The 67,721-nt window shown below is 45.5% G+C and overlaps 9 protein-coding genes and 3 non-coding genes across 14 annotated transcripts in view; 11 read left to right on the top strand and 1 right to left on the bottom strand.

Moving 5' to 3' along the window:
• LOC134039076 (seizure 6-like protein) overlaps positions 1-5,928 on the top strand; it is a 17,563-nt gene extending 11,635 nt beyond the window's left edge. The window contains exons 5-12 of the mRNA XM_062484825.1: positions 262-458; positions 1,584-1,778; positions 1,969-2,160; positions 3,082-3,276; positions 3,474-3,509; positions 3,972-4,086; positions 4,225-4,330; positions 4,663-5,928. Of these exons, the coding sequence (XP_062340809.1) occupies positions 262-458; positions 1,584-1,778; positions 1,969-2,160; positions 3,082-3,276; positions 3,474-3,509; positions 3,972-4,086; positions 4,225-4,330; positions 4,663-4,695 (1,069 nt within the window). The 3' untranslated portion in view covers positions 4,696-5,928. The remainder of the gene's footprint in view (positions 1-261; positions 459-1,583; positions 1,779-1,968; positions 2,161-3,081; positions 3,277-3,473; positions 3,510-3,971; positions 4,087-4,224; positions 4,331-4,662) is intronic.
• A 1,133-nt stretch (positions 5,929-7,061) lies between these two features.
• On the top strand, positions 7,062-10,722 carry tpst2 (tyrosylprotein sulfotransferase 2). The gene is made up of 9 exons (XM_062484220.1): positions 7,062-7,092; positions 7,780-7,920; positions 8,145-8,230; positions 8,328-8,573; positions 9,352-9,508; positions 9,630-9,790; positions 9,893-10,091; positions 10,205-10,255; positions 10,425-10,722. The coding sequence occupies exons 2-9, from the start codon at positions 7,804-7,806 to the stop codon at positions 10,449-10,451; spliced, it is 1,044 nt and encodes a 347-aa protein (XP_062340204.1). The 5' UTR covers positions 7,062-7,092; positions 7,780-7,803; the 3' UTR covers positions 10,452-10,722.
• Positions 10,723-10,822: 100 nt separating this feature from the next.
• Positions 10,823-13,354, top strand: ubc (ubiquitin C). Its single transcript, XM_062484219.1, has 2 exons — positions 10,823-10,956; positions 11,613-13,354. Exon 2 carries the CDS (start codon positions 11,618-11,620, stop codon positions 13,217-13,219), a length of 1,602 nt encoding a protein of 533 aa, XP_062340203.1. The 5' UTR covers positions 10,823-10,956; positions 11,613-11,617; the 3' UTR covers positions 13,220-13,354.
• A 348-nt stretch (positions 13,355-13,702) lies between these two features.
• Positions 13,703-21,415, bottom strand: lmbrd2b (LMBR1 domain containing 2b). Its single transcript, XM_062484218.1, has 18 exons — positions 21,258-21,415; positions 20,052-20,250; positions 19,820-19,932; positions 19,609-19,707; positions 19,288-19,455; positions 18,861-19,071; positions 18,591-18,665; positions 18,367-18,480; positions 18,076-18,259; positions 17,745-17,926; positions 17,466-17,599; positions 17,219-17,324; positions 16,980-17,077; positions 16,736-16,839; positions 16,601-16,647; positions 16,358-16,478; positions 16,135-16,258; positions 13,703-15,636 (listed from the first exon to the last, which is right to left on the bottom strand). Exons 2-18 carry the CDS (start codon positions 20,223-20,225, stop codon positions 15,573-15,575), a joined length of 2,118 nt encoding a protein of 705 aa, XP_062340202.1. The 5' UTR covers positions 20,226-20,250; positions 21,258-21,415; the 3' UTR covers positions 13,703-15,572.
• A 1,199-nt stretch (positions 21,416-22,614) lies between these two features.
• On the top strand, positions 22,615-24,592 carry ppp1r3b (protein phosphatase 1, regulatory subunit 3B). The gene is made up of 2 exons (XM_062484597.1): positions 22,615-22,851; positions 23,086-24,592. The coding sequence occupies exons 1-2, from the start codon at positions 22,829-22,831 to the stop codon at positions 23,963-23,965; spliced, it is 903 nt and encodes a 300-aa protein (XP_062340581.1). The 5' UTR covers positions 22,615-22,828; the 3' UTR covers positions 23,966-24,592.
• A 1,002-nt stretch (positions 24,593-25,594) lies between these two features.
• eri1 (exoribonuclease 1) lies at positions 25,595-28,800 on the top strand. 3 transcript variants are annotated; one of them, XM_062484472.1, is made up of 7 exons: positions 25,595-26,065; positions 26,376-26,554; positions 26,642-26,858; positions 26,965-27,048; positions 27,156-27,265; positions 27,429-27,543; positions 27,966-28,800. In XM_062484472.1, exons 1-7 carry the CDS (start codon positions 25,982-25,984, stop codon positions 28,206-28,208), a joined length of 1,032 nt encoding a protein of 343 aa, XP_062340456.1. In that variant the 5' UTR covers positions 25,595-25,981; the 3' UTR covers positions 28,209-28,800. The 3 variants fall into 3 exon arrangements, with proteins under 3 accessions (XP_062340456.1, XP_062340455.1, XP_062340454.1); XM_062484471.1 differs by having other exon boundaries at positions 25,595-26,110; positions 26,379-26,554; XM_062484470.1 differs by having other exon boundaries at positions 25,595-26,110.
• Positions 28,801-29,795: 995 nt separating this feature from the next.
• On the top strand, positions 29,796-48,726 carry mfhas1 (multifunctional ROCO family signaling regulator 1). Its single transcript, XM_062484015.1, has 3 exons — positions 29,796-33,171; positions 47,186-47,505; positions 47,646-48,726. Exons 1-2 carry the CDS (start codon positions 30,228-30,230, stop codon positions 47,314-47,316), a joined length of 3,075 nt encoding a protein of 1,024 aa, XP_062339999.1. The 5' UTR covers positions 29,796-30,227; the 3' UTR covers positions 47,317-47,505; positions 47,646-48,726.
• A 1,023-nt stretch (positions 48,727-49,749) lies between these two features.
• On the top strand, positions 49,750-52,278 carry rpl17 (ribosomal protein L17). The gene is made up of 7 exons (XM_062484450.1): positions 49,750-49,849; positions 50,492-50,541; positions 50,633-50,673; positions 50,924-51,058; positions 51,317-51,415; positions 51,677-51,868; positions 52,198-52,278. The coding sequence occupies exons 2-7, from the start codon at positions 50,502-50,504 to the stop codon at positions 52,243-52,245; spliced, it is 555 nt and encodes a 184-aa protein (XP_062340434.1). The 5' UTR covers positions 49,750-49,849; positions 50,492-50,501; the 3' UTR covers positions 52,246-52,278.
• Positions 51,171-51,241, top strand: LOC134039107 (small nucleolar RNA SNORD58). Its single transcript, XR_009932742.1, has one exon. It is a non-coding gene; the product is annotated as a small nucleolar RNA SNORD58 (small nucleolar RNA).
• On the top strand, positions 51,517-51,582 carry LOC134039108 (small nucleolar RNA SNORD58). The gene has a single exon (XR_009932743.1). It is a non-coding gene; the product is annotated as a small nucleolar RNA SNORD58 (small nucleolar RNA).
• Positions 52,057-52,121, top strand: LOC134039114 (small nucleolar RNA SNORD58). Its single transcript, XR_009932748.1, has one exon. It is a non-coding gene; the product is annotated as a small nucleolar RNA SNORD58 (small nucleolar RNA).
• Positions 52,279-53,844: 1,566 nt separating the features above from the next.
• Positions 53,845-56,498, top strand: nkx6.1 (NK6 homeobox 1). The gene is made up of 3 exons (XM_062484214.1): positions 53,845-54,589; positions 54,813-54,985; positions 55,478-56,498. Exons 1-3 carry the CDS (start codon positions 54,049-54,051, stop codon positions 55,721-55,723), a joined length of 960 nt encoding a protein of 319 aa, XP_062340198.1. The 5' UTR covers positions 53,845-54,048; the 3' UTR covers positions 55,724-56,498.
• Positions 56,499-67,721: the final 11,223 nt, after the last annotated feature.

Here is a 67,721-nt window from a genome sequence, read left to right as displayed (position 1 = left end):
CGCTGACTGCATTACTTAGAGCAGTGAGTCAGAGACCTTAAACGTATCTCTGATATCATGGCACTAATGGATGCTGACTACATGTTTATCCTCCCGCTCCTGTTCCCTCGTTTTTACTCTCTCTCTCTTACTCTCTCTCTCTCTCGCCCGCCCCCCCCCCCCCTCGCTCACTCTCTGTCACTGTCTCTCTCTCTCTTCCTCTCTCCTTCTGTCTACCTCTCTCTCTCTCCCTTATTCCTCTCTCTGCTCCTCTCTCCTCAGGTTGAACATCAGTGACAGCGACATGCTGACCATTCTGGACGGCGACGAGGTCACCACTCGTATTCTGGGCCAGTATGTGGGAGGAGCCGGGCCCTTTAAGATGTCATCCACGACCCCTGACCTCACCGTGACCTTTCACTCGGACCCCGCAGGCCTGGTCTTTGGCAAGGGGGAAGGCTTCATCATCAACTACATGGGTAAAGATAGAGATGGAGGGAAGGAGGGCGTAAGTGAGTAAGAGGGATAGGAGGAGATGTAGAGACAGGGAATGAAAATGGAGATTCCTCTTTTTCGTTTGTACCCCCTCCCCTTTTTCACACTCCTGCGCCTTCTTTTTCCGACAACTTCATCTCCCCTTCCTCCCGCTCTCCTCGTCTTTCCCTCTGTCTCTCTCCGTCTCTCTCTCTATCTCTTTCTCATTTCTGTTACTTTGTTTCATTTGTCCTCTTCTCTCTTCTCTGCCCCTGTTCCATCACATCTCATTTGGTTCACTATTCCGCAAAGGCCCTCACACACACACACACACACGCACACACGCACATGCACACACACGTGTGCACACAACCCCTAAGTAGTACATTTCCTTCCTCTCGCCTTCTCATGCACGCAGACACACATGCCGTATGTTAATTGTGAATTCCCAGAGAGGGATTCAGACACCGGATGAACGACCTCACGCTGCAGCTTTCTCTTTCATCGTGTGTGTGTGTGTGTGTGCGTGTGGAATAAATGACCTGCTTACATTCAAAACCTACTCGGCTTCTATGCAGGTAGAAAAGCCAATCAATAGAGGATGAATAATTGATCCTAAAGCCTGACTTACAACCCCCTGTGGTCCTGTTACACTGCGGTGGCCTGGTGTACTGTGTGTGATCAATCACACACACACACACACACACACACGCACGCACACCACACACACACTCCCGTCTCAATCCCAGTCTCCAAGTCCCAGCAGGAGGCAGAACATGGATTCATATATTGTCTTAGCTCGTGTAATTATCCTCGACATTGTATGATGGATTAGCTCCATTCATATGCAAGGCCGGCCTCCATCTGCCGCGCTGCAACCCCCCTTAAGACAGAGAGTGGGCTTTGGGGGTCAGGCAGGGGGCGGTGCATTAGCGTGTGTTGGGGGTGTATGTTTGGGGGGGGGGGGGGTGGGGGGGGGGGTGGGGGGGGGGGGGACAAGTTAGCACAGAAGGTTTTTTCCTTTTCTTTTAAAGGGGGTGAACTCAACGTAAAAAAAAAACCCAACAAAAAAAAACCGACAAGAAGACGGGATCTAAAGATCCGCCCTCTCTCTCCATCGCCACGTGCAGAGGTGTCCCGCAACGACTCGTGCCCCGACCTGCCCGAGATCCAGAACGGCTGGAAGACCACGTCGCACGCTGCCCTGGTGCGCGGGGCTCGCATCACCTACCAGTGCGACCCCGGGTACGACCTGGTGGGCAGGGAGACGCTGGCGTGCCAGCTCGACCTCTCCTGGAGCACGCAGCCCCCGTTCTGCGAGAAAAGTGAGCTTATGCAATGGCGTACGGAGGTTAGGACTAAGGGGGATTTGAGCTGAATCTGCGGTCGAAATACACGACCAGTGAGGCATACCCACATGACTATGTTTTGTGTGTGCATGGTTTTTATTTTTTACATCTGCTTCCTGTCTCTCTTCCTGTCTCTCTTCCTGTCTCTCTTCCTGTCTCTCTGCAGTAATGTACTGCTCGGACCCCGGCCACGTGGAGCACTCGACCCGCTCCCTGTCCGACCCCAAACTCCTGGTGGGAACCACCATTCAGTACAGCTGCGTTCCCGGCTACGTCCTGCAGGGCGGCGCCACCCTCACCTGCTACGGCAGGGAGCCGGGAACCCCCGTGTGGACGTCCAAGCTGCCCCACTGTGCTTGTGAGTGTTTGCGTTCCGTCGTGTTTCTCTAACACCTGCGGGCGGGGGATCAAACCTGAGGCCGTCTTTGCTTGTACGACGGTTATATTTATCCTATTCCGGGGCGGCCTTGTTTTGATGGGAGGCTGTTGTTCAGAGGGGACTTGTTGCGGCGCTCTCGTGGAGATGACAAGCAGGTTTTCTTCCTGTTTAACGCTGCTGTGTAGTCTGACTGAGATGAGAGGGCCAACTTGATGTATTTTGGCGAACAGGACTTAGCAGTGACTGACACTGTCTTTGTTCTTCTTACACCGCTCCGCTTGTGTTTGTGTGTGTGTGTGTGAACGTGTGTGAACGTGTGTGAATGTGTGTGTTCGTGAGTTTGCGAGGGTGCTCCTTCCTTGCATCCTCATGGTTATGAATGTGTGTGTGTGTCTGTGCATCTGTATGCGCGTGCGAGCCCTCAAATGGTTATTAATGTCTCGGTGCAGCGTTTGACATGCTAATGATATGCAAATGCAGCATGCCAATCAGCCCTCGGCCACCTGGAAATGGGGGGCGGAGATTACCCATGAGTCACGGCACCTCAGCCTGAGCCTGTCAGGGCTGTCAGGGAGGCTCTGACTCGAACCTTATGATTCTCCTCCCTCCAGAAACGCCGACAAACTCATCAACAACAGGCCCTCACTGCAAATATCACACACACTGACACACGCATCAAAGTCACCTCTTCGTACTTCAAAGGAATCTCAGCCAATCAAAGACGCTTCACCCCTCCCCCCCCATTCACACTTGCACAGAAACTACTTTTTTTTTGTTGAAGACAGATGCTTAATTCTGACTCTCTCTCTCTCTCTCTGTCTCTCTCTCTCGGTCTCTCTCACCCCCCTCTCTCTCTCCCTCTCTCTGTTAATCTCTCCCTATGTCTCTCTCTCTCTCCAGCGGAGGACTCTGTCTCCTGTGAGAACCCCGGTCTCCCGGACAACGGGTACCAGATTCTGTCCAAGCGGCTGTACCTGCCCGGCGAGTCCCTCACCTTCGTCTGTTACAAAGGTTACGAGCTCATTGGCGAGGTCGCCATCAAATGCATCACGGGAAACCCCTCCTACTGGAGCGGCCCACTGCCTCTCTGCAGCGGTGAGGCCCGTGCTACAGTCTCCCGTCTCCCCTGCATGGAATGGAATAGTCCTTTTCTGGCCTCTTAAGTGATCCAGAATGTCCACACATGCATGCGACAAAATTGAGTCCTTTGTAACTGTTGTTAACTGTGACTCTGGTTTTATATTCTGCCTTTGAATGTGAGATGCACTGATTGACGCGGTGGTGTCTTGCAGCCACCCATGACTGCTTTGGCAACCATGCTCTGGAAGGTGAGTGTGCGTGAAAGCGCTGGCTGACAGCTAACCGGCCCAGTTCCCCCCCCAGGCTAGGATGCATGATGCCTGCATGGTTGTCCGGGTGGCCTGTGGTCTGATCTGTGTTGTACTGTCGGTCCACCCTCTGGATTCTTGTGTGTCTGTGATCTGTCGTCGTATTCGCATGACTGTTGGTGTGGTCTCGATATCCTGTGTCGGTCAGATAGCGATTTGAGTGTCAGTGTCCTCGCTACCGTGTTTGTGTGAGGTACTTCCATAGGACTGATGTCAGCATGACTAAGACTGTCATGTCCAACTGTTCCTCTTCTTCCCCCTGTCTACCATCTCTGCATCGCCCTCCGCCCTCTCTCTCTCTCTCTCTCTCTCTCTCTCTCTCTCTCTCTCTCTCTCTCTCTCTCTCTCTCTCTCTCTCTCTCTCTCTCTCTCTCTCTCTCTCTCTCTCTCTCTCTCTCCTAGTTGCGGAGGTGGAGGCGGGCTCACGGCTGGATGGGGGAAACATGGCGCTGGCCATCTTCATCTTGGTGCTCCTGCTCTCCGTGCTGCTGGGAGGGGCCTACGTCTATGTCACAAGGTATCCCAGATGAAACGGGAGACACTGACCCGCTCACCGATTCCCAGTCGCCTATGATTCGCTTCACGCTCAATTCAGTTTCTCCCGTACGAGATGCCTTTTCCCCCCATCGCTTTCTTTCCTCCTTCCGTCCACTAGGTGTCGCTATCACTCCAACCTGAGGCTGCCGCTCATTTACCCCCACCCCTACAGTCAGATCACTGTGGAGACGGAGTTTGACAATCCTCTCTACGAGACAGGAGGGGTGAGCGGGAGAGATGCATGCACACACACGCATGCGCACACACACATGCACACACACACATGCACACACACACTGACACCCAGTGTACACACTCAAGGCACAGAATACTACCAGTCCGAGAGGTGCTACTAATGCCAAAACACACCATGGACTTACTATTACAAACGTTAGCTGCCAACGCTACCTCAAAGCTACACCACACTAGTGTACTCTGATTTGTAAAGTGGTGTAATACAATCTCCCTCTCTGTCTGTCCCCTTCTCTGACCCCCCCCCCCCCCCCCCTCCACACACACACACACACACACACACACATCTCTCTGACACATACAGCAGGACACTCGGGAATACGAGGTGTCGATATGAGCGGCTCTCCCACGTCTACTGGCATCCTCAGACCCAGCCTGTCCCTGAACACGACTCCACTCTCCCCTCCTCGTCATCCCCTCCTCCATCCCGCCCGCACCAGGAGGAAGCGATGTAAATAGAGACTGACTGAAGCCCCGCCCCTTCGCCCGTGACACAGTGACCTTGTCCTGTCCTCTGACCGCCTGGAGAACGCCCCGGAACAGCTCGAGGAGGTGAAGAGACGGCGAGGACGTGGAGACGGAGGAGAAGAGAACATGGGTGGAGGAAAACTGTTGAATCGAAACGAGAGAGAGAGGGAAAGGGGATGTGATGAGTTGCTTTAGGATGTAGCTGCGGAGGAGAGAGGAAAGGGTGGGTCAAGGAAATCCGGCCTGTGGGCTTTGGGAGAAAAAAAGACTTGTGACAGGTCGCGTCAAATTACCCATGTTTGTGCCATTTAGTGAACAAATACAGATGAATAAAGGTTAAGGTGAGGTCAGGAGAGGACAGGGATGGAGATGGGTGGATATAATCAAATGTAACTTGCACTGGGAGACGACTACTATCCGATTGTTGGTATGAATGGGCGCTCCCAATGAGAAATTGCTCTAAGACACAGATCTTACGGTCTGTCAAGTTCAAGTGTTTTTCCAGCCAAACGCAGCCCACGCTCTCCCAATCCCAAAACAGTAGAGATAGCAACTAACCTCGGAGCAAAAGCTATGCCTCAGTGACTTAATTCGACTCGGCGTACATCTGAAACGGAATGTGAGGAGTCTGGCTCGTCCTGTTTGTGCCCCTCATCCACCTGCCTGTAGGTTTTGTACTGGCCTTTTGTAGTGTTGGTTTTACTGTAGTTTTAAAGGGTACTCAAACCAATGGCTTGGCTTCTGCGCCCCTGGCCGCAGCACTTCCCGTTTCCCTGGATGGATTAGCGAATGAGGAATGTAAACAAGGTCGGAACCACACTCTGATTGGATGGGGGGAAATAGCTGCAGGGCTGCAGACCTTGCTATCCTGATTTGAATATGTAGCCGTAGTAACTGACCTTTCCAGTGCAAGCGTGACCAACCTACCATAAAAACAGAGGAGACCAGATGATGTATTTATTTTAATGTATACAGTATGTGATGTTTTATGCAGATTGATTAATGTACATTTTCATTTTGAGAAAAAAAAAAATCTGTGTTACTGATTTCCCTAAATAAATGGTAAAAACTAAAATAAAAAAAAGTATAATAGACTTTTAAAAACAAAAAGGTTTGTGTCTGTCATGATTTGTCTTGCTGTAGAACACTAGCATAAGTAACTCAACAACTAACCCATAAAGGCACGGGTGAGGGACCTGTACGGTGACCCTGTTTAGAAACATGACGTGGCAGTCGGGGAGAACATTGTGCTGAAAATATGTTACATTGACATGCTAAACACCAGTACACATGTTTACACGGATCCCAACAACCATTTGTCTCGCGTTAGTCTCTTCTCCTTCAATAGAAACGAGTAGAAATAGAAATCTGGAGGCTCTTATCTTTGCTTCTTTGCTTGAGAAAGGAATGCCAGAGGTCAACAAGATGTGAAGGAAGGATACCGTTTAAGTAACTACGTTTTGGGTTTTGTAATAAGACCTTAATTGATGGGTCAGCAGGAACATGTGTCTGTGTTGTTGACTTGAGAGACAACATCACAGTATAAATTACCTGGAGATTTTCTTTTTAAACATCACATACAAGGAAGATTGTGGTGCACTTGTGTGTGTCGTGTTCTTGTTTTCTAATTCTGTTCTGTACCCTAAAGCCTTTAGGATAATAGTTTAAACCTCCACGGCCACTGCTCACCATGACTTCAAAACATAGTTCAGTACATTGTTCCAAAACAGAACTCCTTCTATGAGCGTCACGAGAGATCATGTGTGTCATTGTGTGTACACGTGTATGCCAAAAGACACACGGTAATAGACTTATCTGGACTTCACCCAACCTCTCGCCAACAGTGAAACAGGTGACTCATGTGAACTATTCTGATCAGGTGTGGTAGTCCCACATTGTCCTTTTACTAGAACATTCCATGTTTTTTTAGCTTCAGAGAACAGAGCAGGTTTGGGTGCATGCCCCAGGACTGGGCTTATTCATTACACACACAACTGTTACAGGGTGTTTTGAAGGCTTAGGATCATTTGGCTAGAGGAGAAACACTTGTCTCCGAAATATTGGAACTGCCTGGGTTAATTCTATACATAACAAGGAAATATTTAATCCTACTGTCTGTATCACAAACGTGATCTGATTCATATCATGACTCAGATTATACTTCCCTTTTTGAACGCCCTCCTCTGTGTCCACACACTTCTCTTTGTACTGTTTCCCTGCCTCATTCAGTAGTTACCATTTCTACTTCCCCTTCCTGTTCTATAAGGTAGAGCAAACATATAACTCTTTGCACATTAGAACTTATTTGTGTATATAATTGCATATATGTGTTAACTCATACATGTACTGATGTAGCAATGTTTTACTTTGTTCATTTCCATTAACCTTACGTCCTACCTCCTCTTTTCTCTGTCTATCTTCTTCCTCCACCTTGTCTTTTTGTCTAGCTGCAGGTTTTGCGTTCAGCAAACACTTTTTTTCTATTCCTGGCTGTATGTTCCGTCTTGTCTAAGCCTGATTAGAAGCTACAGTTCTGTTGTTAAAATGTTAAAATGTAAGGTAAATATTAGATTACAATAATAATGAAGAAGTAGTTCAATCGTATCAAGCGGCATAACAAGAGTACTGTCAGAAGGACATGGGATGTTCGAATCAAACATCTCACTGCAGTATGTTGTGATACAATTTGTCAATGAAAAAATACAATTAGGAATAAAGTTAAATAATCTGTCTACTGTACATAAACATGCAGTGACTGACATTACAATACAGGCCATTACATGGACAGACAGCAACAGTATAGGGTTGTAAGTTGTTGTAAATTCCAGTGCATTGACGGGGGAACAACAACTTGAGGAACCAGACAGACACGTTTACTCAAAGATCCTGCCAAGAAGTCTGGTGCTTTCAGAATGTTTCAAGATCCAGTAAGTGTATTTCTCTGTGCGTTCAGGCAGCTGAATATGAAGAGGAAGTGATGCGGGTGTCTCCACGGCAGTGGCTGCTGATCCTGCTCACGCTGTGTGGACTCTACACTCTGACCCAGTTCTTTCGCATGGTTCTACCCTGCAACTTGGAAAAGCCTGTCGTCTCGGTATAGTTATCTACAGTAGCAAAGATACTGGTTGTTCCCCTCTGTACAATTCCAAATACCTCAGTCAGAACACGTTTTACATTACAAGTACAACATGTTTCTACTTCACAACACACTGTATGACACCCTCCTACACACAGTGGAGTCCACATTTGCCGAGGGCAGCGTGTTGAAAAGACAAGGCAAAGAGAGCAAGTGGAAATGGATGATGTTTTATCTGCCAGGTGGTGGTCCATGGCCAGAGAGTAGGGGCTAACACCTCCCTGGTGTTTGTGGGCGGGGTGCCTCGCTCTGGGACCACCCTGATGAGGTAAGCGAGAAGAAGGGGAAGGAAGGCCAACATCCTGCTGCTCCCTGGACCCCTGTGTTCATTTCCATCCTTATTTATATTTGGGTCTTTTTTTTAGGGTGATGCTGGATGCCCACCCAGGGGTGCGATGCGGGGAAGAAACACGGGTGGTACCCAGAATGCTATCTCAGAGGAACACATGGGCTCGTGAAGCGATGGGGGTCAGCATGGAGGTCTTGGACCGAGCGGTCACTGCCTTCCTGCTGGGGGTCATAGCTGGACACGGAGAACCAGCTCCACTACTTTGCAATAAAGACCCATTCAGTCTAAAGAGTACACTGTACCTTGCCAAAATCTTCCCCAAGTAGGCTATCCCAGACCCTTTTTTATTTATGTTTACCACTTTTAATTGTTGTAGATGCACGCACATCAGATCCAATACAAAAGACTATGGCATGTGAGGGGAAAATACAACGTTAAAGAGTTCCTCAGAAGGTTCCAGAAAGGTTCATGCCAAAGCTCAATATCCTGGTTGCTCAAGAGATAACTTATCAACTTCTCTTCACGAGTGTCCCTTTGCAAGGGTGAAACAGTTAAGCCCCCTAAGGAACCCTTTTGTTCACACTATGCTGTATTCCAGGGACGTGCACAGGGGGTGGCTAAGGTTGCCAGGGCAACTGCCTGTTTGCCCTCCTCGAGTCAAAGTGCCCCTCCGAGGGAAAATAAATAAATAAAAATTAATAGTAAATTTAAACAGCTGCAGAATTTCATGTAGACCTAGATTTAAAAAATCGCCACCCGCCAACATTTCATAAAGTAGCCTTATTCAATTCTAATCGATAAGATTTTTGTTCCTTATTTTCCCGGGGGGGCGGGGGTGCCCTTTTTTCAGGCCAGAGCAACTGCCCTTCAAAATTCCTGTGCACGTCCCTGCTGTATTCAGATGAAATACATGAGTGGGACTCTGAATTTATTGAGTCTCTCATACGCTGTCATACTCTCTCTCCGTCCCCCACCTCTCACACACACAGAGCGACATCCCTTCTCCCTTGTTCTCTTGTTCCTTTTCCCCATGCGTCCTCGCGTCTTCTCTTTGACGTCCGCCCTCCTTTCTCTCCCACTTTGTCTCCGTTTCCCCGCAGCTCTAAATTTCTACTGATGCTGAGAGACGGAAGAGCCTCCGTGCACTCCATGATCTCACGTCACGTGACCATCGGTGGCTTTGACCTCTCCAGTTACAGGGACTGTCTGGAAAAGTGGAGCCGCACCATAAACACCATGCTGGCCCAGTGTATACAGGTTGTATGTCTGTGTGTGTGTGTGTGTGTGTCTATGCACCAATAAAGCCCCTGTATTCCTAACACATCTTTATTTTAGTTAACATGTTAACATGTTCGTGTATGTGTGTGTGTGTGTGTAGGTGGGTAGTGAGCGATGCATGGCTGTGAAGTATGAGCAGCTGGTACTACAGCCACGCACCACACTAAAGAAGGTTCTGGCTTTCCTGGGCCAACCGTGGCACGAGGCAGTGCTTCACCACGAAGACACGATTGGACAACCAGGCGGACCCTCGCTGTCTCGGTGTGTGTGCGCCCGCATCAGAACAGAATACAGAGGGAGGATAGGTGAAGATTGTGTCCAAATGCTGGATGCAATGTAAGAGCCGTGTGAAATGCTTTTCAGAACGGAACGCTCCACAGATCAGGTGATAAGGCCTGTCAACCTGGATGCCTTGTCTCGCTGGGTGGATTACATACCCCCTGATGTAAAGAGAGACATGGAGGCTATTGCACCAATGCTTCGGAAGCTAGGCTATGACCCGATGGCTAACCCCCCTAACTACGGACATCCAGATCCCCAAGTCTTTAATAATACACAAAGGGTATGTGTAGACCACATTCCATGCTATCTTTGTCATCTTAATCTCACTTTAGAATTAGATTTGGAGTTTCTCCTGTATAAACACAGTGCCTTATTGATGTCCACTTGAATTAGGTACACCTAGGGGACTATAGGACTCCTGTACATCTAAAAATAAAGTCCCTGGTGAGTATTACAGAAACATGCTTTTAGAGATTGTTTTTTAGCCACAATTGCTCGAATATATTTTATAATCATATCTATAGTAAACTGGTTTTGTAGTTTAGTAAGCTCCCTACAGTAGCTGCACCTAAATGTGTATATCTAACCAATTTTCTCTTACAACAATGCACAGGCATCTTTCGATAAAGATGGGCATTGAGGAACGGTGCATCAGTATGCCATGTCAGTTTTGCCACAAGGAAGGATACAATGGAAGTATATCAGTTTCAAGAAGGTTCTAGATTTATAGTCGAATCAACAGCGCATTGTGCGCAATAAGAAATGACTTCATATGAATAAGCTTTATGTTGCTAAAGAACGCCGACTCACATTTTTTCCCAAATATGTCTTCCTCCGCCAACCGAGCAACTGTATGGCACCGTTCTTGAACAACGATCTCAAAATAAGCAAAATAAAATACTTAACCATTATTTGTATTATTTATTTATACCTTACTGCTGTCTTTGATGTTGAAATATGGGGGTCAAATTCTATTTCTATCGAAATCCGCAGTTTATAGTTCCACATGGGTGTAACAGCGGAGGGATATGAACCAGTGAGGTATATATACCACAGCCCTTTGTTTTCGAAAACAGACTCGTTCACTGAAGACAGAAGAAGCCTGCGACACCTTTGAAAGAGAAACCGGCGGAGAAAATTTACTTGTAAGTAGCTGAGGTAACATTGAATACCAACACAAGCCTGAAACAAATGTTGTGGAGGTTGTAATTTCGATAACGTAAATCTATATACTTAGCCTAGGCACTTCGAATTTGTGCTGCTAGGCGCGTAGCTAGGGAGTCTTGACGGATAGAACTGAGCTACAATAAATACCCGAATGAATTTCTTCATCTCGAGATAATAAGTATTTTATTTTCAGTAATTGTATTGGGACACATTGGTTAAACAGCAGAGTTTAATTCGTTGATTTGACTAAGGAAACAAATGGCTAACGTTAGCAGTAGTTATCGTAGCTTATTTAGCGACCTACGTTCGGTAATTTGCGAGCTTATTACAAACCAGCTCTACTGTACAGATTTCAAAGCTTAACGAAATGATTATTGGAAGTTACCCTTCCTTTTGTAACACCCCCCTCTAAATTATCATTCAAAATCGAAAGAACATTTGCCACATCTGCCATCTAGTAAACGCCAGTACTAGAATAGACAAAATGGCGAAACCCAGCTGACGACGTCAGCTGGTTTGTTCAAATTGGGAGGAGTTTAAGAATGCGGACATACCAGTCGTAGTTGGCGTTCACCTACAAATTAAGTGTGCGTTTTGAGGAACATTTCCAAACTTTTTTGTTTTTGTTTTCTAGTCAAGATGCAGATCTTTGTGAAGACCCTGACTGGCAAGACCATCACCTTGGAGGTTGAGCCAAGTGACACCATTGAGAACGTCAAGGCCAAGATCCAGGATAAGGAGGGCATCCCCCCAGACCAGCAGCGTCTGATCTTCGCTGGTAAGCAGCTGGAAGATGGCCGTACCCTCTCCGACTACAACATCCAGAAGGAATCCACCCTCCATCTTGTGCTCCGCCTGAGGGGAGGCATGCAGATCTTTGTGAAGACCCTGACTGGCAAGACCATCACCCTGGAGGTTGAGCCCAGTGACACCATTGAGAACGTCAAGGCCAAGATCCAGGATAAGGAGGGCATCCCCCCAGACCAGCAGCGTCTGATCTTCGCCGGAAAGCAGCTGGAAGATGGCCGCACCCTCTCCGACTACAACATCCAGAAGGAGTCCACCCTTCACCTGGTGCTCCGCCTGAGGGGAGGCATGCAGATCTTCGTGAAGACCCTGACTGGCAAGACCATCACCCTGGAGGTTGAGCCCAGTGACACCATTGAGAACGTCAAGGCCAAGATCCAGGATAAGGAGGGCATCCCCCCAGACCAGCAGCGTCTGATCTTCGCCGGAAAGCAGCTGGAAGATGGCCGCACCCTCTCCGACTACAACATCCAGAAGGAGTCCACCCTTCACCTGGTGCTCCGCCTGAGGGGAGGCATGCAGATCTTCGTGAAGACCCTGACTGGCAAGACCATCACCCTGGAGGTTGAGCCCAGTGACACCATTGAGAACGTCAAGGCCAAGATCCAGGATAAGGAGGGCATCCCCCCAGACCAGCAGCGTCTGATCTTCGCCGGAAAGCAGCTGGAAGATGGCCGCACCCTCTCCGACTACAACATCCAGAAGGAATCCACCCTCCATCTTGTGCTCCGCCTGAGGGGAGGCATGCAGATCTTCGTGAAGACCCTGACTGGCAAGACCATCACCCTGGAGGTTGAGCCCAGTGACACCATTGAGAACGTCAAGGCCAAGATCCAGGATAAGGAGGGCATCCCCCCAGACCAGCAGCGTCTGATCTTCGCTGGTAAGCAGCTGGAAGATGGCCGCACCCTCTCCGACTACAACATCCAGAAGGAATCCACCCTCCATCTTGTGCTCCGCCTGAGGGGAGGCATGCAGATCTTCGTGAAGACCCTGACTGGCAAAACCATCACACTGGAGGTTGAGCCCAGTGACACCATTGAGAACGTCAAGGCCAAGATCCAGGATAAGGAGGGCATCCCCCCAGACCAGCAGCGTCTGATCTTCGCCGGAAAGCAGCTGGAAGATGGCCGCACCCTCTCCGACTACAACATCCAGAAGGAGTCCACCCTTCACCTGGTGCTCCGCCTGAGGGGAGGCATGCAGATCTTCGTGAAGACCCTGACTGGCAAGACCATCACCCTGGAGGTTGAGCCCAGTGACACCATTGAGAACGTCAAGGCCAAGATCCAGGATAAGGAGGGCATCCCCCCAGACCAGCAGCGTCTGATCTTCGCTGGAAAGCAGCTGGAAGATGGCCGCACCCTCTCCGACTACAACATCCAGAAGGAATCCACCCTTCACCTGGTGCTGCGCCTCCGTGGTGGCAACTAAGAAGCTCTGCTTTTAACGATGTCTCACCTTCCCGTCCCCTATACCCTCTCCCCATATTATTCCATTCCCAATTCCTTCCAACTTCCCCGAGCTTTCATTCCTTTAATATCAATAAAGTTGAAGCATTCCTGATAACTGTCTTTTTTGTTGTTGCTAGTTTAAAAAAATGGGTATGCTTGCCAAGATGCCAGCCTATTAATGGTTTGTTTGTGAAACCTAGCCCTCTGTCTAGTCAGTATAACAGCCTGCTCTATTGTTGGCAATGTATGAAATTGGGGCTCTTTACATTTATTGAGCCAGCCCCTGTAATTTAATCTATGAATACAATTTAATCTATGAATACATTTAGTCATTTAATGAATACAGAACTGTCTAGTATAAATGTTAATGTAAATCATGGCTGTTTAAATATTGATTCATATACTAGTCGTTGAGTAACACATTAGTCCTACATCTAAATTCAGTGTAATTTTCATATCAAGCTCACAAACGTTGTTTCATGACATTTTAATTGCACAACACTGGTTTAGTCTACGTTAACTTACAAAATGTAATACACAAACCACCACCATGTTTAAATTAAACAATACCAGCATCATAATGCATGTGCACAGGGGAGGAAATATGGGTACATGGTCAAATCCATCAGCAGGTTATGAATGATTTGTAGTGCCAAAGGATTTATTTCATGATACTCAACTTCATATTCAAAACAAGACATATTTGAGAAGTATAATCAGGTATCAGCAGACTAAACAGTATTAAGATCAACAGATTGTTAAAGTAACATTGAAGTGAAATATATTAAAATAAATAACATTGTGCTGACATCTCTGAGCTACCTTAATTAAACCTGTAATACAAAAAAATCTAACAATATATACACATCAGTGCATGATTGATGAAGACATGGAAACAAATCTGAAGATGGAAAATACAAGTTTAGATGGAAAATTACAGTTTAGATCGTTTCAGATCATTCTTCACCGCTTTCAAAAAAAAAACGTGCATCGTGCCATCGACAGTTATGAATTTTAGACCTCGTTATACATCGCATCCTCTAAATGATCTTTCAAGTACAAAGTCTACCAGGTCCTCCATCTTGACTTACGACTCAGCTGTACTTCCTGGATAGCGAATCAGGTGACCTAATTGACCAAACCTGCCAGCAGGATCTTTCGACCAATGTAAATATTGTATGTAACACATTTCAAGGACACTTTTTCGAAGTAGAACATGCAAACAGAAATAAAGGTTACATTGGGTGAGACACACATTTGCCATTTTCGTTTAAGCAGTCAAAAATATATACAGTATGGCAGATAACGAAAATGGCACAAATGCAACCCAACAGTCAGATTTGAAATTTTCACCATAACACCATACATTCTCTGAAGCCTTGCCAGTGTGAAGCTGTCAGAAAAACAAACTGAAAGAAGCTTTTAAACAAGATGGCAGATGTACACAGAAGATGTAACATCAAAACCTTTTTTAGAATTATTTTTTTTACTTGACCTAATGAGTCACTACTGGCCTTTGAGACAATATAGATGATACAGTATATATCCCCCATTGATTGACTATTTTCAGAATTAGTTGTAAATCATTTCCGTATCAGAAATTGCTGCAGAGAACTTATCTGGCGTTAGGCGCAGGAAAACATGGGATCCAAATCGTTGACAACTCAAGTTTGTATTTGGCTACTGTGTAACTGTCCATATGAACCGCATTATCCAGGTCGAAATATGAAGTATTACTTGGTAGCAGCTTCATATACAGATCAAGGCAACTGTCCTTCCACATTTCAAATCTACAACTAGTCAATCAAAACAATACATGGGATCTAATACTAACAAACATTTATCTTTCCGTTTCTATATATTAATGTAACTGCAGAGTAGCTGATCATCTGGGAATAAAATAAGAAAAATCCTCTCTCTTTCTCTATACATCACAACTTTTGACTCCACCAGGATCCTTCATTAGACGTAACATCCTCGTCATTCCAGTCATGTCCAAAAAATCTGGGTTGACGACCACAGTGGTTAGGACATGTATGGGAGATGTGTGCCCTTCACGACACAGTGCTCTGGCACAAGATAAAACAGCAATATCGAAACTGGGAAGTGTATCTACTACCACAATGACCTACTGTAACTGGTTTCTGAAGAGGAACAGGAGGGGAGATTCACGTTAGGTGTCATGCCAACAATTAGAGAAACACAGATGGTGTTCTACATTCAGAGGGTTTGGGTGAGAAAATCGATTTCCTGCGGTATTTGCAAAATGGGTGCGTAAAGGATCAAAATGGATGTGCATTTCTGCTCCTGCGACACTGACCGTCTCTCCATCCTCAGACGTCGTCGAAGATCTTGCTCCGAGATGACGACATGGACAGGTACCTGCCCCCTGCATGTCTGACAGAGCAGAGCAGAGCAGAACATTACTATTCAGTAAAACACAATCTCCTGTGTGTGTATATATATATATATATTTCATTAAAATTTTATCCGAAGCAACGTATGAGATAGATTTGAACCTGCAATCTCTTTTTTTTCTATATATTTGGTCTTCTATGGCTTTATTGGACAAATGATAGTTACAGATAGACAGGAAATGTATGGGATAGAGAAGGGAAGACATGCAAAACTGCCCGAGCTGGAATCGAACCCGGGCCGCCGAGTAGGGCCTATGGTACGCACTCCACCCGGTGAGTCACCCCAACCTGCGATCTCTTGATTTGCAGTCAAGTGCTTGAACACGGCGCTATACTCATCCGATGTGATGTAAGCGTTCTACATTCCAAATTGCGTTCATTTGCCGGACAGTTTCATCGAAAGTGCCGTGCAAATGGCGCACGGCAGGAGATCAAGGATCCGAAGTGCACGGCTCAAACAGAGAAGAGGACGTCCTACCTGGTATCAGACTCCAGAGGGTCGTCTGTGAGCGTCTCCGCATTGAAGTCCAAGGGCTCGGCATCCTGGAGAAGCTCTATGCAGTCTCTCTCGGGCCGGCCGCCCGTTCGAGTGTACTTCGCCTCTGCGAAACCAAACAGCGAGACGGCTCGAGTGACAATCAACAAACGCCTGAAGGTCACGCTTGGTGATCAGCGGGTAGGATTACAGGATCTACACTCACGCCTGTTGGTGTTGGCGCTGACGGTGTCGGAGTACGTGCTGGTTTCCTTCATTTCAGCATGGCTGCTCCTATTCCGAGTTGCGTGGTCTTCCCTCTGGTTACCATAGCGTTCCTTCCACTCCTACGACACACAGACACACCAAACGGTCACGCGCGATGTACTAGGGGATGGATTTGACCAGGCCATCACCTCGACCCTTAAGATTGTGAAGTCTAAAGACAAAATCGAAACAAGGAGCTCACTTTACGGCGATTCTCTCCATCTTCGATCCTTTGTCGCTTTCTTTTCTCTGTCGAGGACAACCGTTACAAACATGGCTATAAACAGTCAACGTTGTATTTCACCATAGCGTTCATCAAAAGGGGCGGGGGTCAAACCTCTTCGGATCAGCTCCTTGCCCTCGTCGATGAGGTCGGAGGTCAGTTCGTTGTCCCCCATGAACTGTTGGAATCCCAGGAGGTTCAGGCAGCGGGTCCCCAGGCTGGGTGGGACGCACCAACAACACATTCTTGTCAGGAAACCCCCCAATGCACGCCGACACCACATCCTACCAAACATGCTCGCACCCATTCCGTCTCTGGACAAGTGACCCCCCCCCCCACACAAAGAAGCAGCACTCACCTGAAGTAGGTCGCGATACAGAGGAGCAATATCAGCATGGGGTAGTAGATGTAGAAGCCGTTAGCGATGAAGGAGAGCACGCGCATGGAGCCCATGATCTGTGGACGATACAAACATGCCGTCATGCTGCGTGGACGAGCCTTCTGTCGGGACAAGACTTGATGGGATTGGCCGAGGTGTCTGTGTGGTTTGAACCGGCATGACGAGGCCAGGCGGCGGCGGCGAGCGAGGACGCTTACGGAGGTGTAGGCCGTCTGCTCCTTCTTCTGGTGGGAGATGGCAGAGTCCATGTGGATCAGACCCAGGAAGTTCAGGCACAGGGGAGGGGTCAGGCGGCAGAAAAGCCTGCGGAACGACAACACCGACGACAGCCCACAACTGTTCAGACCATACACTGACCACTAAACAATCCTCGTCTCTCTCCTCTACTGGACACTCCCCCGGCCTGGCCTGCACCTCCAACCCGGCTCCCAGCCGGCTACTCACATGCCACTGAACTGCAGGCTGTACGCGTCGGTCTGGTGGTGAGAGGCCAGGTAGTAGTAGTTGAACACTCGGATGCGGAACACAGTGGAATACACGCACGTGCACAAGAAGAAGATGGTGATGAAGCACGCCATCTAGTGGACAGAAACGACACAGCAAATCAACAGAGGGCACGTGGGCATTGTAGTCCAACAATACGAGCGACGGACTCGTGGAAACGGGACACCCATGTGGATCCTTGTGACGGGCGCTACGCTCCTCGACGCGTCAGGGCCTCACCTCGATATACAGGTAGTTGTATTCCCTCTCGGCCAGCTGGATGAAGACGGCGAACAGGGAGAGGACGGGCCGGGTGCTGAAGAAGGTGCACTCGGACCACACCACGGCCACCGAGAACAGAGACAGCATGACGGACAGCAGGCGGTGGAACCACTGCTTCAGCAAGCACTCCCAGTACCATTCTGAGGAGGACAGGGAGACACGAGCAGACTCAGAGACGGGAAAGGGAAAGTACACGAAAAGATATACAGACTTGTATATATGTGTGAGTCCTGAGCCGGGGGGGGGAGGGGGGACACTGGAGGAAGAGACGGCACCACACAGGACTGACCTACGGTCGGGGTGTACAGGTATCGGCCGAACCAGCCCGGCGGCTCGGAGGAGGGGAAGCTGTGGACGAACGCGTGGACCGAGCTGGCCTCGTTCTTGGCCACGTCCTCCAGGTGGACGGCCTGCTGCAGGAGGATCTGCCACTGGACGCGAGTCCGGTTGTGCCTCTGTACTGCGTAGATCACCTGACACCCCCCCAACACACACGCATGAACACAAAGTTCCATCTTTCTTTCGTCAGGGCCCCGGTTTTTGCATTGGACATGGACCCAAGCGGCCATCGACGTCCCACCTGTTTATGCAGCTTCACCAGGCTCTTCTCGCTGGGATAGGTGTTCTGTTTGTCGTCAAAGTCCTCGTAGTCGTCCATGTTCCTGCCCATCTTCTCCTGGTAGTCCACGGGACACTGGCGCAGAACACACTCCCAGTTAGGTTCCACCGACTTGAGATCATTGCGAGCAAACGGAGGGAGTCCGTCTTCGACTCGTGGGTTTTGTGTGTGGGACACTCGCTCACCTTCTTAAGGATGGTGTCGATGCACTCCCTCAGTGGGTGGTTGTACTTGATGGCTTCACTGAGCTTCCTCACCTCCTACGGTGGAAATACAGCCGAGAAAGGCGTTGAGTCGGGGGGATGTTTGTCTGGGCGTATCGACCAATCGATACCATTTACTGTCATCGAACGGAACTCAGGGCCTCTCAGTCACATCTCCTTAAAGAATAAAGCAAGCCCCTCGAAGCAGCGCTCCGAAGAGCCCGCTAGGCGAGTCCAAAAACCCCATCTCACCTCCATGACGTCCTCCAGGTTCTCCTCCGCGTCGGCCTTCTCCGTCATCAGCTTAGCCGCCTTGAAGTAGGTCTTGATGAGCAGGTGGCCCCGCCGCGACGCGTTCCAATAGGAGCGCGGGATCTCCACCAGGCCGTAGCCCAGCAACAGCACCAGCAGGAAGAGGCCCCAGGTGTTGGCCGCCGTGATGCCGATCGTCTGCAGCTCATACCTGACGGCAGGACCAAGGGATAGACAGACAGGGCCGGGGGCAAAACACAGGTTCAGCTCTCGTCGAAGCTATTCGTGGCGGTTAGAAGGGGATTTAAAAGGAGCATGTAAAGTTCAAAATCTGCCTCTTTACTCCTTCGAAACCCTCTGGGGTCGCACGTGTGATGCCAAAAGCAGGCCGTTAGGTCGGGCGTGCTGCGTGAAGCGGAGCGCTCACCAGGAGAGACGCCACTCGGGGTGGACGGCCACGTAGATGAGCAACGAGCCGAAGATGAGCAGGTAGGTTCCGTAGTAGATGGCGTTCTCTATCAGGGCCGTCTTGATCTTCCCGGCGATGGAGAAGCCTCCGGAACGGGCGTACGACTGCATGAAGGGCAGCAGCAGCCTGAACACACACACAAGCACAGAGAATGAGCCGTGGGAAAATGATTTCCATGACGTTGTCATCGAAACGTTTCACGGGGGAGAAGGGCCTGGTGCATTGGATGGACTGACAGGATTGGAACAGCACCGAAGGTGGAGATGATGCAGTACTTACCAGGTAAGACACTGAGATGTCCAATACACCACCCTCCAAAACACTGGCATGATGCCATCAGGAATGTAGCTCCACGGTTTATAACACACCCTTGGAACACTGATCGAAAAAAAAGCAAACGATATTTTACATGTTGGTGCAAAAGGTCTCCTAAAGAACTTCCCAATGGAAACGAAAAGTCTCTACAAAAGTGGCACCCGGAAACGCCAACCTTTTTGTGGGTGTAACGGTCGAGTTCCCTGTCGTTTGATTGGACAGCACGGGGTTCACCGAAGCAGCAGGGGTGTGGTCTTCGTGATCTATCTTGCACTGCTTATAGATGGTCTGTAAGAGAAAAATGTGCGCACAATGCACGCACACCATAGACAAAGGCAGCCATTAGGGAATATACATTCCATTACGAAGAAGTGCGTGTGTGGGTGAGTGTGTGTGTGTACACTCACAGTGCTGACGTCCAAAGGAAGGATGAAGACGATGAGAAAGCACAGATACCAGGCCAGCAGAGTGCCAAACAGCACCATGCGCTGCTGCTTCCGGAAGTCACCATACCGATGCAGCAGGAACAAGGCCAGGAAAAACACCACCACGATCTCGATGCCTAGCGCTGCCCCACTCATCCTGCCCCGCCAGCCACACCGGTCACTGACGAGAGAGAGAAAAGCTGGGAATCAATTCCAATTGAACGTTGTAGATATATTCTTCAACTGCCACGCCCACTCTCCTCCCCCCTCTGCGAATTACTTAGTAATGAGGTTAGTTTCATACAGCTTCCAAAGATATGTCTGACCCTATTCAACAAAATGTCTGTTGATCTGTCTCTCTTTTGTTGCCTTCCTCTGGGGCGTGATGATTATCCGAACATTCTGCTCTACTTCAACTCAGCAAAACAACAGAACAAGGTGTAAATAGATGTTGAATATTACTTCACACCATCCTGTCTATATCCTATATATCACTGTAATGTTTGCTTTACTTTTCAATTAATATAAGGTATATCAGTATTTGAATCTTAGCTAAGGGTTCGTTAAGAATGTATGGAAGCCTGTAAATTTGAAACAGGATTTGATCATAGCTCCAACTAGAGATATAGTATTTAAATCAACTAATCATTTGCTCTGCCAATCAAAATATAATCAAGTGGGAATTGGCTACTAGTAGATTGAATATTGATCTGTCATAGCCTTGACGATTGAGTCGCAGGTGGCCCTAGACAGCCCAGCACAAATAAAATGTCTAGGCGTAACCATTGCTTACCAAAACATTCAGAGCATTACACATAGATAGCTGTCTCGATTACGTTAGCTGGATACCAAGTTAGCTTTGGCGGTTAATTAACAATGTATCAACTACAGCACTTAGTAACAACAGTAATACATGTATATAACGCATCATATAGCTATCAAGCTAAATGCACTACAGAATCAATAGTATGTTCAATGTTTGATAATAGGACAGCAGTACTAGTGCTAGCTAGCTAGGCTTCAACAACACGTCGCTACGTACCGTACTGCAATGTACAGCTAGCACTCTATAGCTACCTCGAGCTAACTTTAGCATTTTTGACAGGTCGTTTATTGAGTTAGCCAACTAGCAAGGATCACACAACACTGTTGGCAGTGGAAGTATCACAGTCGTATAAGTTGTCTTACCTAAGTTATTTTAAAACCGATAGAATCAAGCACTCCTCGACTAGCTAAATTGTATTTTTCGCTTGTATGTTTGTCAAATACACCCAAAGAAAGCTGTCGTGGAAGGACAGTCGTCACATCCTGTTCCTGAGTATTTCCCTGAACGTGTGCTGTTGACTGTGACCAATGCACAAGGTAAATGCTTATCAAATCAGGGATATTAATAAACAAAGACATACAGAACATGTATCGCCTGCCTCCTTCTACTTGTGATGTTTTTGACTTCCAAATATAATTTGTCCTCCCTCTGTCATTATATCACATTAATAATACATACAGGTTTTACAAAGTTGCCAGCAGGGAAATCATGTCAGTAATGTGTATAACCAGTCAGTAAAAAACATAATAATAAACCAGTAGTACAGTTTCTATTTTGAGCTTGGAACCAATTCACAGTCCAGATACTGAACATTGGCTTGAACACAAACCTGACCCCACCTTTGAACTTCATCGGGTTGTAAATAACATGACATGAGTTCCATATGAAAAGGGCTTCTTGACAATAACAGGGTCACATGGTAAACCATGATGGAAAAAATGACATTGTTTATTTAATTGGATCCAGCAGCCCATTTAAAAAGATATATGACTGATTGGACATAAGCTAATAACTCCAATGTGACATTCACACAGAATGACACACAATGTTGAGATTATTGCTTTTATTTACAGTTGCCAAAAATAATATTATAGGCCTACTTAATAAAAACACCCCTGTGTGCAGCCCATGCATGCATTAGATATACCTTGGAGACATTTCCCTGAATGGACTTAAGAGGATGACTATCCAGACAATAGTTATTTCTTCTCATTCTCTATTTAACACATATTCTCTATGGTACCCTGTACTATGGAGCTTTGTCTTTGACAAAGAGACCTTTTTAGACTTGAATCAGCACTGACTGTAGATAAAGCTAAATAGTGAAAAGTCTTGCCCACCTGTAGGCCTCTATGTGGTTAACATACATGACAGTAATTACTAGGCCATTAAACTGTGACCACAACTTTAAATATGATGTTTTGTAGTTGAGTTGTGCTTGTCTTTTGCATTGTGAGTGAAAGCAATGTAAAATTACTATATAAATATATATATATATATTATATTGTACTTTTTTGTTGTTGTTGACAGTTTTGACAATGTTGTGCACGTTAAGTCATTACTCTGCAAGAAACAAGTGGACTCCACATTCATAATGTTTTAGAAATGTAGTTTCCCACATTATTTGACAATATGTGTTGTGAAGACAATAGTGGAAATAACAACCAATTGGGTGGCGATTTGTTGATCATTCTCCCACAGCTTATTGTGATTGGCTACACGAATGTGTTCACGTGCTATCAGTGTGGTCGTTGAAACTGCGGCTTTTAGAACGCTTGATAGCGTATTTAGACTGCAGTCAGCTAATTTAACCTAACTGAAGAAACGATACATATGCTCAGTCCAAAGAAGAAGTTTACAAAAGGATAACATGATTACATCAGCAGCCTAAAGAAACGTGTCTACTAATTAGTCTAAATTTGAGTAATCGTACATGCTCCGAGCAAGCTATTCAAGGTAAGACTGCATTATTTTAGGTTGTTAATTGCAAATTGTTATATATTATAAACTACAATTAAATGTATAGGCGTAACTTATCGTGCCTTGTCAAACATTACTCATGGGGATCGATATTTTTTTCATTGATTCAACCTAAGTTTTATTTCAGTTTGCATCTTACAGATTTTAAGTGAGGTGTAACAAAACTTTATTGATGCAGTGTTATTCTATGTTTTCCGATTCTATATTCAGCCCTTATCCCCAAAAGGCCATAATGCCAGTGGAGTTGGCGATATCGCTCTACCAGTCAAACGATGACTTCTGCTACAGGACTCCAAAATCTCTAAACCCCTGTCTGACCAGTTTGAACATGTGCCAGATAGTTGAACAACGTACACATCCAAATGAAGGGGAAGCTCTTCATAAAAGACGTGGAAAATCCAAAAAGAATGTGTCTTTTGCAGACCATAAAGGACTTGCTCTTACCAAGGTGAAGGTATTTTCAGAGCTCCATGACCCCATTGACATCCCACTTAACATTCAGGAGCTGCTCAACTCTGCCCTAACATTAGCTGAGAAAGAAGACAAACTAGTATTAGACTTTACCCAGCCCTCTGCTGACTACTTATTTTTCCGCCAGCGTTTGGAAAGTGAGCGTGTCTGTCTAGAGCACTGCATGCTGAAGGAAAAAGCATTAGCAGGAACTGTGAAAGTCAAAAACCTGTCATTCGAAAAATCTGTGAAGGTAAGGGTGACCTTTGATACATGGAAAAGCTACACAGATGTGGAGTGCCTGTATGTGAAGGACACCTACACATGTTCAGATCGTGACACTTTTTGCTTTGACATCTTGTTGCCTGATCATGTCAGGCCACATGAGCACATCGAGTTTGCCATCTGCTATGAGGCCAACAGTCACATCTACTGGGACAGCAACCAAGACCAGAACTACAGGATTATCTGGTCTTCTATGAAGAGAGATGATCTAAGGTGCCTTAGCAGTAGCCCGCAGACAAGTTCCTCTCAGTTGGGAATTCACTTTGATCGCTACGGAAGTCCTAGGTGCTCCCATGGAATTGTCCCCGAGTGGCCAAGTTATGCAGGGTATGAAATTATCGGCCCATACTACTAAATATGTGGTTTCATGAAACCATGTTCCAAGGAGTGACAATATGTTCTCTTCAAATGACAATGAACAACATCCTCAGGGTCCATGATAAAAACTAGATGTTTAAGACACAGTTTTACAAACCAGTGCAACATCATATTAATCTGGTGAATGATTCCCCTCAGTGCAATGACACGTTTAGGAAAGCAATCAAGTACAGGTCTAGAGGAGTATAGATGACACATTTTCTAATGAAATTACAGGTTACCATAGAACAGTGTAATATATATTGCTAGACATTTTTATTAAACTGTGAATAGAAGAGGTTGCAAATTCAAATGCAAATTATTAATTGTTTTTGTGAATTAGTTAATTCACACATTTGTTACGTTTTAGATGTTTTGTCAGAAGTTTGCATTTGTAAACAGAATGCGTAATGTTTTAAGCCATGCTTGCACACTAGACAATCCACTTTAATGGGCAGTAATACTGTACACTTTGGACTTTGCCCGTATTTCCTTATCTGTCTGTCAAATGTTGGTTTTAAAGGGACTCCTTTTTTCACATGCAGTATTTTCATTGTATATATTATGAAGGATATGTTTGAAATACACTGAATTTAATATTTTAAGTCATTCTCTTTTTATCAATGTTAAAGATGTTAAATAAAGAATCTTAAATCATTTGGTATTCTCTATGTATTGTTACTTTTTCACTCTGGAACTATTGTGATGTAAAAAGCAGAGGTTCTTGCTTATGCCCAGTGCATGTTAGACTGAGCAAAGTTCTTCCTGTGATGACCTAGATTCTGAGGCCATGTAAACTATCAAGCTGTACATTAACTCATAATATTGTTTGAAGAAGATATCACACACACTAAACAACCACATCGACCTTTCAACATTTACTTGTCCTTAGATGGCTTTATTTTGTTGATACCACAATTCAATTATTCACAAATACTCATACATGTTTCACTGACCATTTACAGTAACCTGTTCAAACATGAAAGTAAGTTAACTGTGTGATATTGTAACATTGTATTCAAAACCCTCCAATGGAAAACTGAGCTGTAATAGAGGAGTGGACCTACTTTGTGTTATTGGTAACATTACAAATAAGGACAGACGTTTCGTCAACATGTAGCCAGCTGGAGTTACAGAGAATATGGGCTAAATGAAATAGGACATGAATGATCTTACATTTACATTTAGTCATTTAGCAGACGCTCTTATCCAGAGCGACTTACAGTAAGTACAGGGACATTCCCCCGAGGCAAGTAGGGTGAAGTGCCTTGCCCAAGGACACAACGTCAGTTGGCATGACCGGGAATCGAACTGGCAACCTTCGGATTACTAGCCCGATTCCCTCACCGCTCAGCCACCTGACTCCTGACATCTTTGTTGACTTTCCCCATGGTTTATTTCTAACATGTATATCTGTAATGGAAATAAAAACTCTAGATGCCAGAGAAAGATAGGATTTCACTGAAATGTGTGGTTGGTGACACGGTTAAAGAGATTAGTGGAAGAGCACCTCATAAACGTTGGTGGCAAACAGCCATAACATCAGAAGAGGAAAGAGGTTTTTTATTTTTTTATTAAGTCTTCCACGTCCATAGGTGTCGCTACTGCACATAACAGAACGAGTAAACGGAAATGACGACGGACTGTTTAGTAAACAGTTTTCAGCAAAGCATTATCAGTAGTTAACAAGCTAGTTTTATCAAACCTGTGAAGACGTCGGATTGAACAAAATTGCAATTAAACCAGCCTCAATTTATACGAAAAACAGTCCATTCAACCGACGAGAATGTCCTACTAGCCATAGTCTTGCAGAGGTGGAGCTCATTGAATACCACGCGGGAAGAACGCGCGCACAGACACTTCCCCATACGTCACCTAGGTAGCAAACTATTGTAACGTTATCTCAAATGTTAGCTAGTTAGTAAACGCTTCTAAAAAGAAACTACTACATACAGTTCAGTACAGAGTTTTCACATGTTAACAAGCTAGCTAGTTTACAGTACCCGCCTCTAAAATGGAAGAACACAAAGAGAATATCCATGATAAGGTTTGTAATGTAAAGTTGCCATCGAATCCTGACGAAGAGGAAGATAACAAGGTTAGCCTTAGTACTAGGCTTTCTACTGTCACACTCACAGAAAAGGTAGGTAACATGGGTTGATTTATGATTGCTAGCTACCAAATGCTCACAATTTGACTTGCTACTAATAGCTAGTTACTGCACTGTGTGTGTCTGGAGTGGATCATTCTTCTGCGAGCCACAAAATAGCACATTTATTCTTGAGTTCTTCTCCTGGATGCATCACCTCGAAGAGAATACAATGCAATTATATTATATTTACGTTGCCATCGCCACGTCATAGATTGTTTGACTTGGTCACTGATTGGCTATTTTATATTTCTTCCAGCAGGACAAATCTTGCGCTAAAGCATGCCTTTCAAGTGAATCTATCCCTAAAACAGCTTCCACCAGCGGCGAGTTCAGTGATCCAGTTTACAAAGAGATAGCTCTTGCAAATGGACAAATCAACCGCATGAACCAGGACGAGCTTCGATCCAAACTGGCAGCGTTGAAGCTTGACACAAGGTTGGTTTAGAAAATAACGATACGTAACGCCAAGCAAAGGCAGCGTGCCTGTAAAATCCTCTGACTTCTTTTTCTGCTCTACTTCAGAGGTGTAAAAGATGTGCTGAGAAAGCGTTTGAAGAGCCACTATAAGAAGTTGAAGCTGATGCAGTCTGTTGCAGAGGGCGGATCCACGGACACGTACTATGACTACATCTGCGTGGTTGACTTTGAGGCAACATGTGAAGAGAGCAACCCCTTTGAATTCACTCATGAGATCATCGAGTTCCCAATTGTTTTGATCGACACTCACACACTTCAGATTGTGAGTGGGACCCACAAAATGTGCGCCGTTATAAAGAGACACAGTTCTATACAAAGTCAGGGACGGGGGTGGGCCTCCTGTGTGATTTCTGTCCTTATTCTTACAGACGGACTCATTTCAGGAATATGTCAAGCCAGAAGTCAACACACAGCTTTCAGACTTCTGTGTGAAATTGACAGGTATAACACAGGTAAGATCTAGCGTAAAAAAAAAGAAGTCCTTTAGAAGAACATGCTTTTACATGTTTAGTATGATGCAACATGATCCTTGTTTATTAAAATGTTACTTGTTAATCAGACAATGGTGGATGAGGCCGACACGTTCCCCTCTGTCTTGAAGAGAGTGGTGCAATGGCTTCAGGAGAGAGAGCTTGGCACAAAGTACAAGTACGCCATGCTGACAGATGGGTAAGAGACAAGCTTGGCTTGGTAAATCATTGGCATTGGCAACGGTGATGAGGAATGGGCTACAGCTAGGTGCAGCTGCAAATGAACAAACTTGATGCCAACTTGGCTCATGAAGGTGGTATTGGAGAACTCAATAGATGTTCTAATGTCGTTCGGATCTTAGGTCTTGGGACATGAGCAAATTCCTCAACATCCAGTGTCGTTTGAGTGGGATAAGATATCCACAGTTTGCAAGGAAGTGGATAAACATCAGAAAGTCATATGGAAACTTCTATAAGGTTTGTTTCAGCTGATATACAAATATCTCTCCAGATTTAAACAGGCGATTTACAAACGCTTTCCCTTTTTTGATATATTTGTATTTTCACCTACTGACAAACATCTAAAACACCTGTCTGCAAGGTTAACCCTTGTGTTATCTTCGGGTCATTCTGACCCATCAGTCATTGTGACCCACCATCGTATTGCGACAACTTTACCGCATACAAAAACAAAGTGAAGCATTTTCTTTTAACCGTTGGGCTGTCTTAGACCCCCCACATTGCGAAGGTTAAAATAAAATTATTTTTATTTGTTTTTGTATTGGGTAAAATTGGGTAAACACAACGATGGTTCGTTATGAACCTTTGGGTCATGTGACCCGAAGGCAGCACGAGGGTTAAATGGAAAAAGACACTTCGACTGACAATTTCTCCCACAGGTCCCTCGCACCCACACCAAGCTGAGCATCATGCTGGAGAAACTAGGCCTGAAGTACGAGGGACGCCCTCACTCTGGCCTGGACGATTCCCGCAACATCGCCCGGATAGCTTTGCGCATGCTGCAGGACGGCTGTCAGTTGCGCGTGAACGAGCGTATACACGGGGGCCAGCTGCTGAATGTACCTAGCTCCGCCCCCGTGGAAGGAGCTCCACCGCCACACAACCCCCGCAGACGCGATTAGTCCCAACCTCCGAGTCCCCTGACCCGTCTCCCCCCCTCCCAAGACGTCCACACAGAGGCCTTGAAACGGACATCCTCTGCCTGTTTCACACCCCACGACTTGAAATCCCTTAACGCTGGCCCAACGTAAAGTAACTGTAGTCTTATTTTGTTTTGAAACCGGGATCTTGTAGTTTGCGCTATCTTTGCTTTAGCATGGAGCTCCATTACCGCAACAAAAACTTTGCTGCTGCAGTCGGGCGTGAACTTCTGTTACTCAACGACAACCCATAAACCTTAATCTTTTCCATCTTTGATTGTAAAACTTTTATTTCAATAGATTTTTCCATGTTCGTCACTTTGTCAATGTAGGATTTTATTTTCCCTCCCCATTTAAATTTGAAATGAAACAGACATTTTTGTAATTGTATCGGTCAGTGCATCCGTCAGTGTATCTAATTGTGTGATAAAGAGGAAGTGTCTGCTGTGTCTTAACATTGTCTTGTTGGATTTATCCAGCTGTTTTATTTGCACAAGCGTACACACAGAATGAGCTGGCTTAAATGATATATTTTGTGTACCTAACATGAATAAAGTCTTAAAAAATAAATAAATATGCAATGTCTCCTGGTGAAATTGATAGATAGATATTTTCAGCTTGCTACTTTGCTAATAGTGTCATATTCCATCACGTGTAGTATGATACTCAGGTGGGAGTGGATTTGCACCAATTATTCTGAATCAAAACGGTCCTTTATTTTAGGAAACTAAATATGGTTTACTTTTTGTTTTGGTAAATCAAGTTGATCAAACCTGCATTTACATGTCTGCCCAATAGATGGAGACAGTCCTTTGATTTCACTGTAGAACCAGTGCTGTTCATCTCCATCAGGTTTTGACAAGCTCTCTGGAGTTTACTGCTTACCCAGGGGCAGTGTGGGGAGGGGGGGAGGCCCAGTACCCAGTGCCCCTGTGGGCCCAACTTTGAACCCCCTTGTGGCCCCCCTAAATGAAGAGTCTGAATAATTATTAACAACAAGACAAACTTTTGCCTGTTAATGCCTGCAATGCAGTGAAGAAAACTATGACAACAATAATATTTAAATGAAGCTGGCCCCTCTAACAGTAGAACTGGCCCCCACCCCTCCAGTTGACATGGTAGAACCTACCAAGTCTGAGGGTTCATGTTCATACCTTACATCACCCCCCCCCCCCCCAATCCCTCCCTCATCCACACGCATCTTCAAGGAAATATTTCTACACATCTGTGTGTGCTCGACATTTCCACCAGTCAATAACAATAATGCCTGGCGCTCTAATCGGTTTGCTTTGATGCAGCCATGCTTTTTGTCAACTCACGTAACATGGATTAGGTTTTAGATTTGGTTAAATTATGTAAAATAACCGGTATGCATAAAAATACAGTCGCCAATTTTCATTCAAGCTTGCAAGTATCTATCTTAAAGATTTAACAGTAAATACATGTCAGTCGAAAATAATACTTTTGCCTCCTGGTTAATTTCACAACAAGAAGGTAGGAAGGTGGGTTCAAAAATCTGACGCAGTGACTGGACGGGCGTTGCTGCTGTTCCACTCCCCCCTGCCATGAGCGCGCAACAGCAAGGACTGCAGATAGCATGAGAACACAAGTAGCTGAACAGCAGGCGGAGATAACGCATGCAGAATAGACCGAGAGGGCCATCCGTTGTTTAGAGGGTTGAATCTTTTTAACCGAATGGAAATTAACTGGATGTATCGATATAAGAAAACTCGACTGAACGGCACTTGGGTCGGAGTGACAATGGATTCGTGAACCGCGGTAGCTAGGTGTATTTCTATTCGATAGTCCGTGGCGTAGAGAAAGATGGTGCGTGAATACCTATTGCTGAAGTCCAGTCGCCTTGATACGATTGAAAAAGATGACGTTCTCTCTGCTCGAAATGACTCATTTGTTTTTTGGGGAATGTTGATCTAACGAAGACTACATGAGCGCCTTTCTCGGTATTGAGGCACATTGACCACCATGCTTCCAGTATAATTTATGAAAGCTCTCCATGAAAACAAGGAGGAGGGGGGGGCGGGCTGCAATACGATGGAGGACAAGGAGAACAACCTCAAAACGGCCAGGTTGTGGAGAGATGCAGCTCTCCGCTCAAGGAAGCTTCGAAGCAGCCTGCGTCAACTCACCCTTTGCTCCAAAAATAACCAAAAGATTATGCTACCTGAAAATATTAACGAGATCGAGGTACTCAACCTGGGAAACAACTCGCTGCAGGAGCTACCGGAGGGATTAGGGGCCACCCTTATCAACCTGCGTATCCTCATTCTCCGCAGGAACAAGTTTGCAGCAGTTCCCTGTGTCGTGTTTGAGCTTGGGCAGCTGGTGGAACTAGACATGAGCCACAACTGTCTTAAGAGCTTCTCCGAGGACATAGGCCTACTGAAGGGACTGAAGAAGCTCTGCATCAGTCACAATAAAATCCAGTACCTGCCATCCCAGATTGGAGCACTTCAGTGCTTAGAGGAGCTCGACATAAGCTTCAATGACCTACATGATTTCCCCCGGTCCTTCTCCCAGCTCCAAAAGCTGCGCACGTTAGATGCTGATCACAACAAGCTGAGCCAGTTCCCTCTAGAAATCCTTGCCCTCGGTGATCTGGAAGAGCTTGATTGTTCGGGGAATAAATTTGAGGATTTGCCCAGAGACATTCTAAAGCTCCAGCCCATCAAGATCTTGTGGCTCAGCAGCCTTCACATCTCCACATTACCTGACACCTTTTGTCACCTGCACAATCTTGAGAGTCTTATGCTGGATAGTAACAACCTCACAGTTCTGCCTTGTTCCTTCGGCACTCTGCAGAGACTAAAAATGGTCAACCTTTCCTCCAATGAGTTTGAGGAGTTTCCCCATGTTATTCTGAACATCGGGGGACTCGAAGAGCTCTATCTGAGCCGGAATAAACTGACTTTGATCCCAAAGGAGATAGGCCAACTGGTTAATCTGGTCAACCTGTGGCTGGACAACAACAAAATCACCTATCTGCCAGATTCTATTGTGGACTTGGAGAGAGTGGAAGAGCTTGTCTTACAGGGTAACCAAATAGCCATACTCCCCGACAACTTTGGGAAACTCTCCAAGGTGAACATTTGGAAGGTGAAGGATAACCCTCTCATCCAGCCCCCGTACGAGGTGTGTATGAAGGGAATCCCCTACATCGCTGCCTATCAAAAGGAGCTTGCACACTCCCAGCTGGCTGTGAAGCCTCGGTTAAAACTCGTCCTGATGGGGATGCAAAACGCTGGCAAAACGCAGCTCAAGGAGAGCGTGGTCAGCCAGGGGCACCATCCTGCATGTGTCCAAGGCAACAAAGGGATTGAAGTGACGAACTGGGTGGCCGACGTCGATCGCAGTCTTACTTTTCTAGTGTACGACTTGTCAGGGAAGCAAAACTATGACCTCATCAAACCCTTTTTTCTCTCCCCCGGTGCCCTGTACGTGCTCGTGGTGAACTTGAAAACATACACGCCCAACAACTTCTATGCCCATGTTGGGTACTTTCTCCACCTCCTTAGTGCCAAAGTGCCCCACGCTGTGGTGTGTACGGTGGGCACGCACACAGACCTGTGCGGCGACACGGAAGTGGAGGAGAAGAGCTTGGACATCCACAGACAGATAGCCGTGCAGGAGAAACGAGACACGCAGTGTCTGAAGAGTCTCGTCCAGCAGGTGGACCAGGCCCTGGAGCAGGGCTTCAACGTCCGCACCTCCAGCCCCCACATCGTCTTCTACAGCGTCTCGGACAAGAACCTGCGACGGAAGAAGGCCCAACTGCAGTACATGCTCAACCACAGGCTGCAGATCCTGTCGCCCGTCCTGTGCGTCAGCTGCGCGGAGACCCAGAGGAACATCCAGAGGCTGAGGGAGAAGCTCATGTCTGTTGCCGACCAACGGGAGATCTTCCCCAACCTCCACCGCGTGCTGCCCAAGTCCTGGCAGATGTTGGAGGAGCTGCACTTTAAACCCCAGGAACTGTGGCTCTCGTGGTGGGACTCGGCCCGTCTGGGCCTCCAGGCGGGACTCACGGAGGACCGTCTCCAGTGTGCCCTGTCCTACCTGCACGAGAGTGGGAAACTACTCTACTTCGAGGACAGCCTGACGCTGAAAGAGTACGTGTTCCACAACCTTCCGCGCTTCATCGCCATCCTCAACGTGTTCTTTCAGAGGGACGAGGCCGTGCTGCTGGACAGGCTGCTCTCCGCCGGGGAACTGGGGGACAAGCGGAGGGTGGGTCACGTGATCGAGGAGGAGAAGGGCGAGAACCTCCGGGCCAGCCACCTGCAACACCACGTGGAGGGGTTCCTCAACCACGGCCTGCTGCCTTCCAACGTGATCCGGCTCCTCCTGAGGCCCCTCATCCAGACGCAGCAGGACCTCCACCTCATCATGGAGCTGCTGGAGAAGATGGGGGTCTGCTACTGTATCAACAAGCCCCGGAGCAAGCCTCTGAACGGAGCCACGGTGTGGTACAAGTTCCCCAGCTACGTCAGCAGCGAGGAGCCCCATGCGGAGGCCTGGGTGGGCGGGGGCTCCATGGTCGCCAGTCAGTTCTTCTCGGTGGAGCAGCTTCAGATCGAGTACAGCTTTCCTTTCCTCTTCCCTCCCGGACTATTTGCCCGCTACAGTGTGCAAATCAACCGCCACGTGGTCCAGAGGTCGGATGGTAGGCATCATATCTTTGCCTATCGTGGTAAAGTGCCTGTGGTGGTCAGCTACCGGCCGGCTCAGGGCAGTCTGCAGGCAGAGACCCTGTCCATAGCCAGCCACGCCTCCCTGCCAAATATCTGGACGGCCTGGCAAGCCATAACCCCCCTCGTGGAGGAACTGAATGTGCTTCTGCAGGAGTGGCCTGGCCTCCACTACTCGGTCCATGTGCTGTGTTCTAAGTGCCTCAAGAGAGGGTCGCCAAACCCACACACCTTTCCAGGTATATTCTCTTCTTACTCCCTCTCTCCCTCTCTCTCTCTCTCTCTCTCTCTCTCTCTCTCTCTCTCTCTCTCTCTCTCTCTCTCTCTCTCTCTCTCTCTCTCTCTCTCTCTCTCTCTCTCTCTCTCTCTCTCTCTCTCTCTCTCTCTCTCTCTCTCTCGCATACCATTTACAGGACGCTTTGAATCACGGTGACGTCATTCAAAGTTATCAGGGGGATAGCTAAGATGGATTTTTCTCAATACTCCTTCGCTGCTGGTAATGTATAAAAGAGAATGATTTGTCCTAATATGTGACATGACATGTTCCTTACAGTAACTACTTTGCTGTATCAGACAGAATAGGTTTTTCTGTTCACAAGAAGACTGTTGTGGATGACTCATGAAATTCTGTCAGTGTGGAATGGAAGATACACAAAGGCTACAGTGCCCTGGTGGTGTCATTAGCTGAGGAAAAGGGGGGTTAGTGGGCGGTTGGCCCCACCTCAGACACAGAAATTGCCCTCAGAGCTGTCTCTCAGCCTCCTGCCGAGAACACAGTCAAGTTCTGACACGGGGATGGACAGGGATTACTATAGCAACGTACCATACCTTTATTTCTTGGAATGTGAATCACACTTCAAGAAGAGGTCGGCAGGTCTTTGTATTTTACCAGCAATGACACGTTATCTTTTGAAACGGCTGGGTGTATAATAGGTGAGATTGAGGTAGAGATGGCTAATGACATCATTCCTTTTGTCTAATCAGTCTTCCTTTTGTTTCCTGAAACAATGGAACAGAAACAAAAACAGATTCAGTCATTTTAACAAAGATGGTTTGGCACCAGCATACAGAATTCAGTGTAGAGGTGGCCCTGGAGGCAAGTGAGAGAGTGACAGCTGGTGTGGTTGTGGCGTATTTACTCCATTCCACACTCCTTTATTTTTTTTTCTCCTCTTAATTTCTTCTCCCTGTGTCTGCTCCCACATTCTCTTTACTTCAACGTTCCACTCTGTTCCTCTCCCCCCGCCCGTCTCTGGCCTGGCCTGGCCTAGGAAGGGCTTTGGAAGTCTTTGTGGATTAGTTCATGTCTGCGACGTTGCTGGTTTGACTCATTAGACACGAGGCAGTGCTTTTTCAAAGCTCCTCTACAGCCGTGCCTGGGCTTCCGGAACAACTGTCTGACTGGCCTAGGACACACACCAGTGGCTGCATTAATGCACTGGAGCTTAGACAGGCGTATAGACTCAGTGGATAATAGCAGCAGTCTCAATAGTCGTCTCTGGCAGAGAACTAGGAGTAGGCCCAATTCTGGCTACAGCAATACACACACCCCTCCAATCTGAGTTGCCCATTTTTTCAGTGATAGTAAAATAAATATTGACCCAATTTTGGTTTAGCATGCTGTCATATTTTTAACAGTTGGTTTGATAACATTGAGTTCTAATGTGTTTCTGTAAGATTTCGCACAAGCTAATCTTTGCGTGGACAGTAAAAACCTGTGCTACCTACTACAAGACAACGACTGAAAACAAAATGGATCCTTTAGTAACTGGATCATTGAACACAATCCGGCCTCACTCCACTTTGGTCTAGGCATTTCCTCCTTTTTGTCGGGATACAATATCAGGACCTTTGGCCACACAGGAAGATGAATGTTTATTTAGAAACAATTTAACTGTGACTCCAAGGCCTAACTCACTGAGCCCATGACTGTTTAACTGATTCAGCGTTGGGGAATGTGACCCACAGAATGGACTTGTCGGAATAGGAAGAGGGGTTAAGGTTATGTTGATTGAGTTGCCGATGTAATGTGTTGCAGAGACTGGGATTCCGGGAATGGATACTTAAGTAGTTAACAGGTAACTATACTGCTGTTAGGTTGACTGGATCAACTTACATTCAGTCATTTAGCAGACGCTCTTATCCAGAGCGACTTACAGTAAGTACAGGGACATTCCCCCCGAGGCAAGTAGGGTGAAGTGCCTTGCCCAAGGACACAACGTCATTTGACACGGCCGGGAATCGAACCAGCGACCTTCTGATTACCCAGCACACAACTTGTCAAGCTACTCCACTGAAAGTTTACCCGAAGGACCTAATTTATATGTATTACAAATCGCAACACACTGCTAAACAACTTAGCAGCGTGATCATTTGTTATGTCTATAAAAGTTGATCGTGAATACCTTTCCAACAAGAGCAGGTATTATCCTACATTTAGCAACACTAACTTTGCATCTGGCCTAATATGGACATGATATTTTTGGCTGCTGCTGCTTGTTGATGCAGTGTTGGGGCTCCTTTCTCCGAGACAGACTAAACAGGCGGTCTTTTCTTCTGTTGGGATCAAGAGAGGAGAGTTCCGTCGATCTTTTCCTCATCTGTTTCCCGACATTTATGAATCAAACAAAGACATTCTCCCCTTCTCATGATTCTGGTTTGCTATCGCTGCCGATCTGGATAATGTCATGCATGCTCTACCTCCTACATGAACCTCCTATCCTTAGCTTGCGAGGGAATGTGTATGTGGGGTCAATAGTATGTGTGTGATCGTGTGCGTTTGAACGGAGTAAGAGTGTTGAGAAACAAATGTCCTCATTTTCCTTAACCCAGCACACATTCCTTTGGGTGTGCTATGACTCACCATATGATAATGGGGCAGATAGTGAAACCCAAACTACTCTAAAAGGATATGTGGCTTTTTCCAAGACCTCAAAGTTTAGTCAAACCAAGAGATTGTGACACCGCTAACCACTGCACTGTTTAGAAACAGATCCCATGAACCTTCCAACGCTCCCTCACTTGTGGATCTCAGGGATGACGGGTCCTGTTCAGAAGTCATTCAGTACCAGTTCTGCAGTCAGCACTAATCGGAGGAGACCCTGTGCCAGATGCAGAGCTTGTCACATAGTTGCTATTTATGTTGAGGGTTAATGGAACGGTGGATATTTTTGTCCCCGTACATACTTAAAGCTTGAGACTTTCGCTCGGTCTTAACCTGGATATCCTGCGCACACCGACCATTATGTTCAGACCCGCTGGTTAATGTCGTTCAATTTTGTCGAGTCACCAACCTGTTGGGTTCTTTTTAGTCCTTAGCAGGGTAATCCCTGTTGGACAGCATCTAAGGGGTTGATCTGAGGACATGCACCAGGCGTTGGTGTCAAGGCACATGTCTCTCTCCCACTAGTCGAACCCACCGGGCGGATCAAAGGGTGCGCAGACGTCCTATCTACCGTCAGTCGACCATGAAAGATGTGTGAGAAACCAGAGCCTGATGGCTGGCTGACAGCCTGGCTTCTGCCCTTCTCCTGTACCTCTAAATATCAGCCACTCAGCTGTTTGCCAGTTAGCCTGGTGCCTACTGTTATTGGACGTACTGTACAATAAATCTGGCCTAGTGGCCTATATTTCTCGATGACAACATGTGAGCTTCTTAACATGCCCAATGTCATTGCAGTGCACCCGTATCATGCTAATGAGCATAGAGAGATTACCCTAGATGACTACCTTAATCTGATGTCTCTACTTACAGTACCCTGCACAAACATACAGTACATCAAATCTAAAAAGCGGACCCTGTGGAGCTACTTTTAGATTTGTGGTAAACGGGCAATGAACGTGATGAATACCTTGCCAAGAACCGCCCCTGATTTATTACAGACCCCGTGGAGAACTTTCCCTCCTTGTGAATACTCATGCCCAGTCTGAGAAACTAACACTGGGCGAACCCCTTTAATCCAGTTAGAAGATTTGCTAGGGTTAGGCCACCTCCAACTGTGGTCCTGCAGGTGACCTGCCAGGAAGTCAGCGAGCCTGTTGGGTAATAACCTCTGAAAGCACAAGACTTACATGTCACACGTACACAAATGCACATGCTAACACACGCGTGTCCATGAATGTCCCCTCTGAGAGGCAAAGAGAAACCAATGAATTCTAACCTTGTTTACATTTAGCTTACTACCTTCCCAAGCCTCCCTATTCTCACCCCAGGGCTTCAACAGAGGCAACGGTGACATTTAACTGTACCTGTCTAGGCGGCGAGTCTGCCTTTTTTGTGCCACAAAAGTATGAAGTTCACCGGGGACATCTGTTTGGACATGTTTTCTCTCTCCGTTCAAGTTCATTTCTGTCCCGAGAACTCCTTTTGTTGTTTGAGAAATGTTCTCTCACGGTATCGGGAGAGAAGTTGTTGAGTCATGTCCCCAGGCACCTGCTTGGTAGTTTGAAATGTATTACCCTTTCACAGTGCCATGCTGCCAAGCCAGGTTTATTGAGGAGGAGTTTCCGCCACACTGCAACATTTTTTTTATGGGCATCCATCCAGGTTACTTCCATCCCCTAAAGGAGCTTCTGGGAAGACTGCATTACTTACTGAAGGAAAGTGTATCGTTCTTACCTGGGAGCTAAAGGAACCGGTTTGCCTAATGTAATGGATATTCTGTTGCCAATGCAGAGGTAGGCTTCATACCTTCAGGGCTAACATGATGTCGAAGAGTAAAACAAGCGGTCTGAAACGAGCTCAAACATCAATCATGTCACATGAATGATGTCGGGGGATGTTAGTACTCATTTGTGTTGTGGCTTACCTTTAGAAATTCTTTATCTGTGTGGAGGGTAGAGTCTTTTCTCAGGGTACGCGTTTTAATGGATGTGGGTCTTTATCATGATCATTATCATATTTGTGTGGCAGGGAACCTTGGCGTGGTTTAGTCCTAGCATTTGGACTAGCCTGGAAGTTAAAAGGATAGGGTTCATATTGCCCTTCTGATGGCCTTCTGAAATTCTACCTGCCTGGAAAGTACTGATCAGTTCTACGTGGTGGGTGTGTGGGTGTGTGTACATGCAGGCAGTAAGTTCAGCCGCCTTGAACCCTTAACTCCAGGCTCCATATAGTTCAGTACGTATAGACGTAGATAATTACGTATAGAGAAGTCATCCTATTATTGTTTGTGCTGTGGGACCGCATGCGTGCTGTCTCTTCGGATGCTGCTGAAACTGAATGCTCTTATGTTGTCAGCGAATCACTTTCAGCTCTTGTACTGTGGCCTGGACTCAGATTCACATTTCACACACTACCAAAAGAGACTCAAATGTGGCAAGACGAGCAACAGAACTGTGATCAGTAACTGTTGTTTACCTCGTCTGCATTGTTATTTTTCTACATGAAATCTGTCACAACAACAGTCTGGTAATCTCTGAGGGGACAATCCTGTTATGTCATCGTGTTCAGTAAGCCCCGCTGCGTTATCTTAGACATGTGACATGGACAGTGGCTAGGGGAAGAGAAGGGGCGGGGCCTTTCTCCTGTGGGGTTCCCGGAGCAATGATGTCATTAATCACCTGGAACACAAGAGTTCATCGCTTGACGCCACTGCAGAGATTCGGACTTCTGATGCAAAGCTTGCTGTGGACAATGGAACTACATCACTTCAACAACCAAACGAATGCTTCACTTCTCACTCTTTTGGGTTGCGGCACGCAGATTTGGGGTTCGGCTCTGCTATAACAAACCAACTAAACGATAGTGACACTGTTATTCTAAAACGGTGTCTATTCCTATTCCAGACAGACGTTTCTGTCAGATGCACAACCCAGAAGCCTAACTACTGGAGTGTGGCTGTGGCACACCTTTCCACCCACTGATGGAATATCAATCTGCCGTGCTGAAAATGGGCTGTAACGATTTACTGTGTGATTAAGAGCCACAAGGCTTGAAGGAGGTGGAAACCACTGCTGCTAAATGCTAGCCTTGCGACCACAGGAAGGCTGCTACTCGATACTTGGCTTGTTATAGCAGCTTCTGAATGCTTCTGAATGCTTCTTCGTACCACAGCCGCCCTGACACAGTTGTAGCAATTTGTCTGTAGGCCGTAGGGTACTTCACGCAAGCCCTGTTAGAGGAGTATGCATCACCTACAGCCCTGTACCTTTTTATTTGTGTGTACGTTTTGTCCGTCACTCCGTTCTCTGTTGTGTTTATTGTAGCATGTCTAAATGATCAAAACTATTTAGGTATTTACATTTTTCTGTACCCTTTCCCTTTAGTGCAGACGTTATTAGCGGTATCAGGGTTGGAAAAACAGGGGGTTTGTCTACTAGCTATTTCAGTCTATTGTCTGCAATAAAAGGGAAGTGGCTCTGGAAATGAAATTAGGGCAGTCCCTTAATGCTCCTGGTTGGCGCTTGTAAAGCTTCCTTCCGGTCAAAGCACACTCTCCTGACAGGCTCTCCAGCCTGGGAACCGAGGGTGGAGAATACGGACGCCTAGAAGGAATCAATCCTGATCACAGCACGCCACAGCTCCCGTGCCCTCTGGGGAAGACACTTGAACTGCTTCGCTTCGATTTAGACGTGGCAAGTCAGAACACTATCTGTGAAGCCAAGTATTGATGCATGGCTGCAGGAAAGACCCGATTGGTGCTCCCCGCACCCTTGGCTTGGACAGAGTAAACTGCGTAGCGCCAGAGATGGGTGTTCAGAGGATGTAGTGTCATGTCAGGGCGGTGGAGGAAGCACAGCTGTCGGGGGGGGGGGGGGGGGAGAGAAGCGGTATTCGGCGCCTGGCGGACCGCCCATCGTGTTCCTCTCAGTCCTGCGTGTGCGAGGAGCCATAATCAATCCAACCCCAAGCTGCACGCTGTATGTGGAGTTGGCCCCGTGTTGTTGTGTTGGAGGACGGGGAGGGTGGAATTAGAACTGCCGCCTGTTTAATGGCCATAACGGTTCATTAAAGCCCCATCTTTTGCATTCCCTTCATAAGCCGTTGCGCAATGTTGCTGTGAGTTCCAGCAGTCGGAGGCCTCTCCCTCCCCGTGTATTACCGACCTCTAAAGCTGGACAACTATTTTAGGAGGCCGTCTCTACTGTGGGAAGATGATCTCATCCGGTTGTTGTTGATGTCTGAAACGCTGTTTTTGTAATCAACATTTTTCAACAGGTCTTATGATTCACACAATATGTGTCATTTTTTTGGAACTGGCACATTACTCTGTAAATGTGAAAGCCACCAATGTCCCCAGTGAAAGATTCAATCTTGTTGTGTTGCGAAGAGGCGCTCCATTGAGAGTTCTGATTATGTTACTACATTTTCGTGATATTGAAATGAAGACCTAACCTTCTGCTTTGGTGAGCATCAGGCTAAACTTCTCCCGTAAGAGGGGATTCCAGTTTCAGCACCCCACTCCCCCAAATGTGTCAGCTCCCTGCAGGTAGGTTGTGTTCAACAGGGGGTCACCCTGGGTCACTGAACAGAACATCAAATCCGTAGTTCGATGTCTGACCATGCTGCAAGCCAGATGAAGTGCAGTGTTATCCGAATGTGACCTACTGTAGATATGAGCGTCGATCCCTAAGGATTGTCTCGTTAAATAGACATCTTGATGATCTGTGTGTTTGCGTATAGGTCGGTGGGAATAGGAAAGCCTGATTGGACCGCTTCAGAATATCGTGGGCATTGGGCTTCCCGGCTGAGCAGCATGACAGCGATGATCTTTTTATGCACCAGATGTTCACATCTGGATGTGTAGCATGACAACCACTCACCCGCACTTAGTTTCGCTGACTGACAATGTTATTTCACCTTCCAACCTTTAGTCCAGACTGTAAATATGTTGTGTGTGCGAAAGTATTATAAACAGTCTGAAGCATTATCACTGACATTGTTTTGAGGGTCAACTTTCTTTTTTTTAGCTTGTGAGCACCAACATTTGATCTAGTGGTAAGAATTAAAGGGAAGTTCGGTGCGGTAACTTGGAGCCTAAAAAACACAGCCATCTTGAAAACTCAGGTGCTGTTGGCTTCCACCCCTTTGGTCTCCAGGTTTGAGGACCCTAGAGGGCCCTTTCTCCCTGCAGAACTCACCGTAGACCCACTTGGGCTGTTTGCAGGACCGCTCGGTCTCCACGGCTACCCCCTGTGGAATGACCAGAATGGGTTATTTTGGGGCCATCTTCTCACCATGGAAATAGGCCACACATTCCTAAGGCTCCAGACTCGTGTCAAGAGCTGCTGCTCAAACAGGATTATTTTCATGTATGATGTTTTAGAGCCAGGTCAGTCACATTTGGTCTGTTTGTGTCTTTTCCTGTACGTCTCTGCCACAGTTGTGTATGTTTTTCAACCTCTTTTGTCGATATTCAACTCTATCATGCCCTTTTCTCAAATACGTTTTTTTCTCTCCAGGGACTAATCTTTGTCTGTGCATTTTTTCCCCCTCTAAATCCAACCCTTTTCTAGTTTTCTGACATCAAATGCTTTCTCCTATAGTGTCAAATATTTTAGACGAGAGCTGCAAGTGTGCTCCCATGAAGATCTAATGATCGCCTCCTAGTCCAAAGGTGCAGCCATTTACAAACCCTCACTAATGTAGCTGAACTGCCGCATGTCATCTCAGAAGACTCTTCTGTTCCACACCTTGTGTTTGCAGAAGTAGCCAGTGTTTGTATAACCACACACTTTGCCAGATCCTTCTGGGAACGGAATTTATGATGCCGTTGATGTTTCGACATTTTCCAACAACTGAGGCGTAACCTAGCCTAACCCCTTGCTAGCGTGCTAACTTGATCTAGGTGGCTATCATGCTGACTCATAGCGTGGTGTGGCTGTCCTTGTCTAGACTCGGTTCTTTTCTCCATCACATGGCAGCCCTGCAGGTCAGACTGCCGGGGGAGATCTCCTCAGCACACAGCTCCGACTCAACCGCATCTGATCACCCGACTGGCTGCTAAGCCGCGCGTGGTTCTGTCGCAAAGCCGAGCCAGAAGAAAAGACTGTACTAGAGTGCGTCTGTCTGTCAGTGAGGGAGACGGAGTGCGCTTATCTCTGCCGGAGTGTGTTGATGGTGTGACGTTTTGTGACGTCGTTTGGACTGACTGCTAAACGCAACGCGGTGATAATCCTGTGACTGAGCCGCCGGCCTCTGGATCTAAGGGCAGCTGACGGTGGCCTCTGCCCCCCCCCCCCACACCCACACACACTGTTCACTCCCTGCCTGGGTGAACTCTACTGCTGCCTGTACACTTCTACCCAAAGGCCTGCTCCCTCTGGCTGCATCAAAGATGGCCGAGGTGGGCTGTCCTATCATAAACTTCACATGCTTACACAACACAAACCTGGAGACTTAAATCTCCTCCCTCCAGTGTATCCATCAGCTTCTCTGTCTGGGTTGAGCTCCCCAGTTCCCTTGTGCAGAGCTGCAGATTCTTTGTCTGTGTTTTTGACAACATTTGAGGGACATTCAGCTCGTGTGCACCTGAGGTTAATTTCCCAGACACATGTAAACCACATTACAGGCACTCGACATTGGAGAGAACCATGTTTCTGCATGGCTACCCAGGAAAACCTCATGGAATGTGAGTGGATACCGGTTAGAGATCTTTATTCCAGACATATTTATTTGGAATCCCCATTTAGGTAACCTAATAAATAAGGATGTGTTGCTATGCATGTTTTTTTTGTGTGTGTCTATTAAAAACATTTCCCTATCTGGAGCAGAGGAATCACATCTGCCTCTGGTGTGGAATGTGTGTGTGTGTGCATGCTAATGACCAAGAGCGTGCTCGGTGCAGGATCAGCCACAGGCCTTCCAGTTGTAGGGCTTTTGTCTGAGGTGTTGCCCCTCCCTGCCCTACCCCCAGTGGGACAGAGGAGGCTGTGCTGGAGGGCGGGGGGGGCACCACCACTATCCTTCTTTGTCCCCAGACTGCTAGAGAATGAGAGGGGGGGGGGGGGTCTCCTCCTTTTACATCCACTTGATTATTCTGTTTGACCCAGCTGTGAGCCCCCCCCCTCTGTCTCTCTCACTCACACACACACACACACGTATATGTTAATCGGACTCCACAGCTAGACCTGAGGCTGCGTGGTGGTGCGGGAGGGGAGAGGGATGAGGCAGGGATGAGGCCGTGTAACACTTGGGATGATTCTCTTTTGTTTTAGTCTGCTGCACAAGCGCAGTGCATTGACAAATCTTCAGTTTAATCTTTTGGAATAATGCTGCGGAGGGCTGGCTGTGAGAGGGGTGTTACTGAGAGCGCCGTCCGTGGGTTGGGCGGATTAGACTACAAAATTGGTTTCCCCCCAACCCCTCTCAAAATCCCTTTCCTGTGACGTAAGCTGATTTTGGTTTTGGCCAAATATCATCCTTTTGTTTCTTGCCCAGCCCCCTTATTGTGTTTGGGAGTTGAGGGAGAATATGAATTTGTTATACGGTGTGCTGTATGTTTGGTTCGTGCTGTGTACTTCCATGTAGGGTCGTCGTGGTGGCGCTGACAGGGGTTGTGTTGATAGCTGGGCTCAGGAACTGGAGAAAGTGGAGGGGGTATCCATTGTCTCCTGTCATTCCACCCTCATTAATATGGAGTGAGAAAGCGTTGGCAGAGGACATCTAGCTGGCAAGCCTATAGCTTCAACCCCGGTGTGGGCATTTTGCCAGGCGTTGTCATGCTTGTTAGTAAGAGAACAGAGAGTAAGTCACCGCCTCTGTCATTAGTCAGTTTCATTATCTTTGTTCATTGGGATAGCGCACAAAGCATTCACTTTGAGTTGCTTGTGAATGTAAAGAATGTGAACAACTGTATTACGGAAGCCTACACGTCTATCCTGGTGATTTTGACTTCCAGTCGGGAGAAAAGTTGTGTAAGTAAGAAGGTAGTTTCTTTCAAGATGAGGTCACTCGTGGATGAAGATGAGTGACAGGAAAGAAAATTCAGCCATCTGCTTAGAAGTCAGTGCCCCTGATCTATGGTTGGAAATGGAGAGATAAAAACTAGGAACAAACTGACCTTGCAGTCAATGCTTTTCCAACACAAGGCAGGAGGTTGATTACATCAGTGATCCATTTATCGGTCTATGCAAACAGACAAACAAAGAGAGGGCGCCTTTGCATGCATTTTGTTTTCTATCTAAATGTGTGATATTCATCCATCACCGTCAGAAAGCCGGCGTGGACTCTAAACTCCACCCCTCCCGAAGCCCAGTTGCCCCTCCTCTCCCATGTTGCCTGGAGACCCTTTTGTGAAACCTCCTTGGCAGAGTCTCACACCAGGGAGGAAGAGGAAGTGAAGGGCCGAGGCCTGCGGAGGCCGCTGTAAAGGGAGCAGACCTTGAAGGCGCAGCCGGTCTCCTCCCGTGTTTGTCTAAACACGTCCAGCTGGCCGCTTCCAACTTGGTTTGCTTTTTAGAGACGGGGAGGGGGGGGGGGGGGAATGACCCGTTTTCTTCTGATGTCGTCTGGAGAAAAATAGACCTTTCTCTTTCGCGGCAAGTCTCTGAGGCGGAGCGGGGCGAGGGAAGGAGCGGCGGAAATGCGGGTGGGGGAGTGCGCTCAACCAAGCAGAGTAGGAATGCGAATCTCGAATGAGGAATCTCCACAACTAGTCCTTGTCACACAATGGGGAGGGGGGGGGCACATACCTTAGCTAGCGTGTCAGCCACCCCCCCCCCCCTTCCCCTCCAGGTTATTGACAGTCATCAGGGAAGGGGGCCAGCCGGCAGGGTGGGCCGAGGTGCTCCACTGTGCTCTCTGACCCAGTTCAGGGACAACCAGAGTACGGCCTGACAACGGCCTGCATGATTCAGCATCTGCTTCCTGTAACGCACTCCTCCACACAAAGATGTCTGCGCCAAGCGGCTTACCGGAATGAAGTGCTTTCAAATGACTCCGGTGCACCCCCAGTAAACCGAGGCTGCATATTCAAACATCCCAATGTCCCAGCGTTTCCAAGCACGACTCCACTACTGCTGCGAGTCATCGACGTGGTGACCGTTGTTGGACTGTAATCCCTGATGGTCTGTTCGTCGTGTGGTCAGCTGTCCGACTGATGTCAAACAGCTCTGCCTAGCAAGCCCTGGCTTGCCCTGATGATGAGAGAAAAGAAAATCAATGGGCCTAATGGTTTAAGTGCTGCTGAGAACTGGATGGACCTCTTTAGACTGCCAGAAGGAAAAATACATCGCAGACATGCTTAATGTGCTGAATGGTTTGGATTATATCAGGCTAGTAATGTCCTTTTTTTCCCTTCTTTTGTTAATATGTTTAGCACTCGACTGCAATTTCCGTGTAGCTGTGTAGGAAAATAAATCACAAAGTGTCTTTAGTCCGCCGCACAGAGACCAAAGCAAATATCAACCATGGTAACGGATCCAGCCAGTCCTTAGTAACTAAGGGATTCCATTGCTTTCCAGATAGGGTTGCTAAGAGACTTCGGGTTTTACTGCTGGGGCCTCATAGCCAGAGAAGCAGACCTGGGCGCCTGTGTTATGTTAATACTAGCAGGTCAGTACATGAGGTACAGATACTGAAACGGGTCAATCGAGTCTCAAGCAGATAAGCCCAGATCAGACTCTCTGGTGATGATAGGTCAATACGATATTAGTGAGCTTCAGGCAGATGCCTAACAAAAGGCTATGGGTACAGCTATAGTACCAAAACAACAACAAGGGTCTCCAAACACTTAGCCATGGACAAGGGTTTGACTGACGGACAATTGATGTCACTGCTGAATAAAATCAAACGAAACGGATGCTTTAGCTGTCGTCGTACGCCACAACTTCCCTTCTCTGCATGCGTCTGAGATTTCAGTTCATCTTTTCCGGAATGGAATAACCAGTGTCTATTTCAGATGAGAAATGGATGCATCGACGTCCACGGAGTGGATTTCACATGGTCTTTAGAGTCTCCAGTTAGTGGGTTTCGTGTGCACTCGGTACGGGTCCAGCACGACACTGCATTGCTGACAGGCCGAGACACAGGCTGGCAGTAATAATATCGAGTCAGGGGCGACTTAACCAATTGTTTCTGCCTCGGTTTGTACCTATAACCCCTATTGCCTAAGCATGCGACAAACATGAGCACACGCACTCGACACAAGCTGTAGACATGAAGCAGTTTGTGGACAACCAGGCAGGGTGAGACAGCCGGTGCAACACTGAACGCCATTTTTTTTTTCTTTACTTGGATTCTCCTTCTGCTGTGGCTTGACAGGCGGAGGATGGAGGAGATAAAGGAGGGAGGATATGTATCCTAGGAGAGAGGAAATGTGTCCGTGACTCTCTCTCCTATCCTGGTCCTGTTGAGCAGTGTAGCACCTGCTGTGCTTCCTGTATTTGTTCTCAAAACAGGTTTTCCTGAAGGTCTGCTGATTCGTCACAGGGTCAGAGTTCCAGGAAAGAACAGAAAACTGTAGAGAGTAAAATGACCTGTATTTGTCTCTTAATTCCTCTTCTTGCCTATGTATTTTCAGTATCTCAGTTTACAGACATTTACATAATTGAATGCCTTATTTGATTTATTTCTATGTGCATTCATTCCGGAAAATTGTGCATAAAGACCCAATAAACTACTACTACTACTACTACTACTACAGATAGGATTGAACACAAGCCAGACGTGTTTTTATGGATGTCCACACAAGACATTGGTTGTTGAACGTAGAGATCGCTTGCCAGTGAAATGGGCGTTTTTGTTTTCCCCCCCATAATTGGAAGTCACAAGCATGTGACATACAGCTGGGTGCTGGCTGTCAGCCGACCCTCTGCCTTCAGTCAGGAACCATCCTTGAGTCCGGAAATGCGATGAATAAGACCCACACATTCTATCACTGGCATGCATACTGCTTCAGTCTTTGATAGACTGCCTTCTCACATATGCAGCAGTCTAACAAAGCCTGTTGAAATCCCCCACTTGGGATTCCAGGGAACACACTGTTATGGTGCTGGTGTTGTTGCGTGGCGATGATGTGGTCCAACTGCCCTCTTGTGGGCAAATTGGACACAGCGGTCCAATCAGCAAAATCATAAAAATTCACATTTCATCACATTTCTGGTTGTTGCTATTTCATTGCAAATGTGCTATTTCGAAAAACAAACGTACATCACATTTTTATGTCACGAGGACAAGTAATCTTTTGATTGTTGAAGATTGTTGTAAAAGGATCACCTGTGTAAAAATTATTAGAATTTTCTCTCTCTCTCTCTCTCTCTCTCTCTCTCTCTCTCTCTCTCTCTCTCTCTCTCTCTCTCTCTCTCTCTCAGGTGAGCTTCTCAGCCAGCCACGCCCTGAGGGCCTGACTGAGATCATCTGCCCAAAGAACGGTTCCGAGAGGGTCAACGTGGCGCTGGTGTACCCGCCTACGCCCACTGTCGTTAGCCCCTGTCTCAAATGAGACCAGCGTTCGGTCCAGTGGCCCGCCCTGTCTGTCGCTCCACGTCCCCTTCTGTGTTTCACCCTCCATGTAAATCCCACCCTGGGCTCTCCTTCTCGCTCACTCCGCCTGGACCCTGTCAGCCACGCAAGTCACACCCACAAATGCATCGCCCGGCTGAATGCAACAGAGGAGATGGTGGTTAGACATGTAAGTATGTTTTAACCCAGGCTGAGGCAACGTACTACGAATAATAGTTAATAGTAGTCAATTGAACCTATTGTTATTGAGACATTGTTACAACTACGTCAAAATCTAATTTGAATGTTCTCTTTTTCTGGCTTTTGAAGGGTGTCCAGCTGTTCTTTCACTGCCTCACCATATTGAAAACGACAATATTGGAGGATGTTGGCTTCCACTGCTGGATTTCCCCTCACCTCATGGCAAACCGCTCGTACACCACTTACCTGACTCTTTCTATATCAATATTTGCACCATATTAATTCACCACTTGAAAGCAACAAGGATGGAACACGCGATTCCTCGATGACTTCGTCTCTGTTTCCACTGTCATCAGAATGCTATTTAAAGACTAGTTAGTTTCCCTTAATGCTGCTTATCCTGCTCCTGCGATAGTGACCCCCTGCTCTTTGTTATTTATTAGGAACTGTACTGTTCCAGGGTCTGTCTACTTGTATATCTTTCTACAGTACTGTACACAAACCTCAAGATTATTGCCACAGGAGACAGGGGGAGCAGTGTTTTTTAATGAACACCCAAGTTATATTGTAGAGCTTCACACAAACACATACCGCTGTTGAAAACACATCCTTACTTGTACGGAGACGATCTTTTGCATTAGCATGAAGAAGGTCGGGTGTATCATATGTAGTAAATGCTGTATTTATGTTGACTGCCTTTATGCCAAGGAAATTCCAGTTTGACTGGATTTGTAAAGATGTTTAACATATCCTGACCAAACCTTGGTGGGTGTGTCATATTTCAATCCTAGTATGAAAAGTATTCAGTTTCTTTCGAGACTTGTCCAAAAATGATCATGGTATGTAAATAAAAGTGAATCTTGTTATCTTATAGAAACAGATAAAGAGTACTTCTCTATTGGTAGAGTATACACTCTTCACTACACTTGTTGTGGTCATGTTGTTTCAAGATGTTTTTTCACTGGTATGGGATGATGCTGCAATATGTTTAAAAAAGCGTTAAAACACCTTTTGTACATATCTTTATTTTTGTATGTTGACACAGGTTGTTGCCACCCTCAACATTAGTTACAGTACAATGTTGTGCATGTCTCACTTGGCCAATGTGAGAGTGCACATCCTATTTTATATGTAGCTGGTCAAACCATCTCACGACACGACAGTCAACAATCACCAAATATAAATAAACCAACTGCTGGTTTTAATATGACCATATCGTTTTGTCTTTTTTTTATTCAAGCTTATATAACTGATCTTCACACTGACTGTCACAACATCAGATAAATGCAGCAGGTTTTCTTTTATTATACATCTACTGGAAACCAGGGCTGCTCAACCATTCTCCTAGAGATGAACAGCCCTGTAAGTGATGCCTCCTGCAAGTAACTAACCGGATTCATGTTATCAACAGCTAATAATTAGCATCAGGTGAGCTATATACCCTAGAGCAGTGGTTTTCAACCCTGGTCCTCAAGTACCCCCTGTCCTGCATGTTTTAGATATTTCCCTGTTCCAACACACCTGATTCAAATGAATGGTCGTTAACAGGCTTCTGCATAACTAGATAACAACCCATTCATTTGAATCAGATGTGTTGGAGCAGGGAAACATCTAAAACGTGCAGGACAGGGGGTACCTGAGGACCAAGGTTGAGAACCACTGCCCTATCCTCTAGGCCCTAGAGTCTAGGCCCTAGAGGATAGTCGGTTTTGCTTCATAACGACCACTTAGCGGTCCTCCTGTGCGCAGACCTTCACACCTGCATACTTTATGATTTATTTGATTGCCAGCTAAATGCATACAAAAGTTTCCATGTCCTTTTAATAAAAGTATTGGTCTTTTGGTGCCACATGCATGAATGATTATGTATGTGCTTAAACTGTAAACTTGACCAGAACCCAAGGAGATTATGCCTGTTATTGAAGTGTAAAAAGATGACCTGACCTACTTGAACCTCATAATCTATAATCCACAGTGAGTACATTTAAAAGGATATTATCGGCAGTAGAGTGATTTAGGATCAAAACACTACAGCCACAACAAAACAGGACAAGGTATTAAGATCTGTGATTATCATTTCTAATCCAACGTATACATCCAACATATACATTTCCAATCACATTTAATTGTGAGGGCTGCAATAACATGGAAGATACTGATTTATTTAGTCAGTCGGCAAGAAACATAATTGCGCAGAGTATGTGCAAATGCAGCCTCCTTCATGTCTGTAGTCTCGTTGAAAACTGGTTCCTGGAGTTCTCACGAGACAAAGTAACAGGATTTGTACTCCCAGAATGCATCTCGCTTTCTCTTCCCTTCCGCGGCCTGAGAATGTAGGTGAACTTATGTTATATGGTGGACATCAATATCTTAAAAATCCTCCTTTATCTGATGCATCCCTAGTTATCCCTTATTTATAAAGAATTGTTATGGATAGTCCAAGGGTTATAGTTCCCTATATGTGTATATGGACGTGTTTTTGTTGTCTGAAACTTAGGAACTCCCGACATTATCTTCTGTACTGTAGCATGTCGGTTTTCAGCCATTTTTCATTTTTGCCAGCTATAGTGGATTGCTAACGGTAGCGTTGTTGTACCCGAAAGTCATGTATATAGAACGTTCCCTATTCTTGATATGTGAATTCCATTTTTACTGAAATTATGCTGCAAATTCGTAGACAAGCTGGCTTTCTCATGCTGGCTAATAACAATGCATGGGTGTAGCTACAGTTTGTGCATTGCTAATCCATAGTTAGTTTTATCGGCAAGGTTTTCTGCCGAAATATACGTTATTGATCTAAAATAATGTACGTTATACACATGCACTGCGATATGTATGTTTATTCTATCATTACGGCTTTAGGATTGTCCTGTGTGCTTTGTAGCTAAAATGTGCTAGTTGGCTAACTAGCTAGCAAACGTCAGGAATGTCTGACGTCTTAAAGTTTTCATTGAATGGCTCATGTTAATTTTCAGATCTCTGAAAATGGTCCGCTACTCGCTCGACCCCGAGAACCCCACTAAGTGTGAGTATAGTTGATCTTTCAGTGTCATTGAGTTATATCGCCATTCTCGATGTATCCATCATCCATAATGACAATCGTCTTTACCCCATAGCATGCAAGTCCAGGGGTTCCAATCTCCGGGTGCACTTCAAGGTAGGATTCCACCAACTTTTTAATAGTTCTGACAGCGAAGATGAATCGTGCTAATTAGACTGAACCCATGGGCAGATGGTCCTCCATAGACCGAATGCTTTGCAATGATGACAACATTGGAGACCTTTGGAATTCAACGTGACAATAACTACAATAATAGCTGAGCAAAGAAGCATTCTTGCCTAGAAATTCAAAACCTTCCTCTTCTGTGGACATTGGATGTTGATGGATGTTGTCACCTGACCAACAGAACACCCGTGAGACAGCTCAGGCCATCAAAGGCATGCACATCCGCAAGGCCAACAAGTACCTGAGGGATGTGGTTGTAAAGCACCAGTGTGTCCCCTTCCGTCGCTACAACGGCGGTGTCGGCAGGTGTGCTCAGGTAAGCTGCTGGTTCCACATGTAGTCTGCTGCTAAGTTGCATTTTGACTGGGAGTGGTAGTAGTAGTGTTTCCTTGCTAGGGGAAGGCATAAGTAACAACTTGGGTCACTGGTTGCAATGATGACAATCTTAGGACACCTTTGGAAATAACCATGAAAACAAACCCATTTTTATCTGAGCACGACCAGTGACCTGCCTCGTGAATGACGAGGGTCCGTCGAGTTTGAGTGCACGTCTGACGTCTGGTTTCCCCTACAGGCCAAGCAGTTTGACTGGACGCAGGGACGCTGGCCCAAGAAGAGCGCAGAGTTCCTCCTCCACATGCTGAAGAACGCCGAGAGCAACGCTGAGCTCAAGGTATCATGGCCGACCTATAGAAAACTGATCTGTCACCTCCCTTTATGTCTAGGCCGTCATAGACCAGGCTAAATGTTAAGTCTTGCATGGAAGTGTTTTGATTACTATGATGACCATTTAGGACACCTTTGTATTAACCATGAAACGACTTTAAAAATCTGAGCTATCTCGATGCTTCCACTCTGTCATGTAGCTGTCCTAGATGGATGTCGAGACTGTGATGATTGACCTGTGACCCCCGCCCCCTGTCTCTCTCTGCAGGGTCTGGATGTTGACTCCCTGGTGATCGAGCACATCCAGGTCAACAAAGCCCCCAAGATGCGCAGGCGCACGTACCGCGCCCACGGCCGCATCAACCCCTACATGAGCTCCCCGTGCCACATCGAGATGATCCTCACCGAGAAGGAGCAGATCGTCCCCAAGCCAGAGGAGGAGGTGGCCCAGAAGAAGAAGGTACATGTGCAATACTGGACGTTGATGACCTGTAGCCCTGTGTGGTTCTACATGTTGGTCACCCCCCCCCTCCCCTTTATTTTAATTGGGACATCAGTTTGTCTTTTTTATTCCTCATTTGGTGTGAATGAGCAATTCTTCTGTAGCTTGTCAAATCAAGTGTTCACCCAGAGGTTAGTTTGTCTGGGTTGCGATGATGACAGCTTAGGACACCTTTGGATTACCCATGAAAAGAAATTCAAAACTGAGCAACCAGACACTTCTCCAGTATAGTGAAGATGTTTGGTTGGTATAACTGTGATGTGTGATGGTTTGTTTTCTTCTTGCAGGTCTCTCAGAAGAAGCTGAAGAAGCAGAAGCTCATGGCGCGGGAGTAAATGTAAATAAAATGGGACACTTCTTAACAACAATTGGGATTCATGTCTTTTTTTTGTGTGTTTTCTGCTGTAAATGTGGAATTTGATCACTGGTTGAAAGGAGGCCATATTTCAAACTTTGCTGCATAAATTAGTGCTAAAGAATTGTTTGCACTTTGGGGTTTTTAAATCATGAACATTTCTGGTTGAGAGGTGGTTGTAGGCTGGTGGGTGAAGCAATGACCTACAAGGAAAGGAGTAGCTTGTTTGCATCCAACTACCCATTAACCTTAAAGTTTAGAGTTGACAATATTTAGATAGACGTTTACCAAGAGACATGAATGTTGTTCACTCAGACGGCATCAATTTAGACTACAGCTCAAGTCTTTGAGCAGCCTTGCAACAACTTGTATCCACAAGATGGTGCCAGTGTTCCAGATGGCACAATGCTGCTCTTCTGGTGAAATGGATTAGAAGACAAGACCACAGGAGGTCGCTGGAGTATTGAAATGGTTCAGAGTCTTCAGATATGATCCATAGGTCATCTTATCAGGTTGAATGCATTTTAAGTAGCACCCATGTGTAATTTTATCTGCTTTTGGGTTTTTGTTTATATTTTCATTATTTATGGTTGTGGTTTTCAAAAAATGTGAGTATGTTGCAAAACATTTTTGGAAAGGGTAAAAACACTACTGTATGCTTCTGGTAGAAATACCAAGATGTGACTGAAGTCATTTATGCACATCTGGTATGCTCCTCGCCACCAAATAGACATACATTTACATTTTATAGTGTATTTGAAGTACACTTGGCTGTGTTTAGGTTATGGTGTAGATGTGGCATATGGCCTTTGAATGTTCCAATTTTATTTTTTGTCCATCCTTAAAAGGCCAAATGGGCCTTGATAGCTCAGGCCTTCTCTAGGCTTGTCATGATTTATTCACAACAGTTTCCGTTTCACTACATATTTTTGGTCATGTAAAGTCTTTAGAAAGAGAACCTCATGAAAATCCCCCAAAATTCACATCTGTTCCGTTATTATCCACGGTCTCGTGTCTCTATAAGGCTGATCGAGGCCATTTATTAAACAATCGTCTTAGACCAAGGATACGCACAACTGACTCTATTGATTCTGTGCTTTTGTGTTCGAGTTTGATGGCAACTCTTTAAATGTGCAAATTAAAGCTATGATGGAGAGCCAATGAGGACACACTTAAATCCAGTTGGCGTTCGCGCTTGATACGCTTTCTACGTCATAGCAGGGTTACCCAATCGCGACAGAAACACCCCCTACTCTTTCAGTCTTTTACTCTCAAAGTTTTGACTTTTGCGGCAATAGACATAGGAAAGAGATGATAATGTTTTATTATCTCAAAGATCCTGTGTGTTGCAAAGAAATAGTAGACTGCTTTTTTGTCCATATATTTCAAACATTCAACAAACATCTTTGAAGCAATCAGCTCAAACGACCTGGGGGACTATAGGAAATAGCCTACATTGCCTTCGAGTGACTTTTGTTACATATTTGACAATACGGAGTTTTATCTCAAACATGGACAGTGAATTTTAGATGAAACCGTGGTTTTGAGCAGGATATATTTATTTGGGCCAAGCTCTGGTCGTTTCCAACCTGGTCATTTTTATTATAAGCTAGGCACTTTTCAGGTGCACACTGGAACATTCAGAGTTGTGTTCATATAGGCTCACCAGAAACTTGTAGACTGTTCTCCTGTTTGGTCTAAATTTTTCTCAAAAAGATCTGACTTTCTCGTAAACGTCGAGGATATTTTGGCTCAAACCTGCATTTAATTATAGTTATCGGTTATGTTAGCTGTGGGGCAGATGGACGGGTCCCGACAGAGCGCTTTTCTCCTGAGCACCCCTCCTTTAGCAGCGCTGCACAGCATGACCGAGATGAAGACCCAACTGTACCCAGCCTACCCACTCTCTTCAACGTCTTCTACCTCACCTACTGCCACCTCGCCAAATCCCGGTGGCAACCCGGTCTCCTCACCAGGGATCAAAACCTCCACAGGACTCTCATCTCTCGGATCACTCCACCATTTCTCTCTCGCCACCCCTCACGGAATAAATGACATCCTCAGTCGTCCCGCAGTTGTTTCCGCGGGAGCTGCAGCTGCAGTTGCGGCTTCCTCGTCTGCCGGAATTTTGTCAGGGCTGCCCCGATTTAGTAGCCTAAGTCCTCCGCCACCCCCTGGACTTTACTTCAGCCCAAGTGCTGCAGCAGTGGCAGTGGCCCGCTATCCGAAACCGTTAACTGATCTACCGGGAAGGACTCCGATTTTTTGGCCAGGCGTCATGCAAAGTCCACACTGGAGAGACGCCAGATTCGCGTGTTCCCCCCGTAAGTACAACCTTGGCAACAGGAAATTGTATTTTGAATTTAGCAAAATTTGAATTTTGTGTTTCTTCGTAGGCCTGATCAGTATACTAATTAAAATATGACTGTGAATTTAATTGTGTTACCACGAGATGCAAGCTGTAATAAGGAAATCATGTGCAGGCCTACGTGTCAATTATGTTCAGTAAAACATTGGATAACGTTGATTTTTTAAATATTATTCCAGACCAGAATTCTGTTCTTCTTGACAAGGATGGAAAAAGAAAACATACACGTCCAACGTTCTCTGGACAGCAAATCTTTGCTCTGGAAAAGACGTTTGAACAAACGAAATATCTTGCTGGTCCAGAAAGAGCACGGCTTGCCTATTCGTTGGGAATGACAGAAAGCCAAGTAAAGGTAAGAATAAATATAGCCTATAGCCCTAATTTTGATATCCATGGCAAGTCTGTCGTATAAAAACTAAATCACATGCGTAATTACCTTAATTACATCTTGAATATTTATGGTATGTAAACAATCTATTCTTACCGTAGGCCTATATAAATATAGCTAGATTATTCAATGTGGTTGCTTAGGCTAGCCTACATTTATTTTTGTTTATTGCTACCAAAAACACTTTTGTGATGAACAGACCATAGCCCAACGGTAGATTAACCCTTTTCTCAAGTTTTAAGGTCAAATCAAACGATAACCCTCGGTAGTTTGATGTGTGGGCTGTTGTGTTGCACAGCCCCCCCAAAAACAGGCCCATAAATTTAGCAAATTATTGCATTACAGGCGAACCAGAACCAATCATTTTTGTATCAAAAATATATTTTACATTTAAAATACACAAACCACTATTATTCAAAGGAGCAAGTATTTAATCAAAGCTTATTCACTTTTTAGGTATGGTTTCAAAACCGAAGAACTAAGTGGAGAAAAAGACATGCGGCCGAGATGGCATCAGCGAAGAAGAAGCAGGATTCAGAGACCGAGAGGCTGAAAGGGGCCTCGGAAAATGAAGACGACGATGATGATTATAACAAACCCCTGGACCCCAACTCAGATGACGAGAAAATCACACAGTTACTGAAAAAACACAAACCGAACTCCTCGCTCCTTATTCATACGTCAGAGAACGAAAGTTCTTAGGCAAGGGGAAAACAGACTACTGGTAGCCTACAAAAAGCAACGTGGAATTTGTGCAAGATGTGCCGTTTTTGGTCCAAATGTTGAAGTATGTTTGCACGAGGACGGAGGACTCTTGCCAGGAATAGATGCAGTTTTATAGCGTGGAACAGTGGCCAAAACAAAGACTGCGATTTATAGAAGTTTCAACATTGAGAAGATGGTACTTACATGTAAATAGAAACGTGAGTTGTATTCAATAGAAATTATATTACTGTGAATAATTTATGTGTAAAAAAAAACTGTTTTGTATAGAAAGCACTGCTGAGTTTCTTAGTTTGTTTGACACCTGACCCAAAGCCCTGACATTCATTTGCAAATGCATAACCTGGTTTCGTTTTCGTTTTTTTATATCCTTAAATTGCATTTCACAGTAACTTCGATCCATTCATAGTTGTGTGTGATTGCCAACAATTAGACCTACATTGAAAACTTGCTAAACCAAGCAGCAAGCTAAACCAAATCAATGGATCAGTAAAAATGCCTAGGCCTTTTTAATGTTAATTTTTACTTACATTTTTTAATTAGCCTAATAATTTACCTGTATATAGAAACTGGTTTTGACACTTATGTTATAGGCCTAATAATGCATAACATTTGTCTCTCATTGGACCCCTCACACACACACACACATACACACGTACACTCACACAAACACAACTTTACTTAATTTATATAATGTTTAAGTTCGTAATAGTGACCGAATCCTGCATAATTGTGTATGGCAGGGTCATGTATAATGCACTTTTATTTAATAAAAAGTGAAATGCGTGAATGTGACTTAATTCCCTAAATTAATACAAATTATGTTGTGCTGATATTTATAGTACAGGCCTATCTTTACACGAACTATTTGGGCCGCAACTATAAATGTAAATCTTCTTCTTCTTCAGTGAAATAGATTTCTCCACAGCCTTATATTTTGATACCCTAGAAAAAGTAAGATATCTTGTTCTTTAAGCTTGCTTAGTTGACCGCTAGCAGTGTATTCATGAGTCTGATCTTGCTATCTTACTTAGATGGGCTACAACTGTCAACAAAAAACAATAACTGTAATATTATCAACAAAAAAACTAACACTAGTAATAACAATAATTATTATTTATAATAAAAAGTATTAGAATGATTTCATTATTTGAAATAAATAATACACATTTCCCTTATTATGGTAGGTATAACACTTAATATACTAAAAGCCTAATCCTTTATTATTATTGCTATTTGAAGACTGTGGTTAATGGAAACTATGAGACTCCATATATATTTAAGCGTTCTCAAATGTTACAAGCCTACAGCCTGCTGCATTTACTGCTTGCAAGACCAGTAAATGTAACCAGAATGTTAAATGGAATACTGAACAGAACTGACAGAGAAAATATGAAGTTTGTCCCTTGACTTAATCTGATCATTATTATAATCTCAGAGATAACTTATTCCTCCGCAATAAATTCTGGAATAAAATTGGCCAAATATTTCTGATTTTAAAACGTTAGGCTATCTAAAAACGTAATTAACCTATCTGACGTGGAATCCAGAAATTCAGTTCGTAGTGTGTCTAGACAGGTTCGTATGAGAGCCTACATCAGCATGTTCTTTTGAAATTGGAAATCGCTCAACCGATCTGCTTCCAGCTCTAGTAAATATTTAATTTATCAGATGTGGAGATGCGACCTTCTACAGTACTTCACAAACCCAGCTGTTGCTAAATGGCGGATTTAGATTTATTGGCTTGAAGGCTTCAACTGCGTTAGTGATTTTTTTTAAGCATAGGGCTAATAATAGGCTATAGGTTGTAAGTAAAATAAAAAAAAACGTTTAGGTTTACTGTGCATTTATAATGGAAAAAAAGAATGACTATAAAAAGTACAGGGCCAGAGGATAAGAAGCTTACAAGAGCAAAATAAGAAGTTGCCTAACACTGACACAGCCGAGCGAGAAATAAGAAACTATACATTTTTTATAAATTAATTATTTTTCATATTAACGTTTTGCTCCATGTGATCAGACATTGCCAATAGGAATTTTCAAATAGTTTTTCTTATTTGTGCCCACTATTTATTATCCTACAGGATCAAGGCTATCATTATTAGCCTATGTGAAACCAGCATACGACTTGTAGCCCGCAGGAATGCACTTGTCTTGATGCAGACTTAATAGGCTATGCTATGACATAAGACGAGAAAAAGGCATAGGCCAATAATAATTTTTATTATTCATGTTAGTATACATTATATTGTTCATTCTTTAAGATGTTTAAGACTGATATACCTGACGGGGATATGTTGACATCTGGAAGATGTGTCTGATAGTTTATAACCAGCCTAGCCTTTAAGTATCGCGCGATTCGTTCTCCGGAAACAGCCGCAGTCTAGGGGATTTCGAGTATCTTACCACAAGGGCTGAATAAAAAAAAGAGACTAACATTAAAACAAGACGGAAATGGAAGGATTTCAATTAGAGATTGATTTTAGGCTTGATAAAGGGCTATTTAAAATGATTATTTTAAATTCCCTCCGGCCTGCTGTATGCAGGTTCAGTTGAAAGCATTGCTGGTATAGCTGAATATAATACACATATTTCAGCTCTTGGGTATCCAAATCCTAAAGCCCTTTATGTCTAGTCATGTCAGTTTTTTCTAACAAAATTTCTCTTAAAATGGTTTCAAAGAGTGATATTATTTACATATTTTTATACTGTATAATAAGGACAGAGTAAATGTCGCTTAAGCCTTTGCTGTTGTTTGTTCACACTGCCAATGAGAATGAATTTATCAAGCTCCAAACTGACATTCGTTCCTTCAAGCTATCACATTATAGTGAATCGCATTCAAGGCAATGTGTAAGGCACGAGGATCGACCCGAGAGCTCAGAGAAGACCTAAACTGGTGACCACCGTGAATAAAGTGGTTAAGATGTGACTAGACACTTTATCATTACACATAGACCTATTGCTTCGGCCGCTCTTGATGTGAGTGTTTGAGATGGGGGGGCGGTGTGAGTTGATGTCATGTTAGCGGTGTTGAGGAGACGGGCTGCTCTATGTATCTGGCATCAAACATTGCCACTGGGGTCAGTGCAGTGTATGCTTCTTGTCATTCTGCCTGCTGCAGCTATTCGATTTCTTTTTAATACCTGTTCTATAATATCAGTCAGTCAAAAGCTCCCAGCATGGGCTTTGTTCCTTCTACCTTCTCAAATGGGTTTTAAACGAGAAAATTAAATACAGATGCGGCCAAATTGTTTTATAGCTAAAATGAGTTTTCATGAAAAGAAAACCAAGAGATGTGTGCAACATTGTGCGTTACATTTTCACCACGATTAGACTGCTGCATCGTTACTTTATACTACACAATACATTATTATTGGTTGCATGTTTCAGTAACTTTTCAGATATTGTTGTTCTGAATGATTTAGTTATGAGGTGACGACCTCCAATGCGTGTCCTGTTCTCTCCAGGTGGGCAAAACCTGCTTCCGTGTGTTCCAGCTATGATGAACAATGCTTCTGTGCCATGCAGGTGTGGTGAACATGGGTACTTTTCCTCAGGGAGTGGCAAGGGCATCTGCCAACTGACTGCTCAGCCAGCCTGCCTACTCTCTGACAACAAGGAGCCATGCCAGCCTCTGCCACTCTGCCAGCCTCTGCCATCCTGCTGCATCTGCCCAGATGCTGCTGTCTCTCCACATCCACCTTATACAGTATAAATGTTTTGGAGAAGAGGTTAATTAGTGGATAAATAAATGCCCCGTGTCTATGATGACTCTCCTCCACATCCGCCTCGTCTTAAAACACCACACAATTCCATACAGACTTTTCACCATCGTACAATGTTTCGCTCAAGAATTAGTTGAGTTCATTTCTCACTTTGCACGAAAGGCATGGTTGTCCCGGATCCTCGAATTCAGGTTGAAATATAAACAGATCCCATAAAAGAACTGACGCAGCACGGGTTTACCCCTCTTTATTTTCACGTGCACGCCTGTTGATTTTCCATATGTCATTTGCCATTAACTGGCGTGACTAATGTATTGGCCTCACCCTATCTTTGCACAGAACCTATTGACAGGCTCTCGGTTGACCATGTACTACTAGAGATTACACACAAGAACATGTGTCACTGGGGTCTGTGGATCCCACAGCATGAATTGTGTCCCTCGTTTCGACTGCGGCTCTTATCTCCGGCTCCCCCTGTTTGGAGGCTACTGATAAGGAGCGCCTTGGGATCCCCTATTATGAAAACCAAGCAGGCCACACAGCCAGAGACACCCGTCAAGACAGCAACACCAGCCTGATCTCTCCTGGGCGCTGGGGCGCGTTTGTTTTCTCTCCCCTTTACGTCTCGTTTTCTGCTCGACTGGAAACATTGTGTGACCTCGCAGCTCTGAATCCATCCCGGTTCGAAAAAGAATGTCATTCATTCTCGCGGCGGCGCTTACACTGTTCACTGCCTGCTGTAATCACCGGCCCATTGGGTATGGAAATAAAGTTTACGTTAATTGCTCTGTCTGCGTGAGCAAATTAATGACAGTCTAAGTCGATTATTAACAAAATCCTGAGGCTTGTGAGCTTTAGTGCAGGTGTTTCTGAGAGCTCACCTGTTGGGGTAGGGAGAGAGTGACTGCACAGAGACTGCCGTGTTTGTCCGTGTGCAGTATGTGATTGATCAGATAAGATCAGAAGGGTTATCTCCTAGGTTCTCTTCTGACTCTGTTTGGAGGCCGCCTGGGTGGGAGGCAGACGTAGCCTATTTATTCCGAGATAATCTCCTCTAATGATGTCTCACCTCTTTCCTTCTGACAGTAGGATTCTAATGGTCTTGGCTCATCAGAAAATACACCTGCAGGAACAGAGTTGTTAGTAAACACGCTCATCGGGAATTCACTCCTCGGAGACGAGTAAACTATGTAGGCCATGTTTATCTACTGAATAATCTGGACACAGATTTTCTGTTTGTTTCCCACTGCTGTTATCAATGTTGTCTCCTGTTAAAAAAAAGGGAAAAAAAGAAGAAAAAAGCGCCAGCCACTGTGATTGATGAGGAGGCTGAAGTTTCTTATGGCCTTGTTGAAAGGGCTTTGCACAGACAGTCGCTGCTTGGGCAAAGACTTTGTGTCATTTCTTCCGCTCTGGAGGGGGTGGGGGGCAGGGGTATGGCTAGGCTAAGTAATGACAAAATGAGCACCTTCAGTAGACTCGGCTGTGAAAAAACCTGCCCCCGTCGCCCAAGTCTTTTGTTCCGAATTTTATTAGCACTAGCGGTGCTAAAATAACCTGTTAACACCTATCATAGTGCAGCAATAATAACCTCCTCAATCATATTTTAAAAGTCACGTCAAGGCGGCCCAGCGTAATTCATCTCTATGCAAATACCTCAGTGTCAGCCCATTAGTGTATTGCTAAGGGGTTTTATTAAAATGCATTCTTCCCCTTTCTTTTTATACTCAAGACCAATAAAACACAAGACGCATTGCTCAAGAATTATAGCAACTATTAGAGTAACATATGGACAGCATGCACTCTGAAAATAAAAACCAACAGATAAAGTGTCAGGGTCAGGCTGGGGTGCAAACACTTAAGAAGATGGCAGTGAAGTAATAGATGGTGCCCTGGCTGTCTGAGGAGCCCTGGCCTGCCACGGAAATCAAAGCCTGATTATACATTCATTTGGGTCTGGATCGCATGGCAGGATGCGAGGCCCTCGCTCACAAGGTGGAGTTATTGCCCCCACAGAGTGTTGCAGTGTCATGAATTAAGGAGGCAGTAAAAAGGTGATAAAGTGCATTCAGAATGGGTTATGCCTTTAATTGAATTAAAGCAGAGCTATACGGCATTCCCTTCATTCACTGATGGGGATATGAAGTGTGTGGGGCCGAGAGGAGGAGCGCACTGTCCAGGTGTGGGTTGCAGTCGTAGGCGGATGGATTGAGGGTTTAATCTGGGGATTGTTTTTCGTGTGCAGGGGAAGATGACGGGGGTTGCGTGATGATCGAGCCATTTCCTGTCGAAGCTATCATTGTTATGAATACCTCGTGCGACTTGCTGTGTTTCTTCCTGTCAGGACAGCGGGGGTAACCATCGGTTACTGGGGCTTCCCAGAGCGTATGCCCTCGGTAGCAGCAAGTGTCATTCAGACTGTCGACTGTAAAAGTGAATATTTCTTGGTGGGTGGGGTGGGGGTGTGGGTGGGGAGTGCGTGTCCTGATGAAACACCCGTGATTATGATGATCTGTCATTTAACGGTTTATCAAAGTCACAGGATCTTGTCATGGTTGTGCGAGCCGTTGATTCCTCTTTTTTATGGAGTCATTAATTTCATGCGGATCATTAGCCTCCACATAGATCCCTGTTTTGACAAATGCAGCCTGTGAATGATACATATAATGTCCCTCCCTCAGTCGCCGGCCGCCCCCAACCCCGAATGTATCACATGATAAACAGGAAATGACCCGCTGTATTTACCCAAATGTGCTTCAGGGGTGTCTCTGCTGGGGCCTGTCCCCCCATTACACCCCCCCCCCCCCCCCCCCCCCCCCAGTCTCCCCAGTCTCCTGGTGACACGTGGCCACTGACAAGCCTCCCTGTGACTTTCAGTGTGTTTGGAGGAACAGCATTAATATTAGGCAGGGATTCAGAGTGAAGACAAGGTTTATTGTGTGCCTCAGTCCAAGATGGATCCATCTAGATCCAGTCGGTTGGTTTGGGTTTTTGCCAACTTGTTTAGTAATGTCATTTGTCTGTGGCCCAAGATGCCTGGTTCAGTATGGATAACAAGTCCGATGACATCGTCAAGCTAGTTTGTAAAATCATAGGTACACATCTTGTAACACATCAACAAATTTGAAAAATCTGCAACTGAAAAATGCTCTCATTATTCTCTTCTTGTTTTACTTAGAGGCAAATTAAACCATTGCTACTGCACCAGTATGTTATATAATACTGGATGTTAACATTTTCATGCATGTTACCGTTTAAGGAATGAATTGAAAATATGGATGATTCAGTCATATTTTCCCTGAGGTTTATAGCTCGGCTGAGAGCTTAAGTGAGGGACAGGAGTGTGAACTCCAGGCAGCCTCACTTTGTCACGCACTAATATCTCAAATGCTTCTTATGACCTACTTATGGAGTCCAACTCGGAGAATCTATCGATCCGAATGCCTGATCAGTGGATGTGTCCGTGCCATATCACGGAGGACAGAGGAGGGAGAAGGGACTTAAGTGCACAGTCCTGACCCCTCAGCTCTGCTCCCTCCGACTCCCTCCATGACCACTGCTCCAGACGGCCCCCAGGGGTCACAGGTCAAAGGCCACATGACCCACCCAAGGTCATTCCACAATTAACATTGCTTGGCACTTGATTCGATTTCCGGACAACAGAGTAAATACACAAAAATGAAATCCCTTTAAACAGTGGTGATATCGAAGGCCATGGCCAGGGAGCTAATCGAATCAAACTCTGATTCAACTGCTAAAGTATTTTCTCTGTGTATTTAATCAATACTTAAGACTCATAATAACCCAGGTCACTGGGAGAGCAATCTCCATAATCAATAATGAGAGGTTCTCAAGTTCATCAGGTTATTGTGCTCTCCCTCCCTCCTCATTTTTCATGGAGTTATTTATTGTCAGGCTCGCTGTCAGACACTGGAAATACTGCCTGGCCCAGGAGGTATCACAGAGGACACTCTGCTGTGCCAGTTGCCTGGGTAACTGCTCTCTCTCTCTCTCTCTCTCTCTCTCTCTCTCTCTCTCTCTCTCTCTCTCTCTCTCTCTCTCTCTCTGTGTGGCTCTGTCTCTCTTAGGGGTCATGGTGAGATCACCACTGCTGTGGACTCTGGTTCTGGCCTGACCTGACGTGCTCGCTCTTCTTGGTGGACTTGTGGTGACCTCGTCTGACACGGTTCGCCTGTGACCTCTCTGGTAGAACCTCACATTATAGTAGGTTAAATGACTGTGGGCCGGACGTTGGCGATGCTGCAGGTAAAGCTTGGTGTTTGGTTCCTACCTGAGGTACTTCAGTGGTATCCGTATGATAATGGTTTGCAAAGGCATAAATGTCTATCAGCTTCTAGTTATACCACAGTATTAATGGCCAGACCATGTATTTTGTGTCATGCACTTGAAATGTTTGTTCTCAATGGACATGGCTTGTTGCACTCAGTCTTTTGATTTTATTTTCATTTTGTTTGATTTTACTAGGGGCAATAAAACACACATTGATGCCCCGAGCTGTAAAACTCTAAAGAGCTTCAACAAAACACCTCAGTCATTGGCCTTCCAATAAAAAATGAAAACCCATTTAACCCAGAGGAGGAGCAGTGGTGTGTCTGTGCTCAGTCAATAAACCAAACAATGCGCAGCGCAGGCCGGCCCAGCCTGCACATGCCTCCCATGGACACAACAAGGTCACAGGAACAAAATCCCAACGAAAGCTTCAGCACACACAAAGAACAATCCAATTTGAATACCAATATGCTTCTTCTTTGTAAGCTTCTTTTCACAGGATTTTGTTATGTTTGTGGAATGACTAGTGTCATGTGAGAAATACATACACACACACACACACACTTAAATACATACATACTTAATTCATCCCTGAGGGGAAGTTGTATAAAATTAACAGAATTGTAGTTTGGTTGATTATATGTGTGTGTATGTTTAGACACACATCTGGGCCTACAAGAGGTATGGAAGTGACTAGCAAGGTATATCGAGCCTGTGTATTTTCTGAAAATCAACTGCCGCCCCAAATGACTTCATTACTAAAGACCAATAGTGATTGTTCTTCCTTATAGACAGATAAACAACAGACTGTGGACTTGGCTGTGGTCCTTAGCATAGTCTCAGAGGAATCTAGGCTAATGGGGCCTGGGCTATTTACCTCATAGTATGTGAGAGGAATCAGGATAGCCTGCTAGCTCACACTAGCTAGCCTGATTCAACATAGCCAGTCTTCATTGATCAGGTGATAAGATCACCCTTGTTCTTGCATTCAAGGCAGGATTGTTAAGTTTTCATTTCACTTCCTGAATAACAGTCAAGGAAGACTTTAGTTTCTGAAGAAATATCCCAGTGGATGACAGTGAGCAGAGACACCTTTGCACCTCTTCAGCAGTTTGGGGTGACATAACTAAAGAGGCATTAACACCCAGTTGGGACATGGCTAAACAAACGGCAAGGTCTTGGCGAGCATGGGAAAATAGCATTATAGTCTGGGAGTGAATTGACCTGAAAAACAAGGCACAATTTGAGCCTTGTGTTGTGCAGCCCATCCCCAGGCTATCTGCGAGGACTTGGCAACTTTCTATCATGTATACCAACTTTCCCAGGGAGGATCAGGTCCATAAAAGGGCCCTTTCCTGTGTGTGAGGTCATAAATCACGCTGGCAGGGTCTTGCCTGTCTCTCACCTCTCTCCCAGCAGACACAACTGCAGACACAGCTCCTGTCTGTTCTCAAACACAGCCCAAGTCTCTCAGCCTTGTGGCAGAACCCCAAGGACTCCATATCAAACACGGACACAATGATCCTCTGCTTGTTTATTCTAATTTCAGACTTCTTTATTCAGGTGTGTCTATAAAAAGAATTCAGCCCACAATTATTTTATTTTTTTTGCAATTAAAGTTTTTATTTATGAACATACATGGTACATATCTCATAAGGTACAGTGTGTAGAAAAAGCAAGGTCAGAATACAAAATAACATATTGGTTGGGTGTTCCTGGTTAAAAGAAAGCAACATACAGAAAAGAAAAACTACAAAGGTATACGAGCACCGATCATACACCACAGCATTCTCAGCCCACAATTTTTATATTTTACCTGTCCCAAAAGCAGTAGGAATAGTAGTAATAATGAATTAATAAATAAAACAAACAAATAAAGCCTTAGTAAAAACGAATGAATCGTTAAAATAACATTATAGGCATATTGTATCAATAACAACGAAAACATTGAATCCCTGCAAATTTGTGTACGTGGATGACCATTGTAACTACAACAGACGTCCTCCTCCAGTCTAAATCGCCGTGTCATGAATGCTGGTGAAGCAGCATTACTGAGAGGTTAGACCCGGTGTCCGGGCCTCGGAGTTCCGCTGGCCCTGGCTGCTCCTCCTCCAGCCTGTCGGTGAGGAACTGACCCTGACAGTGGCTGGCAGCTAATTCCCTGAGCCTCTTTGTTCATTAAAGCGCTGTGTCCTTCCCTCCTTCTGCTGCTGTCTCTGGCCCAGGGAGACGCCCCACAGGGGCCCCTTTGTAATCCCATAAAGTGGAAAAATACCAATTTGTAGCAATTTGTTTCACAGCAGTGTAGGATGTTAAAAAGAAGCTTGTTCTCCCCCGGACCCCCGTCCGTCCGTCCGGCTTCTGTCACACAGATTCAACAGGAGGAGCTCCCTGTCGCTAAGTATGAGGACACGTGAACATGCCCCGGGCCCACGACGGCAACAACTGTACAGTCAAATGTAATCGTGTGTAATAATGAAACGAAAGCATATTAAAGACAAACATGAACAACACTGTTCCTGTAGGGTTGTTTTTTTGTCGATGAGAAAGTGGTCCATGTTGTGTATATGTCATGGAACCTCTTTTGTCTTTTAAAATGGACAGATTGTTTCGTATCAGTTCTCATTATATGAAAGGCAGCTGTATGGCTTTCTACTTAATTCCTGAATCCTCTAGATATCAGTCACAAAGAATAAAGAGTAAAATACAAGTATATGGGGCAAGGACTGCATTTCTAGAATTGGAAATTGGATTACTATATCAACTTAAGGACAGATGAGGAATTTATAATACAATCATAAACAAATTGTAAGGATAATGGCCCAGGGAGAAGCAAGCCAGACATTCTTATAGCAAACCATTATAGAATTAGATGCGTACGGATCAATCCATTTTTGTTGCAGTATCTTCTAGACTCAGAGTAAACACACACACACACACACACACACACACACAGACTCTCTCTCTCTCTCTCTCTCTCTCTCTCTCTCTCTCTCTCTCTCTCTCTCTCTCTCTCTCTCTCTCTGTCTCTCTCTCTCTCTCTCTCTCTCTCTCTCTCTCTCTCTCTCTCTCTCTCTCTCTCTCTCTCTCTCTCTCTCTCTCTCTCTCTCTCTCTCTCTCTCTCTCTCTCTCTCTCTCTCTCTCTCTCTCACACACACACACACACACACACACACACACACACGCACACACACACACACACACACACACACACACACACACACACACACACACACACAGGGACACCAGCACACATGCCTTTTGGACACAGTAACCTCTATCACAAATCCGAGGGTCCATATTGAAGACACAGGGGGGGACAGGGGTAATTAGCGCCACAAAATCCGATGCCGAATGAGCTTTCCAGAAGTGTTGGAGTGCTGCTTTTGACTTATCGATCAATAGGGAGATCAGAACTCGGAGCGGTGTTACAAACGACATGGCTCTGCTGGATAAGACTGCTGCCTGCTGACTCATGAGAATACGAGAGGTTTCATTGGTTTTTGGACCACAGAAATACTGCAAACTGCCAATCAGCAGCATGTAGAACATGGCGGATCATCAGCATAGTAAAGAGCTGTATAGATGGAGCCATCAATCCATCAATTGGTCACTCAGAGGTTCCTGGAGGAGCTGTTATGGCCGGCTCAATATGTCCTATCTACACAGTGATAATTAATGTGACAACCACCTTAAATAATTCAGTTTGCTGAGCATGTTTGCGGAGGCCGACCACAGGAGTGTTCCGGCCGAGTGGTCTGCCATCCTAACAAAGCAATACCTCACACGTTTCTAGCAATTTCTGGAGCAGGTCACTCCCAGGCAGATTATAATGGGTCTATAAAGTCAGGTGACCTCACAGTCTCTCTCATTTACAGCCAATGACTCTAAGTGTGTCCAATCCAATCCTTAGGTATTTATTGAGAGAGAAGCACGGGGCTGCTCTCTAAGTAAATTGA

Source organism: Osmerus eperlanus, chromosome 18, assembly GCF_963692335.1.
Source record: "Osmerus eperlanus chromosome 18, fOsmEpe2.1, whole genome shotgun sequence".
Taxonomy (NCBI): Eukaryota; Metazoa; Chordata; class Actinopteri; order Osmeriformes; family Osmeridae; genus Osmerus; species Osmerus eperlanus.
The sequence above is the reverse complement of the archived record's forward strand: the minus strand, read 5'-3'. Positions and strand labels throughout refer to the sequence as shown.

What these genes read in the sequence shown, in the direction of transcription:
- tpst2 (XM_062484220.1), top strand. Translation starts at nt 7,804, where the DNA reads ATGCGGGTGTCTCCACGGCAGTGGCTGCTGATCCTGCTCACGCTGTGT. An exon ending in CTTGCCAAAATCTTCCCCAA is followed by an intron (nt 8,574 to 9,351) that starts GTAGGCTATCCC and finishes GTTTCCCCGCAG; the next exon opens with CTCTAAATTTCTACTGATGC. An exon ending in GGCGGACCCTCGCTGTCTCG is followed by an intron (nt 9,791 to 9,892) that starts GTGTGTGTGCGC and finishes AATGCTTTTCAG; the next exon opens with AACGGAACGCTCCACAGATC.
- ubc (XM_062484219.1), top strand. Translation starts at nt 11,618, where the DNA reads ATGCAGATCTTTGTGAAGACCCTGACTGGCAAGACCATCACCTTGGAG.
- lmbrd2b (XM_062484218.1), bottom strand. Translation starts at nt 20,225, where the DNA reads ATGAGTGGGGCAGCGCTAGGCATCGAGATCGTGGTGGTGTTTTTCCTG. An exon ending in CCCGAGTGGCGTCTCTCCTG is followed by an intron (nt 19,072 to 19,287) that starts GTGAGCGCTCCG and finishes TCCTGCCGTCAG; the next exon opens with GTATGAGCTGCAGACGATCG. An exon ending in ACAACTACCTGTATATCGAG is followed by an intron (nt 17,600 to 17,744) that starts GTGAGGCCCTGA and finishes TCTGTCCACTAG; the next exon opens with ATGGCGTGCTTCATCACCAT.
- ppp1r3b (XM_062484597.1), top strand. Translation starts at nt 22,829, where the DNA reads ATGCTCCGAGCAAGCTATTCAAG. An exon ending in CTCCGAGCAAGCTATTCAAG is followed by an intron (nt 22,852 to 23,085) that starts GTAAGACTGCAT and finishes TTCTATATTCAG; the next exon opens with CCCTTATCCCCAAAAGGCCA.
- eri1 (XM_062484470.1), top strand. Translation starts at nt 25,982, where the DNA reads ATGGAAGAACACAAAGAGAATATCCATGATAAGGTTTGTAATGTAAAG. An exon ending in GCGTTGAAGCTTGACACAAG is followed by an intron (nt 26,555 to 26,641) that starts GTTGGTTTAGAA and finishes GCTCTACTTCAG; the next exon opens with AGGTGTAAAAGATGTGCTGA. An exon ending in TACGCCATGCTGACAGATGG is followed by an intron (nt 27,266 to 27,428) that starts GTAAGAGACAAG and finishes TTCGGATCTTAG; the next exon opens with GTCTTGGGACATGAGCAAAT.
- mfhas1 (XM_062484015.1), top strand. Translation starts at nt 30,228, where the DNA reads ATGAAAGCTCTCCATGAAAACAAGGAGGAGGGGGGGGCGGGCTGCAAT. An exon ending in AAACCCACACACCTTTCCAG is followed by an intron (nt 33,172 to 47,185) that starts GTATATTCTCTT and finishes TCTCTCTCTCAG; the next exon opens with GTGAGCTTCTCAGCCAGCCA.
- rpl17 (XM_062484450.1), top strand. Translation starts at nt 50,502, where the DNA reads ATGGTCCGCTACTCGCTCGACCCCGAGAACCCCACTAAGT. An exon ending in CCCCGAGAACCCCACTAAGT is followed by an intron (nt 50,542 to 50,632) that starts GTGAGTATAGTT and finishes TTTACCCCATAG; the next exon opens with CATGCAAGTCCAGGGGTTCC. An exon ending in GTGTCGGCAGGTGTGCTCAG is followed by an intron (nt 51,059 to 51,316) that starts GTAAGCTGCTGG and finishes TTTCCCCTACAG; the next exon opens with GCCAAGCAGTTTGACTGGAC.
- nkx6.1 (XM_062484214.1), top strand. Translation starts at nt 54,049, where the DNA reads ATGTTAGCTGTGGGGCAGATGGACGGGTCCCGACAGAGCGCTTTTCTC. An exon ending in CAGATTCGCGTGTTCCCCCC is followed by an intron (nt 54,590 to 54,812) that starts GTAAGTACAACC and finishes ATATTATTCCAG; the next exon opens with ACCAGAATTCTGTTCTTCTT. An exon ending in TGACAGAAAGCCAAGTAAAG is followed by an intron (nt 54,986 to 55,477) that starts GTAAGAATAAAT and finishes TTCACTTTTTAG; the next exon opens with GTATGGTTTCAAAACCGAAG.